The 71,787-nt window shown below is 36.3% G+C and overlaps 6 protein-coding genes across 8 annotated transcripts; 3 read left to right on the top strand and 3 right to left on the bottom strand.

Moving 5' to 3' along the window:
• Positions 1-974: 974 nt before the first annotated feature.
• LOC107768194 (putative F-box protein PP2-B12) lies at positions 975-4,289 on the top strand. The gene is made up of 3 exons (XM_016587297.2): positions 975-1,453; positions 3,242-3,360; positions 3,517-4,289. Exons 1-3 carry the CDS (start codon positions 1,160-1,162, stop codon positions 4,013-4,015), a joined length of 912 nt encoding a protein of 303 aa, XP_016442783.1. The 5' UTR covers positions 975-1,159; the 3' UTR covers positions 4,016-4,289.
• A 2,911-nt stretch (positions 4,290-7,200) lies between these two features.
• Positions 7,201-11,129, top strand: LOC142161741 (putative serine/threonine-protein kinase PBL25). The gene is made up of 5 exons (XM_075225909.1): positions 7,201-7,741; positions 8,974-9,170; positions 9,258-9,447; positions 9,528-9,919; positions 10,028-11,129. Exons 1-5 carry the CDS (start codon positions 7,639-7,641, stop codon positions 10,100-10,102), a joined length of 957 nt encoding a protein of 318 aa, XP_075082010.1. The 5' UTR covers positions 7,201-7,638; the 3' UTR covers positions 10,103-11,129.
• On the top strand, positions 10,136-11,129 carry LOC107768196 (uncharacterized). The gene has a single exon (XM_075225910.1). It carries the CDS (start codon positions 10,136-10,138, stop codon positions 10,628-10,630), a length of 495 nt encoding a protein of 164 aa, XP_075082011.1. The 3' UTR covers positions 10,631-11,129.
• An 18,582-nt stretch (positions 11,130-29,711) lies between these two features.
• LOC107768195 (uncharacterized) lies at positions 29,712-42,846 on the bottom strand. Of its 3 annotated transcripts, XM_075225113.1 has the most exons (8): positions 42,664-42,788; positions 42,000-42,095; positions 41,329-41,626; positions 33,146-33,679; positions 32,017-32,078; positions 31,645-31,904; positions 31,246-31,529; positions 29,712-31,112 (listed from the first exon to the last, which is right to left on the bottom strand). In XM_075225113.1, exons 3-8 carry the CDS (start codon positions 41,515-41,517, stop codon positions 29,895-29,897), a joined length of 2,547 nt encoding a protein of 848 aa, XP_075081214.1. In that variant the 5' UTR covers positions 41,518-41,626; positions 42,000-42,095; positions 42,664-42,788; the 3' UTR covers positions 29,712-29,894. The 3 variants fall into 3 exon arrangements, with proteins under 3 accessions (XP_075081214.1, XP_016442784.1, XP_075081215.1); XM_016587298.2 differs by lacking the exon at positions 42,000-42,095 and having other exon boundaries at positions 42,664-42,846; XM_075225114.1 differs by lacking the exon at positions 42,000-42,095 and having other exon boundaries at positions 41,329-41,521; positions 42,664-42,801.
• A 2,210-nt stretch (positions 42,847-45,056) lies between these two features.
• On the bottom strand, positions 45,057-47,053 carry LOC107768197 (uncharacterized). Its single transcript, XM_075224254.1, has 3 exons — positions 46,090-47,053; positions 45,779-45,991; positions 45,057-45,697 (listed from the first exon to the last, which is right to left on the bottom strand). The coding sequence occupies exons 1-3, from the start codon at positions 47,051-47,053 to the stop codon at positions 45,057-45,059; spliced, it is 1,818 nt and encodes a 605-aa protein (XP_075080355.1).
• Positions 47,054-47,340: 287 nt separating this feature from the next.
• LOC142165872 (replication protein A 70 kDa DNA-binding subunit B-like) lies at positions 47,341-51,902 on the bottom strand. Its single transcript, XM_075224253.1, has 10 exons — positions 51,732-51,902; positions 51,519-51,644; positions 51,385-51,457; positions 51,215-51,299; positions 50,993-51,117; positions 50,798-50,879; positions 50,217-50,334; positions 49,971-50,128; positions 49,770-49,890; positions 47,341-47,772 (listed from the first exon to the last, which is right to left on the bottom strand). Exons 1-10 carry the CDS (start codon positions 51,900-51,902, stop codon positions 47,341-47,343), a joined length of 1,491 nt encoding a protein of 496 aa, XP_075080354.1.
• Positions 51,903-71,787: the final 19,885 nt, after the last annotated feature.

The following is a 71,787-nucleotide window of genomic DNA, read 5'->3' as shown; positions in this document are numbered from 1 at the left end:
GACCTCGGAATTCGATTCCGGGCATACGCCCAAGTCCCATATTTTCCTACAGACCCTCCGGGACCATCAAATTACGGGTCTGGGTTCGTTTATCCAAAATGTTGACCGAAGTCAACTTAAATTTATTTTAAAGGCAAAATTTATCATTTTTCACATATTTTTCACATAATGCTTTCTGGATACGCGTCCGGATTGCGCACGTAAATCGAGGTAAGACAGAAAGATGTTTTAAGGCTTCAGAACACATAATTTATTTCTAAAACAAGTGATGACCCGTCATCACATGATTTTAATATATCATGCAACACAAAAAAGTTACAATTACAAAAGCAAACTTGAAAAAAATAATCTGAGCTAATCCTTCCGTTTCAAAAAGAATAATTTCGGGGGAGGGAGGTTGAAATGCAAGAGATAAAGTTTCTAAATTTTCAGTGTCAATTTGAACTTCTATTTCTTAATTTTTTTTTTTAAAAATACTATCAGAGGCTCTTAGCATTAAAAGTATTATATTTTTAATGTTATGTTTTGCATAAAAAATATTTAAAAGATACAAGAAAAAAGTCATGGTTAAATAGGAAACTTTTTTGACTCTACAAATGATAATATTGTAATAGGAAAACTTAATAGTAGCTCAATTGGTTGTTTATATGAACTTTCAACTTGTTGGTGAAAGTTTGATCCCCGCCTTATAATTTCCTCTCTATTTTTCCTTCCTTACCCCTATATATAATTTAGAAAAATTAGAATTAGAAAAAAAAAGGAAAAAATATTGCAATAGTGTGGTATAAAATTAAAAGAAGAGAGTATAAGGATACAAGATATACAATGAATATGAAGACATAAGTGTATATGAAAACATAAGGCAACCTTATACATTTATTATACATAAAAAAAGAAAACGAAAAAGGAAATAGCTTTTAGATTACTTAGCAAGGAAATCATGCAACCGATTGAGAAATTTAACAAAAAAAAAAAAAAAAAAAAGTTTCTTCTTTTAAGCATAACTCTCCTATAAATAGAGTCTCTCCGCCCCGCTCAGATTCGTACTCACCCGATATAGATATACTCTTCTCTATCATAACAGTCATCCAAATAACTATACCGACAACAATCTTTATATATACAGACATACAGATATACTTACAGATATATATAGCAAATGGCGGTGGAGAGCTATGAAATTTTCGCCGGCGGCGACGAACTGCCGGAAGGTTGCTTAGCTAACGCGCTGTCGTTAACGAGTCCTAAGGACGCGTGCCGGCTTTCGCTCGTGGCTTCAACTTTCCGGTCGGCTGCTGAATCCGACGCCGTTTGGGAACGGTTTTTGCCGCCGGATTATGGTGACATCATTTCCCGGTCCATTGACGGTCCAGATTCACTCGCGGTCGGTTCGAAGAAAGAGCTTTACTTGCACCTCTGTGATCATCCTATCCTCATTGACGGTGGCACCAAGGTAATTAATTTTCAATTACTAAATGATAAGTACTTTATTTTTTTTTATTTGTTTCGTTTATTGTATTCAAATTAAAAATTAAGTTATATGCATTGAAAGTGTGATGAATTTTTCACACCATTACTATTTATTCTAGTTATCAATCAATTTTTTGAAACATAGCTACCAGCAATTACCTTTTAACTGATCTTGTCGTGTAACTATTTTTTACACAAATTTAAACTCTTCCAATTTATTGTTGCTACGGTCACATTGGAAATATCGTAGTAGAACTCCCGAAGAAAACGCATGCACTATTTAGATAATAAGATCAAGAAAATGCATTTTTTTTTGGGGAGTGGATAGCTGAAGTCTGTAACAGGAAAAATAAAGTAAAAATAACTCAATGTGTCCCATTTTATATGGCACTGTTACTACTTAAGGAGTCCTACAAATTGCTTTTCTTGATGATGATTTTTTCAAACATTTTGTAAAATTTTGTAGTGTCTAAATTTTATTTGGAAAATTTGAGGAATGAATGTGCAAATCACAGTATCACACCAAGAATTATATGATTTGAGACTTGGGATTCAGATTCTGTCTTCTTCTTTTTTTGTGTGGAGAGAGTGCATTCTATACCTTGCTTTGACACCCACTTTGATGGAAGAAATCAGATAACTGCATTCCATTTAAAATAGAATAGCTCTTCCCCTAGTTTGTACCAGAGGTTTATTTTAAGTTGTTTTATAAAAATTAACATGTGTAATATTGGTAGCATCAAATCTTTTTATCTGCACTGAAATCTAGAACATAGATTAACAATAACCTTGTGATTTTCCAAATTACGAGGTTGTTTGAGTGGCTTTCAAATGCAAAATTTATGCAAATTGATAGAAGAGAAGACCTTCATGTCGCTCAAGAAACCGGATTTAGTAGTTGAGAGATAAATTTCATTAGTATTTGGCCAACTGAGAGATAATGACGTAAAGAAGTAGAGTGAATATGGAAAGATCTAGAAAATTAGAGGCAAATAATCCATGTTGCGTAATATTAAATCTATATTATACTTTGCACCTATGCATTGATTTCTCCTTTTATACTTAGTACTTTTACTTTGGATAATACTGCATGGTGTCATGTGAAGTCATACATTTTTTGTTTTAGAAAATATTCGACCCTTGCTCCATTTCTTCTCAACTGGAAGTTTTTTAACTTGACTGGCAGATGATTGCATGCATATATCCTTTATAAAAGAATGGCTTGATGCTTCTATCTATAATTTGTTCATATGTGTGAAACAATTACTTCTGTTTTCACATCATGACAGCCAACTTTATGTGAAAGTTGAGGTTTATATAGTTACTTGTACTTTTGTTTTGCATGCATATCAAATTAGTAGCTTTCAAATAGTGATGCCCGCTCACAAACTTTTGAAAATTTCTGCTGTAAATGTTGTTGCCATTTAGGTGGTTGCATAAACTATAGCACTGCCCTGTCCCCTTTTCCCCGTCTTTTTGGTCTTTTGACTTTTGAGTAGCAAAGGAATTTAAAAAAAAAGGTAATGGGACCAGTTTGCCCCACCTGTAGATAGTGTGGCTCCACCATCAAAGCTTAAATACATAACAATATCATGGAAATGACATTCTCTTTTCTGCTACAACTTGATCTTTTTTGCTTTTGAATTTTGGTCCACACGTGATATTGTAGCTCATTTTACTCTTGCTTTCTCTGCTTAGACCCACCATGTTATCCTTAACTTTGTTACTTACTTGCTAAGTATCCATCTGACTTACTGTTGATACAAACCAGAGCTTCTCATTGGAGAAATGGAGTGGAAAGAAATGTTACATGTTAGCCGCAAGGTCGCTTAAGATTGTTTGGGCTGACACGCCTAGATATTGGAGATGGATTTCCCTTCCCGAGTCCAGGTATTTCAAATCACAAGTAACTTTTGATACTCCTATTTAAGTAGCAAACTTATAGCACTTTTAATTTCTAACTGTTAAGAAGATTGGAGATCTTTTTAGGAGATAAAGTATTATTTTTTCATTCGAAGTTGATTTTGTGTATGTATATGGAAATAGGTTCTCAGAAGTTGCTGAGCTTCTTGATGTCTGCTGGTTTGACCTTTCTGGCAAAATTAACACCAATATGCTCTCACCTGACACTAGATATGGCGCTTACCTTGTCTTCACGACAAAATCCAGGACCTATGGATTTGGAAACCAACCTGCAGAGAGCTCAGTAGGGATTACCGGACATGAAAGAGAAACACAGACAGTTTATTTGGATCCTCAGGGAGGTCGGAGACACAGGTACCAAGTAGTCCCGAGACGCTTAGGAATATTCACCCACCACATGGCTCACATATTGAGACACGAAGTGGATACACCCTATGAACCGGAAGGCCGTTATCCGAAGCAGAGAAGTGATGGGTGGTTGGAAATTGAATTGGGAGAATTCTTTGTCAAGAGGGGGCAAGAAGCTGAACTGGAGATGAGCTTGACAGAGCTGAAGGGAGGTAACTGGAAAAGTGGCTTAATTGTTGAAGGGATTGATATCAGGCCTAAGGAGGGCAAATGATTTATTTAATTATGGAAGTTTGTTTCTCTGTTCCAACTACTTCCCCTCTAAATAAATTATGAGAGCAAGAAAAAGAGGAACTAAAGACCAGGAGGGTTCAAGCGCCTAGCAAGATCTCGTGGTTAAAGTCTTGGCCATAATTATAGAAGAAATTGCACAATTTTCGTGTCTGTCTATTATATTTTTGTTTGTTTTATGATGATAGGTTTTAATGTTTTATTGTAATGCTTCCCTTCTGTGGCAGTAATAATTTGTTTCAATTATTTTGTCTTAACTCGAATATGGCTCTCTACCATTGTATGCATTTGGATCTCGAACGGGGCTGTTTCGGGAGAAATTAAAAAATAGCCAGATTTATAAGTGGTCATTCAAAAATAGCCACAGTTTCAAAAGTCATTGAAATTTAGTCACTTTTTATGTAAAGATAAATTTGAACAAAATATTGCTCAAAATCCGGAAAATATTCCAGCATAATATACTGTAATTCCAATATAATATATTGGAACTCCAATATGTATACGTTGCTGGAACTCTAGTATATTTTACTGGAGTTCCAACAAAGTATACTGGAACTCCAGTATAATATACTGGAGCCAGCAGAGTATATCAGTCCAGCATAATATGCTAGAAGTTCATGCACAGGTGCACCGAACTCCAGTATATTATGCTGGATCGGTTTTGTTGAAGCAAAATATTGGCTATTTTCTAATGACTTGGCAAATGCTGGCTATTTTTGAATGATCAGTCCGAAAACTGGCTAGCCCGTGCTATTTTAACAGCTGTTCTACCATTTTATGCATTTGGATCTTGATTAGATATCGACATTTTGAGTTTGGACCATTCACCATTGTACCTATCTCTACACTTGGAGAAAAGTGGCCCATAGAAATAAAGGCTCACTTGTGTTGCGGCTAATCGAAGAAAAAAATTGCACGGAGCGCCATATTTGGTCGCCCCCATTTAATTTATACCTAATTTTTTTTAAACTTTTAACTTGTACCCATTTTTAAATAACTTGAGCCCCCTTTCTCCTCCTCCTTCTCCTCCTTTGTTTTCTTCTTCAAGTTACAAAACAAACTGGTATTTATCTCCAGAAGCCACGCTGCTTTAGTTATAAGGTAACAAAATCATGCTTTTAGCCTTTTTCCTCTGCTTTTGAGTATGAGTTGATCCAACTTCCTACTCTTCTCCACTCATTCTTGCAGTGCTGGCAGAGATTTCAGAAAAAATAATTTTTCATAGTTTGTTGTCGTAACTAAAAAGAAATAAAGTTATCCAGTAGCTGCCGCTGCTCTCATTTTTTGGAAATTGAGAAGCCAAACCTGCATTCTCTTTCTCATTTTTAGGCACGTCTTTCTCTGTCTTTCATTTCAATCACCACCAAGCTCAGCAAATTACTGCTATTTTCTTAAAAAATCACTGTTAATTGTGATGCTTCAGTTCTAGAGCAGAGCTGAAGTTCGCTAGTTACAAAAACAAAAACTTCAGCTTTCGCCAGTTACAAAACAAAAACTTCGCCAGTTACAAAAACAAAAACTTCAGCAATTACAAACAAAAACTTCAGCACACTTGGTTCAACACACTTGCTACTTCAGGCCGTCTACTAGAATGCTGAAGTTTTGCGTGATTGCATTTACTACTTCAGCCCCGTATGCTGAAGTTATGGAAAAAGCAGGTACACTTGTAATTTATTTTTTTTTGCAAAGCGGGCACAAGTTAAAACGTGACACAAAAAGCGGGTATAGATACGAATGCCCCCTAATCAAAACGTAGATTGGCCCGATTCTTTTAATTCTTCGTCTCATGGTTGGATGAATGTTGAAATTTCAAGTACTCAATCGTGGATACGAGTTGCACAAGATAGGGATAAGGTCTGCATACACACTACCATATCCCACTTGTGGGGATACGTGTAGTGAGATTTTTGAACACTCTATCCATTAATAAAACAAAAAAATTGTGAACATCTTCATGCGTTCTTCATCTCTAGTATTATATTGGCGTAGTGCTAGTAACGTCTCAGTACTAAAATAGGTATTATGGTGCTTTTCAAATAGTTGGTTGCCTTCATGTCATGGAATTCAAAATTAAAATGAAGCACCATTTCATTCTTGCCGTCTGCCTGAAATACAATTCCAACTATACATAGTAATAGTCTTTTTCTTACTTTTCTGGGATGGTCATGTGCGTGAATTCTTCTGCTTATGTCCATTCTATTCATTTTCAACTTGTGTGATCTAGAAACACTAGATAGCTGCCGCTTAATTCTGCTATATTTTATTTTGAGTTGAGATGGTAACAAAGTACTACAACTATGTTGTCTATTAGGTTCTTAGAGTTGTGTATCATATGTTGTAAATAGATAAAATCTCATTGAGGTTTTTAGAATCGTATATTATGTCGTATAAAGAGGAAGTTTTATTCATTTGTACTTGATGACATACTTCAGTTTATTTATATGGAAACTAATGCCTGAATTTCCTTTCTTTAATTTCATTATTTTGTGACTAGCATCACTTTCTAGTATATAATTTATAACTAACTAACTAATCCGTTTCTTTATAAATCTTTTACAAATGGTAATATAAAGGTATAAAGCACGTAGAAAATTTAAGGAAGCATGAGTTTTGATGGACTAAATCTAAGAGTTATACAACGTGTATACTCCTATAGCTAGAATGCTAGTATAAAATAATATTTACCCCGTGCGAATACTCCTATCGCTAGAATGCTTGTATAAAAAAATAATTTTCCCCGCAAACTAAAAGTTGAAGGCGGAAAGTGCTTACCACTTGAGCAACTCTATCTTGTCATTATTATAGTAAGAGATAAAAAGTTTTCTTTCTTTTTTCTTTTCTTTTACCTTTTTGGAGAAGGTGATCGAGGAGGACGCAACAATGTTTTATTTATTTTTTTACTTTTAATAGTGTGAAAGAATTTTTTTACTTTATTAGGTTATCTAAAAAGTAAATACATATAATCATCCAAAAAATGAAATGAACAACTTGATAAATAAGACTGATTACCAACTACAACATGTTAAAATATATTGATAATATAGGATTATATACATTGTCAAAATATATAAGTTAAATCACACAAAATTGCATCAAAAGATAAAAACTTAAAAAAAGGAAACAGGACAAAGATGAAGTGCATAGAAGTTATGGTGCATTACAAGTATTTGTCTTAGATAGAATGGGAGAGGAGGAAAAGAGGTGTTAGATTACAAGATATACAACCATTCAAATCTCCCTTTTTTTCTCTGATGAGAAATCTTGAGGAAAATTCTTGAGCCAATGATTTGTCCCTTTCCTCCATTCCTAATAATTTGTTTTCCTTCAATATCTTTCAACCTGGAAAACCCTCCTTCCTTCTCCCATTTTTACGTTAATTTTTTCTCAATGTGACCATTTCATGCACAACATTAATTTTTCAACCCTTCATATGTTAAACTTCAAATGTAAAATCCACTCGTGAAACACAAGGATCAATATATTTGTTTTGACATATTTTCTTTTAACATTTTGCTAATTTTATTCTAGAGGTGAATTTTTTTTTTCTTTAATCTTGTGAAGAAGATATGGCCTCCCTTGCTCTATATAAGGAATCAATGATATGATATGAGTTGCCTCCCTTGTTTTCAGTCTAAGAAAACCAACGAGCCACCGGAGGACCTCCCGGTCGCTCGCCCCCTAAATGCTCCATCCCCTCCACCACATTTTGGTATGTTCTTTGTTTTTAAAAAATGGACCAATTTATAGTTTCTTTGCCAGCTCCTATTAGCACATACATTGGTGTTTCTCTTTATTTTACCTGCCCCTTTTCTTTTGTCTGAATTAATTTCTACGAGAAGAATGTATTTGTAGAGGTCAAGAATCTTGTACAAGAATGAAAGGCACTTATGAATATGCAAACAACTTGACACTCAAGTAGGAAGTCAATTAAGTTATGTATTTTAAGACAATCTCAGCATGGAAACGTACAGTGAATGCTAATGGTGTTCAGAACTAATACCTTATTCAATAAAAAGAATAAGCTGACTTAGAATTCAAGAGAAGAAAAATGCCACCATGTTTGTTTGTTTTCCTTAGTTTTCAGAAACACCAAGTAAGTGGAAGCTCTGCCTTCTACGCGGCCTCTATGTATACAACAACAACAACAACAACAACTACCCAGTAAAATCCCACATGGTGGGGTCTGGGGAGGGTAATGTGTACGCAGACCTTACCCCTGCCCCGGTAGGACAGAGAGGCTGTTTCCGATAGACCCTCGACTCAGAACGACGGAAATAAAGAAAAACAAGGAAAACAAGAAAAGAAAAGAGAATTCATTAGTAACTCCAGTAAAAACCATTATAGTAACAGAAGCATAAAAATCAAAAGATGAATGACATGCAATAACAGTAACCAGAGTCTAAGGAATCTAAGATAAACAACAAGAATAGTGTGGGTTCAACATAAACTGCAAACCATCTAAGATCAACCCCAATCCAACCCCGCCTCACCCCCGGCACGCAGTAAGGAAAGCTCCACTACCCCTATCCTACAACTCTAATGCTAGTCCTCAAGGCCTTCCTATCAAGGGCTATGTCCTCGGAAATCTGCAGACGAACCATGTCCTGCCTGATCACCTCTACCCAATACTTCTTAGGTCTCCATCTACCTCTTATATTAGAAAATTTCCAGAAAATGTATATGTATACTTGTACTAAGTTTGCACCCACTGTCACATAAGCATATAAATAAATGGTAATAAGTAGGCCGCACACAATACTTACTTGAATCCGCCTCCATAAACATCTAAGGCAGCTGCTTTGGCTCCCCTTAGTTGGCTAGTTGTGATTGCTTTTGTTCCTTTTCTTACGGGGCGTGATGGTTCTGGAATACCTGCATGTCATGTTTAATTTCCGTAACATATCTGCAGGCTTGTGTTTACATTTTCCTTGCATTTCACAGAAAATAACAACTACAAACCACCATGTGAAAATGCTAACAAAGTTGACCTAGCTAGCCCCGTTGAGAATGGGGATAGCAACGCTAAGACTTTCACATTCCGTGAGCTAGCCAGTGCAACAAAGAACTTCCGACAAGAATGCCTAATAGGAGAAGGTGGATTTGGAAGAGTGTTCAAGGGAACACTTCAAGGCGGAGAGGTAAAATGGCCCTAGTGTTTGTTCCTCATCTGTTTCTGCTTTTATGCATCTCCACATACTGAGACTTCACTTTTCATATCTAAATAGGTTGTGGCAGTAAAACAACTAGACAGGACTGGAACACAAGGAAACAAGGAGTTTCAAGTTGAAGTGTTTATGCTAACTCTCCTTAACCACCCAAATCTGGTCAGTCTCATTGGATATTGTGCTGATGGAGATCAGAGGATTTTAGTCTATGAATACATGCCAATGGGCTGTCTTGCTGATCATCTAATTGGTAAACACTTCAATGCACATAGCTAACCCCCTCACTTTACCTTGCTTCTCTACTGATTGCATTATGTTACACTGCTGCAGATATTAAGGAGGATCAAAAGCCACTAGATTGGCAAAACAGAATGAAGATAGCCTCAGGCGCAGCTCAAGGGCTTGAATATCTACATGATAAGGCCAACCCGCCAATCATTTATCGCGATCTAAGAACCACCAATATTCTATTAGATCAAGATTTTAATCCTAGACTTTCAGACTACGGCCTTGCCAAGCTTGCAGGTGGAGGGAATACATCACACATATCACCAAGGGTAATGGGAACCTACGGTTACTGTGCTCCAGAGTATGAAAGATCCGGTGAACTCTCTTTCAAGTCGGATGTATATAGTTTTGGAGTTGTTTTACTTGAACTTATTACAGGGCGCCGTGCAGTGGATACTACAAGGCCTGCAGAGGAGCAAAATTTAGTTGCTTGGGTGAGCATTGTTGTTATGTTCTCGCTAGTTCTGTGTTATTGTAACTAAAAATAAAGTGGTTTGAACTTGACTAAATTCTAACTCATTATGAAATGTGTGATTGAATAGGCACAACCCATTTTCAGGAATCCAAAAAGGTTCAGAGAAATAGCAGATCCACTTCTCAAAAACAAGTTTCCTTAGAGAAGTTTAAATCAAGCAGTTGGGGTTGCAGCCATGTGTTTACAAGAAGAGCCATCAGTTCGTCCCTTGATCGGTGATGTTGTAGCTGCTATTACTTCCCTTGAAGTGGCTCCACCAGATGAACTGATTCCTGAATCTTTGTCACCTGAGAAAGTCAGTTCAGATAGAGAGATTTCAGATGATTACGAGCCAAAGAGTTCAGATAATGAGGATCGAAGCAGTGAACAAAATGACGAAAAAGTTCATTATAATACAGATAATCAAAAAGTTGCTGCTGAGAGTGATGAGGATGATAGAGCAAGTTCTGATTATGGATATGGAAGTACATCAGGATCTTCAGAGAATGAGAAAGACGACAGCACGTATAAACATGAAGGGATGACAACAAAATCTGGAAAATGGGGTTCCAAATCAAGACGCAAAAGCAAGTTAAAATCCTCCTCTCGAACAATCAGCTCAAGTTCAAGACGCAAAAGCAAGGTTTTAAGAGATGCCAAAAAAGACTCAAAAGAAGGATTCATTCAATGACAGTATTCCTTTCAGTTTAAGGCAACAAAGCAGCGTAAAGTCCAAAGATGTAAGTTTTGGTGCATATTCAAGCAATGAGGAATCAGAAGGTGAAAGTGAGGGTTTAAATCACCGACACCATTTGCAATTAAAACATGAAACCATGCCTCAGAAATTAAAACCCTGATATCTCTTTATCATCAAAGTACATGGACTTATGTTACCATGGCATCTTTCTTCATCTGAGGTTTCGGAATATGAGTACACAATTACACAGTGAGCTCTTTTAAATTATAATTATGGACAATCCAGCAGGTATCTTATTGTGACAAACAAGGTATGGAAGATTCAAAGTTGGTATCTTATTCCATGAAGTGATACATATATATATATACATACATGTACATAAGATCCTAACTATGGAAAGAAGTAAAAGGAAAATCCTAAAAATCTGCTATCAAATCTCAATACTTATTCTATTTATGTATAGTACAAGTAATCTGTCTACATTCATTCTTTATGTCTACATTCATTCTTTAACACTCCCCTCAAACTGGAGCATAGATATTAATCATGCCCAGCTTGTTGCAAAGATAATTAACTCGAGTTCCATTTAACGCCTTTGTGAATACATCAGCCAATTGCTCTCCTGTCTTCACGTAACTAGTAGAAATCAAGTTTTCCTGAATCTTCTCACGAATAAAGTGACAGTCAACTTCAATATGTTTTGTCTTTTTATGATACACCGGATTTGAGGCGATATGAAGAGCGGCTTGATTATCACACCAAAGGTTTGCTGGTGTAGTATGCTTTATCCCAATTTCCGTGAGAAGGTGATGTATCCACATAACCTCACACGTAGTCTGTGCCATAGCCCTGTATTCGGATTCAGCACTGGATCGAGATACAATATTTTGTTTCTTACTTCTCCATGATACCAGGTTTCCACCCAAAAAGACACAATAGCCGGTAGTAGACCTTCTATCAATTTTGGATCCAGCCCAATCCGCATGTGCAAAACACTCAATATGAGAATGCCCACGATTGTTGTATAATATGCCAAGTCTAGGGGATCCTTTTAAGTAACATAGAATCTGTTCCAGTGCTGCCCAATGTTTGACCGTAAGAGCGGACATATACTGGCTAACAACACTTATAACAAAAGTAATATCTGGACGAGTCACAGTGAGATAGTTTAATCTCCCAACTAACCTCCTGTATCTACCTGGATCATTAAATGGATCGACATCATCTTTCATAAGATGCAAATTAGAAACCACTGGAGTACTGCAAGGCTTGGCAGCCAACTTACCAGTTTCTGCCAGTAAGTCAAGAATATACTTTCTCTGAGATAGAAAAATCCCCTTCTTGCATCTATTTACTTCTACTCCCAAGAAATATTTCAGTTGTCCCAAGTTTTTCGTATGAAACTTAGTATGCAAGAAAGACCTGAGAGAAGAGATTCCTTCATAATCACTTCCGGTAATAACAATGTCATCAACATATACAACTAGGAGAATAGATCCAGCTGTTGATTGCCTGTAGAAAACTGAATGATCATATTTGCTCTTTTTCAGCCCAAATTCTTGAACTACCTCACTAAGTTTTCCAAACCAAGCCCGGGGACTCTGCTTCAAGCCATACAAGGACTTCTTCAAATGACAGACCTTCCCGTACTCCCCCTGAGCAACAAAACCAGGTGGTTGCTCCATATACACCTCTTCATGAAGATCACCATGAAAAAAGGCATTATTAATGTCCAATTGATGCAAAGGCCAATTCTCAGAAGCTGCTAGAGACATGAACAAGCGGACAGAAGAAAGTTTGGCAACCAGAGAGAAGGTGTCAGAATAATCTACTCCATAAGCCTGAGCATACCCTTTAGCCACAAGTCTGGCCTTAAGTCTCGCTACAGAACCATCTGGATTAACTTTGACCGTGAAGACCCATTTGCATCCCACTGCTTTTTTTCCACTAGGTAAATTCACTAAATCCCAAGTATGGTTTTCCTCTAAGGCATGTATTTCCTCAAGCATGGCTTCAGACCATCCAGGATGATTCAAAGCCTCTTTCACTATTTTGGGTATAGAAATGAAGTCTAGAGACACAATCAAAGATCTAGACGCAGGGGATAAGTGATCGTAGGAAACAAAATTAGCAATAGAATATATGGATTTGCAAGTACGTGTACCTTTGCGTAAAGCAATGGAAAGGTCAAGGCCTTATGGAGGATCAGGCGGAAGAGGATCAGATGACGAAGGAACTGATGCAGGACATGTATCATTTGTTTCTCGCCTCCGCGAGTAAACTTGAACAATTGGTGTTCTTGCTAACACAGTTGGAGCAGGTGCTGAAGGCAGAATAGTCGATTGGTGCTCGATAGAAGAGTTAGGAGATAGAGAAACATCATCTGATTGTTCTGTTAAAGTACGGGTAACCTAATATACTAGCCACTCATCTTCCTCCCCCTGACTTGTAGAGATGGGAGGTGCATAAAAGAATGGTATAGTCTCTGAAAACACTACATCAGTTGACACCAGATATTTGCCAAGTTCATTAGAATAACATGATACCCCTTCTGAAGGCGAGAATAACCAAGAAAAACACACTTCAATGCCTTGGGATCCAGCTTGGCAACAGATGGTCGAACATCTCGAACATAACATGTTCTTCCAAACACCTTAGGTTCCACGATAAATAATAACTTGTTTGGAAAAAGAACATTGTAAGGCATATTGCCACCAAGAATAGTAGATGGCATGTGATTAATCAAAAAGCAAGCCGTGGAGACCGCATCAGCCCAGAACTGTTTAGGAACCTTCACTTGGAACAAAAGTGCCCGAGCTGTCTCAAGTAGATGTCTATTCGTCCTCTCAGCAACTCCATTTTGAGAGGGTGTATCAACACATGAAGACTGATGTAGTATACCATGTTGTCTCATGTAGGACTGAAATAACTCTGACATGTATTCTTTAGCGTTATCACTCCTTAGAATACGCACTGAAGCATTGAATTGAGTTTTGACTTCAGCACAGAAGACAGAAAAGTGAGTAAACACTTCAGAGCGACTCTTCATAAAGTAAATCCAAGTCATCCAGGAAAAATTATCTACAAAAGTGACAAAATACTTATGCCCAGTTTTAGAAACAACAGGACATGGTCCCCAAACATCAGAATGAACTAACTCAAAAGCTGACTCAGCTCGCATATTAACCCTTGGACCTAACGAGATGCGATGATGTTTTGCAAATCGACATGACTCATAATCCAATGAAGAAATATTCTGAAACTGAGGACAGAGCTTCTTCAACAAAGGTAGAGAGGATGCCCCAATCGACAATGTGCTTCAAAAGAAGACACGATACTAGAGCATGCAATAGACTGTGGCTCCCATTCATCAAGGATATAGAGCTCACCAGATAAATATCCTTTACCAATAATCTGTTTCGTCATAAGATCTAGAAACAAACAATGATTGGGAAAGAACGCTACACAACAATTAAGGTCTCTAGTGATTTTACTAACAAAATCAAATTAAAGGCCAAGTTTGGTAGATTTAATACAGATGAAGGTAATAGAGGAAGTTGGTTTAACAGTCCCAGATCCAACACTGCTACAAGTTCTTCCATCAGCTACAGTAACTGAAGAGGGTGCTTTGTGTGATCTAAAGCTAGAAAAAACATTCGGATTACCTGTCATGTGATTTGTGGCATCAGAATCAATCACTCATTTATTTGAAGAGGTGATAAGACATGTATTATCTGACCCAGCAAAAGCAGTAACTGAAGAAGATTCCCTTATTGATTTATGATATTGAAGGAACTCAAGAAACTCATCTGAGACCAAGATTGTTGGACTAGGAGTTGTAGCGTTATTTCCTCCTTGCTTACTGTATATAGTCATTCTAATAAAACTCACGAAATATATTCAAGAAGAGATTAAATAAGTTCCAAGCAGATAGCCAATAAAGATATACTCTACCACAAATATGACTGAACCAAAGAACCAATGATGCACCAACTAATCACACAAACCAGTAATATACTCCACCAAAAAATATAACCAAGAATAATGAAGTATATTCCACCACTAAAAGAACTCAGAAATACTAGATTATCTTCAGATTCCAAATAGGTAGGTAGCTACGAAGGAGCAAATCAAGATGGAAGAAACAAAGTTTAGATGGAAATTAGTAACCTAGGACTTTCAAATAAGACTGTTAATGAGCAGCACTTCTGGGAGCAAGAAAGCCTTATCAAATTGTGGTCATTTCGAGTATAAACCACCCGACACACGCTGAAAATAATGACGTGACCTAGGAACAGTGAACCAAGTCTCCAACCGATCTCTCACGCACCCTCACGCGCCGTCGAGGCAGATTATGTCAGAATTCCTCCGCCGGTGCGTGGGCTTCACAAACAATGAATCTGACCACCAGATTCTGGAAACATGTATATCAAAAGGATTGATGGTGAGAGTTACTTCGCCAGGCCAAATGATTCTCCTAAAACCGGTCAAGTTCCAGTGAGACTGTTTATTTCTCGGCCGGATTTCAAACTTAACACCGGCTCTGATACCATGTGACAAACAAGGTATGGAAGAATCAAAGTTGGTATCTTATTCCACGAAGTGATACATATATATACATGTACATAGGATCCTAGCTATGGAAAGAAGTAAAAGGAAAATTCTAAAAATCTGCTATCAAATCTCAATACTTATTCTATCTATGTATAGTACAAGTAATCTGGCTACATTCATTCTTTATGTCTACATTCATTCTTTAACACTTATTTATATTTTTGGTATCACCATAAGTTTATGGATATTTGGCATTTTCAATCAATACAAGTCCTAAAAAGGTGAATAGAACTTGGAATCTTTCGTTATCTATTTACTTTTTGTAGCTACCATTAGACTTGTCCTCCATCCCAAAAACCTTAAAGTCGTTTTCATTCAATTATGTTCAAAGTGCAATTCTCACAAATGTTACCAAGACTATCTATGTATCAAGTTTATGACGATATCGTCTTATTTAAGCAACTCAAAATACACAACAACCTGCCGACTGAACATTAACCAAATGCCTTCTTTTCTAGTATTTCAGTAGCTCAATATAAATATAAAAGTTTTGCAAAAATTCACTTGTCAAAGTAAAGCAAACTTTTTCACCCCAAACTGTACAAAAGCATATGTTAATGTAGAGGAATATAATATGCTCAATTTGCTAATTATACCTCCCATGAAGTATTATCGTATCCACTGACCAAACAATTTGCAGAAGAATGGGACTGTAATATTTGGCAGAGCAATGGAAGAAAATTTCAGCTCTTCTTTGAGCCCAAAGAGAAGGACTTGCTTTGCTGCAAAATAACAGAAACTAACTTATTACAAGTGAAACTAACATTTCTATCAAATTTTACAAGGAAAAGGGAAAGGAAACCTCTTAAAATTGGTATTAACAAATCAGGAGACACAGTTCTATATGTCTTGATTCTAAGCTTCTTTTATACCATAAGCAGAATACCGGCTAATCTTGCACTACCAAATAAAACATTCCAACAACAACAACAAACTCAGTAGTTTCTCACGAGTGGGGTTTGAGAAAGGTAACCTTCTACCCTAACCTTCTACCTTAAACGGTCGTTGCAAATATAATCTGGTTTACAAGTCCGGAGTCGAATCCCACAAGAAATTAAGGCTTAGCTACAACTGTTCAATATTGCTAAGAAACACAAGTCCAAACAATTTTCTAACTATAAAGATTATATTTATTTTTATCTAATTAACTAACACATACTAGAAAGCAGTAAAACTATCAACTAACAAGGATAAGGAATAGAGACAAGATTAAGAAGGTCTAGAGTTATGATTTCCTCTATTATCGGAATCCTTTTTGCTACGTTTTTTTATAAATTTGCCTAAGTTTTCTCTATCGATCATGATCGCTCTAACTGTCGTAACTCTCTTCCGAGTAATTATCACAATTTACTAGACATATTATCCCAAATTACACTAGCTGTCATTAAGTATGGCTCACTCAGATCGCACCAAGGTTTCGTTATCCCTAATCCCACCTTTAAACTCTCTGTATTGATCCATCATATACGTTAAGGTGATGTTGTTCAACAACTACCTAAATATACACTCTCTCCTGAGTAATACATACTAAATAGGCACACTTGATTGAGAGCTCTTCAACCAACCACAATATAAACGTAGTTGAACAAATAGAGAAAAACTACGAAAAATCTATATTAACGTAACAGGAAAATCATCCTTCAAGAGGTTCTATCACAACCCTAGATAACAAATTAGCTATTCATAATAGTATGCATAATTACAATACTAAAATTCATAACCAATATTGGAAATAGGAAGAAAGAAGTGAAAAACTCGTAGAAGAATGCTCCGTCTTGCTCCTAGTATGTTCTAGCCTCCTTAGGTCGAATCCCCGATCTCCTTAGCCTCCTTAGGTTTAAATTATCTCAAAAGTCCTCAAAATACAGTCTTTCCATGTATATATACCAAGTAGGGTAGGGTCCAAATAATTATACCTTCTCCTAAGCGAAAAAGGATATTTTTTCCGGACAGGACGTGTGCGGCCGCGGATCAACCGCGGATGGGTCGCGCATATTGACCAGTGTTCTGCCCCATTTGTGTGGCCGCGTAATTGATGTGCACGTTTCACCCTTTTCTGTTTGGAATTTGGAAAAACAAAAATCATGAAAGTTAAAGCCTTTGAGTTAGCTTTTCAATCATATATTGTGGAGCCTAAATGAAGTTCTCAGCGAAAAGTTAAGTGCATTTTACTAGACAGTGCGCAATATGCCTACTCGATTCGTCGTTTCATTGCTCTATCATCCGTTGATCCTCGAATATGATCCCGGCTTAATTCTTTGGTCTTTTACTTAGACTTCAAAGCTCTAAATCACTTGAATTCATTCCATAACATTTACATAGCTCGAAATCACTCCTACAAGGCATAAAACACACAATTAGTGCAAAACACTAGCGATTAAAGCTCAAACTCTATTAAAGTGCAGTAAATTAGAATGTAATAATCGATTAAAATACGTAATTATAACCTATTATCAACACCCCACACTTAAACTATTGCTTGTCCTCGAGCAATCAAATTACACTTTATATAGACACGACCTTTTTAAACAATTCTCATAACTCATCACACCAAGAATATTTAAAATAGAATAAGCACAAAAGTGTAACATCTTCACCTCAAGATTTGACTTACAAGTACCACGCATTATTCACAATTCACCCACTTAATCTAACATAGAGGTCACTGACATTACCTTTCCTTCATGAATCAAGTGCCCTCACAAACAAAAGAGAGTAGTTCCACACAATAAAATTTAAGAACACTTAGGAACTCAAGATAGAAAGAATTCACTCACTCTCAGAAATAACATTCATATGCCGCAAAAGATGCACCATAGTCTTGCATATAATGTACTACTCTACTAATCGAACACATTTAGTTTAGGATCAAGTAGGACTTTAACAGGTTGTAATATAGGTTGTAGGGGGTAGGATGCATTTAGATATAAGAGTGATTACACCTCCCTAAGCACTTTAATACATATACTTTAACATTCAAGCCCATACTTATGTCAAACCAAAACTCTACATTCACCTCAATGTATATTACCCCAGACTTCTTTAAGCACAATTACATTAAATGTCGCCAACATCAAGGAATATTCTTCAGAACAATACAACTCTTTTTTTTTATTTTTTTTTTCAAATCAAGTGGCTTTTAATTTTGCAAAATAATGCACCATTCTCCTTATTTTATTAGTTCCACTCAAAATCCAAACCAACCACCTCATACTTTAACTTTTACAAAGTTCATAACTATTCAAGTGTTCATGAGAGGTTAAAAGATTTAAATAGATGGTTAATTCAAACAAATAAGGTAAGTCTTGTAATGTGGTTGCCAAAGAAACAGGATTACACGCTCAAAGGGTTAATTACGATACATAACAATTAAGCGGGTAATATATATATAGCTCAACAAAGAAACACCTATATCACTTCCAAGACTGAACAAAACTACTATTTCGCTTTGCAAACACACGGGGCAAGTTCTAGACATCAAATGAACGCACAGAATAACACAAAAGCTTAAACACACATGGCACATAACTCACTCAGGATTAGACTCATCAAGACACTCTAGTCAAAGTAGTTAAGCAAATTTAAGATCATACGATTTAAGGTACTTATACAAGAGTCAAAAACTGAGCATAAGCGTCACAACCAAAGTACTCAATATTCTCAAGGCATAACAAAATCAAGTGATATCGTTACGATTCAATTCATCTCACGCTAGCTCCTACTCCCTAAAAAAACTAACTACACCCGGTTCAAACAAAACCCTTGGAAAAGAATCGCGGCACAAGAAAATCAAGGGGAGTTACTACACTACCTATAAAGAAAATCTTTTATTTTCGTTAGATTTAAATCCCTCAAGAAAATTGTCTAGGATATCCATCATCGGAAAAAGTCCAATCTTTTTTTCATTTTTCTAAGAAAAATTATTCAATTAAACTAATACAACTAAAATAGCATAGAAAGTCACCCAGACAATCTCCTCATCCCACACTTAAAATTGTGCATTGTCTCCAATGCACAACATACTAATAAGATGGTAAAAGAAATTCCCTGGTAGGCCAAAGGCCGAAGCACTAGCAGCTCATGGGGTACTCAGACTTCTCCTAGGCTTGGTCCTTCGTGCGGGTACCTCACACTTAATTCCAACCATCTGGTTTGTTGTTGCAACCTTCCTATATCTTTCTTTTCCATGCTTCTAGAAAATCAAAAATCGATACTACAAAAATGATACAATAATTAAAAAAAATAAAAAAAAAATTGTAAAGCTGGGTTGCCTCCCAACAAGCGCTTGATTTAACGTCGCGGCACGACGCGAATCACTTTTTGACTCCACCTAGAGCTTATGAATTGAACCCCCAATTTGGCATCAAGTTTTCGGCTATGCCTCAGGGGTGGAGGAACAAATCTAATTGGCCCAAGCAACCATTTTATTATTCTACACTTCTTGACTTTTAGATGAGGTATGTAGTCCTGTCTTTCTAGCAAGAAAAATTCCAGAATGTAGGCACATTGTTCCTCATTCCTTGACTTCTCAATTGGCTCGGATGACCCTATTTCCATATCGCCATCCAAGCACAATGTAGAAAAATGTTTGGAGTGAGGAACAATGCGCTCACACACATGAACTTCAGGACTTTCTGCATCCTCAACATCAATGATACTAGAGTAAATAAAATTTATATCCTCAATGTCCTTGGCTGACTATAGTCTCACTTCTACAACATTGACATCCTCAAATTGTAGTTGGCTAGTTTGTTGATGTTCTACTCTGACCTCCTCAATTAGCACCTCAAATTCACGCTCTTCTTGGCTTGTATCCCTAAAATTGGCTTGTTGAGCATTAAAAGCTCCAACCACTAAACTCACTTGAGCCTTCAAGTTGCAAATAATTGCCTCTTGCCTTTCTATTTGCAATTGTTTCTCATTATTTTATTCCAGAAGGTACTTTAACATATCCTTGATCTCCTTCAGGTCCGCGTCCCCAAGTTCTTTGTTCCTATTAACTTCACAAGAAAAAGAAGAACCATCAAAGTAAAGGGTTGGGGGAAGATAATAAATATAAGCACAACCATGAAAGTGACCATTTTTACCATCACACACATTCCACAAATAAGATTGAGTTGGTGCACATAATTCTCTCTTGGAAATATTTTGATAATTTTGATACGGGTGGTTTCCTTCACAATATGTATGAGGATCAATAGTAGAATTATCAACACCTAAATTCCCATAATTCCAAGATGTCATGTACCTCAAATCAACAGTTATAATAAAATAAAAATACAAAAACAAATCAAAATAAAATAAAAGCTCAAACTCGAAACCTAGCAATATATACAACTACAACTACAACTACACCGTTAGTTCCCCGGTAACGGTGCCAAAATTTGATCACGCCCAACTATGCCTTATAAAAAGGACTAAGCGGTCGTTATAAATATAATTTGGTTTACAAGTCCGAAGTCGAATCCCACAGAGAACTAAGGCTTAGCTACAACTGTTCAATATTTCTAAGAAACACAAGTCGAAATAATTTCCTAACTATAAAGATTATAATATTTATTTTTATCTAGTTAACTAACACATACTAGAAAGCAGTAAAACTATCAACTAACAAGGATAAGGATTATAGACAAGATTAAGGAGGTCTAGAGTTATGATTTCCCCTATTGTCGGAATCCTTTCCGCTACGTTTTCTATAAATTTGCCTAAGTTTTCTGTATCAATCATGAGAGCTCTGACCGTCGTAACTCTCTCCCGAGTAATTATCACAATTTACTAGACATATTCTCCCAAATTACGCTAGCTGGCATTAAATACGGCTCAATCAGATCGCACCAAGGTTTCGTTATCCCTAATCCTACATTTAAACCCTCCGTATTGATCCCTCATATACGTTAGGAGTGATGTTGTTCAACAACTACCTAAATATGCACTATCTCCCGAGTAATACACACTAAATAGGTACAGTCGATTGAGAGCTCTTCAACCAATCACAATATAAACGTTGTTGAACAAATAGAGAAAAACTACGGAAAATCTATATTAACGTAACAGGAAAATTATCTTTCAAGAGGTTCCATCAAAACCCTATATAACAAATTAGTTATTCACACTAGTATGCATAACAACAATACTAGAATTCATAACCAATAGTAAAAATAAGAAGAAGGAAGTGAAAAACTCGTAGAAGAATTCTCCGCCTTGCTCCTAGCGTGTTTTTGCCTCCTTAGGTCAAATCTCTGATCTCCTTAGCCTCCTAAGGTCTAAATTATGTCAAAAGTCCTAAAAATACCATCTTTCCATGTATATATACCAAGTAGGGTCGGGCCCAAACAATTATACCTTCTCCTACGCGAAAAAGGACACTTTTCCCGGACAGCACGTGCGCGGCCGCGGATGGGCCGCGCATATTGACCATTGTTCTGCCCCATTTGCGCGGCCAGTGCGTGACCGCGTACATGACGCGCACGTTTCACCCTGTTTTTTTGGAATTTCGAAAACTTGAAAACATGAAAGTTTTAGCTCTTTGAGTTAGCTTTCAAACCATATATTGTGTACCCCAAATGGAGTTTTCAGCGAAAGATTATGTGCATTTTACTAAATAGTGCGCAATATGCCTACTCGATTCGTCGTTTCGTTGCTCTATCATCCGTTGATCCCCTAATACGATCCCGGCTTAACTCCTTGGGCTTTTACTCAGATTTCAAAGCTCTAAATCACTTGAATTCATTCCATAACATTTACATAGCTCGGAATCACTCCTACAAGGCATAAAACATATAATTCGTGCAAAACACTAGCGATTAAAGCTCAAACTCTATTAAAGTGCAGTAAATTGGAATATAATAATCGACTAAAATATAATTATAACCTATTATCAACACCCCACACTTAAACTATTGTTCGTTCTCGAGCAATCAAACTACACTTTATATAGACACGACATTTTTAAACAATTCTCCTAACTCATCACACCTAGAATATTTAAAATAGAATAAGCACAAAAGTGTAACATCTTCACCTCAAGATTTGACTTACAAGTACCACGTATTATTCACAATTCACCCACTTACTCTAACATAGAGGTCAGTGACATTACCTTTCCTTCATGAATCAAGTGCCCCCACACACAAAAGAGAGTAGTTCCACACAATAAAATTTAAGAACACTTAGGAACTCAAGATAGAAAGAATTCACTCACTCTCAGAAATAACATTCATATGCCACAAAAGATGCACCATAGGCTTGCCTGTAGTGTACTACTCTACTAATCGAGCCCATTCAGTCTAGGATCAAGTAGGACTTTAACAGGTTGTAATGTAGGCTGTAGGGGAGTAGGATGCATTTAGATATAAGAGTGACTACACCTCCCTGAGCACTTTAATACATATACTTTAACATTCAAGCCCATACTTATGTAAAACCAAAACTCCACCTTCACCGCAATGTATAGTACCCCATACTTCTTTAAACACAATTACATTAAATGCTGCCACCATCAAGGAATATTCTTCAGAACAATACAACTCTTTTTTTTTCTTCTTTTTTTTTTCAAATCAAATGGCTCTTACTTTTGCAAAATAATGCACCCTTCTACTTATTTTATTAGTTCCACTCAAAAGCCAAAGCAACCATCCCATACTTTAACTTTTACAAAGTTCATAACTATTCAAGTGCTCATGAGAGGTTAAAAGGTTTAAATAGATGGTTAATTCAAACAAATGGGTAAGGCTTGTAATGTGGTTGCCAAAGAAACAGGATTACAGGCTCAAAGGGTTAATTACGATACATAACAATTAGGCGGGTAAAATATATATATCTGGCTCAACAAAAAAAACACCTATATTACTTCCAAGACTGAACAAAACTACTATTTCGCTTTGCAAACTTCTAGACATCAAATGCACGCACAGAATAACACAAAAGCTTAAACACACATGGCACATAACTCACTCAGGATTAGACTCATCAAGACACTCTAGTCAAAGTAGTTAAGCAAATTTAAGATCATACGATTTAAGGTACTTATACAAGAGTCAAAAACTGAGCATAAGCGTCACAACCAAAGTACTCAATATTCTCAAGGCATAACAAAATCAAGTGATATCGTTACGATTCAATTCATCTCACGCTAGCTCCTACTCCCTAAAAAAACTAACTACACCCGGTTCAAACAAAACCCTTGGAAAAGAATCGCGGCACAAGAAAATCAAGGGGAGTTACTACACTACCTAGAAAGAAAATCTTTTATTTTCGTTAGATTTAAATCCCTCAAGAAAATTGTCTAGGATATCCATCATCGGAAAAAGTCCAATCTTTTTTTCATTTTTCTAAGAAAAATTATTCAATTAAACTAATACAACTAAAATAGCATAGAAAGTCACCCAGACAATCTCCTCATCCCACACTTAAAATTGTGCATTGTCTCCAATGCACAACATACTAATAAGAGGGTAAAAGAAACTCCCGGCTTAATTCCTTGGGCTTTTACTCAGATTTCAATGCTCTAAATCACTTGAATTCAATCCACAACATTTACATAGCTCGGAATCACTCCTACAAGGCATAAAACATATAATTAGTGCAAAACACTAGCGATTAAAGCTCAAACTCTATTAAAGTGCAGTAAATTGAAATGTAATAATCGATTAAAATACGTAATTATAACCTATTATCAACACCCCACACTTAAACTATTGCTCGTCCTCGAGCAATCAAATTACACTTTATATAGACACGACATTTTTAATCAATTCTCATAACTCATCACACTAAGAATATTTAAAATAGAATAAGCACAAAAGTGTAACATCTTCACCTCAAGATTTGACTTACAAGTACTGCGCATTATTCACAATTCACCCAGTTACTCTAACATAGAGGTCACTGACATTACCTTTCCTTCATGAATCAAGTGCCCTCACATACAAAAGAGAGTAGTTCCACACAATAAAATTTAAGAACACTTAGGAACTCAAGATAGAAAGAATTCACTCACTCTCAGAAATAACATTCATATGCCGCAAAAGATGCACCATAGTCTTGCATATAATGTACTACTCTACTCATCGAGCACATTTAGTTTAGGATCAAGTAGGACTTTAACAGGTTGTAATATAGGTTGTAGGGGGTAGGATGCATTTAGATATAAGAGTGACTACACCTCCCTAAGCACTTTAATACATATACTTTAACATTCAAGCTCATACTTATGTCAAACCAAAACTCTACCTTCACCTCAATGTATATTACCCCAGACTTCTTTATGCACAATTACATCAAACTCCGCCACCATCAAGGAATATTCTTCAGAACAATACAACTCTTTTTTTTTCTTCTTTTTTTTTCAAATCAAGTGGCTCTTAATTTTGCAAAATAATGCACCCTTCTCCTTATTTTATTAGTTCCACTCAAAATCCAACCCAACCACCTCATACTTTAACTTTTACAAAGTTCATAACTATTCAAGTGCTCATGAGAGGTTAAAAGGTTTAAATAGATGGTTAATTCAAACAAATGGGTAAGGCTTGTAATGTGGTTGCCAAAGAAATAGGATTACAGGCTCAAAAGGTTAATTACGATACATAACAATTAGGCGGGTAAAATATATATATCTGGCTTAACAAAAAAACACCTATATCACTTCCAAGACTGAACAAAACTACTATTTTTCTTTGCAAACACACGGGTCAAGTTCTAGACATCAAATGCACGCACAGAATAACACAAAAGCTTAAACACACATGTCACATAACTCACTCAGGATTAGACTCATCAAGACACTCTAGTCAAAGTAGTTAAGTAAATTCAAGATCATACGATTTAAGGTACTTATACAAGAGTCAAAAACTGAGCATAAGCGTCACAACCAAAGTACTCACATAACAAAATCAATAGATATCGTTGCGATTCAATTCATATCACGCTAGCTCCTACTCCCTAAAAAAACTAACTACACCTGGTTCAAACAAAACCCTTGGAAAAGAATCGCGGCACAAGAAAATCAAGGGGAGTTACTACACTACCTACAAAGAAAATCTTTTATTTTCGTTAGATTTAAATCCCTCAAGAAAATTGTCTAGGATATCCATCGTCGGAAAAAGTCCAATCTTTTTTTCATTTTTCTAAAAAAAAAAATTATTCAATTAAACTAATACAACTAAAATAGCATAGGAAGTCACCCAGACAATCTCCTCACCCCACACTTAAAATCGTGTATTGTCCCCAATGCACAATATACTAATAAGAGGGTAAAAGAAACTCCCTAGTAAGCCAAAGACCAAAGAACTAGCAGCTCATGGGGTACTCAGACTTCTTCCAGGCTTGGTCCTTCGTGCGGGTACCTCACACTTAGTTCCAACCATCTGGTTTGTTGTTGCATCCTTCCAATATCTTTGTTTGCCATGCTCCTAGAAAATCAAAAATCGACACTACGAAAATGATACAATAATTAAAAAAAAAATTAAAAAAAAAAGGAAAGCTGGGTTGCCTCCCAACAAACGCTTGATTTAACGTCGCGGCACGATGCGAATCACTTTTTGCCTCCATCTCGAGCTTATGAATTGAACCCCTAATTTGGCATCAAGTTTTCGGCTATGCTCCAGGGGTGGAGGAACAAAACTAATTGGCCCAAGCAACCATTGTACTATTCTACACTTCTTGACTTTTAGATGAGGTATGTAGTCTTGTATTTCTAGCAAAAAAATTTCCAGAATGTAGGCACCTTGTTCCTCATTCCTTGACTTCTCAATTGGCTCGGATGACCCTATTTTCATATCGTTATCCAAGCACAATGTAGAAAAATGTTTCGAGTGAGGACCAATGCGCTCACACACATGAACTTCAGGACTTTCTGCATCCTCAACATCAATGATACTAGAGTCAATAAAATTTATATCCTCAATGTCCTTGGCTGGCTATAGTCTCACTTCTACAACATTGACATCCTCAAATTATAGTTGGCTAGTTTGTTGATGTTCTACTCTGACCTCCTCAATTAGCACCTCAAATTCACGCTCTTCTTGGCTTGTATCCCTAAAATTGGCTTGTTGAGCATTAAAAGCTCCAACCACTTAACTCACTTGAGCCTTCAAGTTGCGAATAGTTGCCTCTTGCCTTTCTATCTGCAATTATTTCTCATTATTTTGTTCCATAAGGCACTTTAACATATCCTTGATCTCCTTTAGGTCCGTGTCCCCAAATTCTTTGTTCCTATTAACTTCACAAGAAAAGGAAGAACCATCAAAGTAAAGCATTGGGGGAAGATAAGAAATATAAGCACAACCATGAAAGTGACTATTTTTACCACCACACACATCACACACATTCCACAAATAAGATTGAGTTGGTGCACATAACTCGCTCTCAGAAATATTTTGATAATTTTGATATGGGTTGTTTCCTTCACAATATGTATGAGGATCAATAGTAGAATTATCTACACCTAAATTCCCATAATTCCAAGATGTCATGTATCTCAAATCAACAGTTATAATAAAATAAAAATACAAATACAAAAACAAACAAAACAAACCAAAAAAAAAAAAGTTCAAACTCGAAATCTAGCAATATATACAGCTACAACTACACCGTTAGTTCCCCGGCAACGGCGCCAAATTTTGATCACGCCCAACTATGACTTATAAAAGGACTAAGCGGTCGTTACAAATATAATCTGATTTATAAGTCCGGAGTCGAATCCCACAGAGAACTATGGTTTAGCTACAACTTTTCAATATTTCTAAAAAACACAAGTCCAAACAATTTTCTAACTATAAAGATTATAATATTTATTTTTATCTAATCAACTAACACATACTAGAAAGCAGTAAAACTATCAACTAACAAGGATAAGGATTAGAAACAAGATTAAGGAGGTCTAGAGTTATGATTTCCCCTATTGTCGGAATCCTTTCCGCTACGTTTTCTATAAATTTGCCTAAGTTTTCTCTATCGACCATGAGCACTCTGAATGTCGTAACTCTCTCCCGAGTAATTATCACAATTTACTAGACATATTCTCCCGAATTACGCTAGCTGGCATTAAGTACGGCTCACTCAAATCGCACCAAGGTTTCGTTATCCCTAATCCTACATTTAAACCCTCTGTATTGATCCCTCATATACGTTAGGAGTGATGTTGTTCAACAACTACCTAAATATGCACTCTCTCCCGAGTAATACACACTAAACAGGTACAGTCGATTGAGAGCTCTTCAACCAACCACAATATAAACGTAGTTGAACAAATAGAGAAAAACTACGTCAAATCTATATTAACATAACAGGAAAATCATCATTCAAGAGGTTCCATCAAAACCCTAGATAACAAATTAGCTATTCTTAATAGTATGCATAACCACAATACTAGAATTCATAACCAATAGTGAAAATAGGAAGAAGGAAGTGAAAAACTCGTAGAAGAATTCACTGCCTTGCTCCTAGTGTGTCTTTGCCTCCTTAGGTCGAATCTACGATCTCCTTAGCCTCCTTAGGTCTAAATTATGTCAAAAGTCCTCAAAATACCATCTTTCCATGTATATATACCAAGTAGGGTCGGGCCCAAACAATTATACCTTCTCCTACGCAAAAAAAGACACTTTTCCCGGACATGACGTGCGCGGCCGCGGATCAACCGCGGATGGGCCGCGCATATTGACCAGTGTTCTGCCCTATTTGAGCGGTCAATGCGCGGCCGCGTACTTGACACGCACGTTTCACCCTGTTATGTTTGGAATTTGGAAAAACGTAAAACATGAAAGTTGTATCCCTTTGAGTTAGCTTTTGAACCATATATTGTGGAGCCGGAATGGAGTTCTCAGAGAAACGTTATGTACATTTTACTAGACAGTGTGCAATATGCCTACTCGATTCGTCGTTTCGTTGTTGTATTATCCGTTGATCCCCGAACACGATCCTGGCTTAATTTCTTGGGCTTTTACTCAGACTTCAAAGCTTCAAATCACTTGAATTCATTCCATAACATTTACATAGCTCGGAATCACTCCTACAAGGCATAAAACACACACTTAGTGCAAAACATTAGCGATTAAAGCTCAAACTCAATTATAGTGCAGTAAATTGGAATGTAATAATCGATTAAAATACGTAATTATAGCCGTCAATATAATTTAAAAGAAAGCATGTTGAACTTAGTTTCTGCAGTATTATAATTATATATATATATATATATGAATAAATAACTTGTCGATGAAATAATGATGAATACCTATTAGTGTGTCTACGCCGCAGGTATTCACAGTGGTGAGACTATTAAAATTTTGATACCAGAAGATTAAACAAAAAAAATTTGAAAAAGAGCAGATTTGTTCATATATGTAAACATTATTATGTATCAAACTAAAATGAAAAAAATGGAAATTCCTTGTCAAGGGGACAAAACATGTTACCCATTATTTCATCACTGAAATGTTGAGTGACAGCTTGTTCAGATGGTTGTTACCCATTTTATCGTATTGTATTATTATCCCAAAATAATATTTGTTTTGATTGTTTTGTTAAAATTGGTTATATCGTATTATTAAATTTATTGTTTTGAAACAATGAAAAGTCTCTTATATTTTGAAACAACCGATTTGGTGCGGTGGAATTGTTTCATATTTTTCTTTCAATTATGTCCTAACTTATTACTTTTAAAATTATATATTACCCTTTACCTTCTTTTTTTTAACTCCAAATCTCCAACCTTTAACCTACTTTATCTTCATCCTATGTTTTTCCTTCTGCCGCTTACTATTCCCAACTCCAACGTCAAAGGTAGTAAGAATAGGTTTTGTCTTCTTTTTTTCTCCTACTTTGATTTTAACTCCAATTCTAATTACTTTAATCTCCAATTAGCTGTATACTATTGGTTGTTTTCAAGTGTGCAAAGTATTACTTATTTATATTCGTTCTTTTGTTTTGCCAACTGCACGGTCTTCGTTTGTTTCTCTATCATCGTTCATTATTATTTGTTTTCTAATGATAGTTAATTTTTTATTTTAGTAGAAAGGGATTTTCTTGAATTATTTTTATCCATAATTCTTGATAAATTTAATATTTAAAATAACTGAGGATATTTTGGTATACTTATTTTGGTATACGATATAGTCAAACCAAACAGCAAAATGTTATTTAACAACAGTAAACAAGACAATCTATCCAAACATTGTATTCATAAAACGATACAATACAATAAGATACGATATAATACAATATATTATGAAACAATGGATAACAATGATCCAAACAGAGTGTAAACTGTAGTCTGTGATCAGTTCCATCTCATTTGTGGAGAACTAGGAACGGAAAGAATCTTCAATAGGAGCCAGTCTCATAAGCCCGTATTATCAAGGATTTCTTACACATTTTGCAAGGGAATAGCTTTTACCATTCTTGATGACATTTGGATTTGCTTGGTTTTGATCCAAATCCTAATTTAAAAACTCAATGGGAACGGATGAGTTCACAACATACAGCTATTGCAAATAACTAAAATGAGAATATGCAAATCAACTGATTGTAATAATTGGCAAAAACCTACTTGATTTCAGTTAACCTCGCTCTCAAAAATAGCCGAGTTAATCGGATTACCAACCTTTTATACACGCTTAACCATAGTTAAACTCTAAAATCCCAACTTAAGCTAACACCTTACATTACAATCATCCGATATTGTTTCCTCAGATGAGGCGTCGCTATTGATGACAATTAGCTCAACCCTTTTATTCGCCTCTGACATACAATGTTGCTTCCCCTCTCTCATAGGCACTGCTGGTAGATGAGCATGATCAGAACTGCCATTATTCAGCTCAGCTCTTGGTGAAGTGCACAAGTCACTTAATATGTTCCTTGATTCACAATTTGCTTTGTCAGGTTCGGGAAAGGGTAGACCAACCCACGGATGGAAAATCCATGAAGAATCTGGGGGAAATCCAGGAGGCCTCGGTGGGATAGCAACCACTTCTTTAAGCCAGTGAGGCAAATTACCCCCTTCAGATGCTCTGTTCATAATATGAGAACTGAATGAACAGTCAACACCCGAACCTGCAAAGTTTTCGGATTGATTCAACCTAGCTCTTCCGCGATTTCCCCTATGACTGAGCGAGTCTAAGGACCCTACGTTTGTTGTAGCCAGGTGAAGTAGTTTGGACGAAGTATTTTGAACATTTCCAAAATGGAAAGGTATTTGGCTCTGGATGTCCTCTGACTGAAAATATGCATGCCCCAGTGAAAGTCTAACATCATCCGTACCATGGAACAAAAGATCAGCTTTTCGTAACTGTCCCACAGGGGAAATGGATTTTCCATGGAAAAGTTTCGATTGTTCCTGCACCCATTGTTCCGCCAAATCCATTGGTGTCCTCCAGGAAAAGAAGTGCAGCCTTGGATCCCTCAACATTACTTCCCAGTTACCTCTTCCGTGCCTCCTCACACCAATCCAAAGTGAGTCTAGCTCCTCTTCTGACCACATTGTTGGAGACTCAAATATTTCTGCAAATCTCCTCCTATTTCTCTTCTGTGATCTTGCTCTATTAAGAATGTTATCCAGGATCATTTGATGCCGATGAAGCAATGACGCATCAAAAGGAAACTGAGGAACTCCTTGAATAATTTCCCTTGGTTGATTCCACATATCAGCCAGCTGTGACGAGCTTGAGCTTAAAGCTGGACCACCGACCATGGATTCAGTTGGCAGTGACAAACCAAGAAAATCTGAGGATTCCGCTACAGTAGTCCCACTACGCTTCTTGTCTTCTGACGAGCAAACTTTTCCTCCTCCTTTAGAATTCACAGGAGCACTCTCATTTTGCTGCGTGCTTGCTAATGGGAAAAAGTTGTAGGTTCCCTCTTCCCGAAAAAGCTGAAAGCAAACAATTTAATTCATCTCAATCAAACATCAAAGACACTTCATTGGAAGTAGCACAGATTTACTGAAAACTGGTAGAGACTTTTAATGAGGAGCAGTTTCTATACAACTGCACTCTTATATCTACCTGCGGTAAATCATTTATTGAAGCAATGCCCTCGCTACAATCAGCCGTTGCTTTTCCAGGTAAGCAACCAGCTTCAGGTACCTCTGCTTGAATTGGAGATATCTTCTCCTGTTTGTTGTCAAGTAATTCCAAACTTTTATCAGAAGGCACCTTCTGTAAAAACGTAGAAACATTTTCATTCAAGGAGCAAGGAGGGTTCTGCTGAACTTCTTCTGCCGTTGGAATAAGGTGTTCATCAGATGCCTGTTCTGACATACTATTGCAGTCGATTTTGTCATCACTATCTGCACAAGGTAATTTAAAACAAAAGCATACTGAGATACAGATTCATGACCACAAACTCCTACAAAAACATATATCTTACATTCGAGGAGGACAAAACCAAATAAAAATACATACTGTCACAAGGAATGGACAGATCTAAAGCTCGGGAACCTCTGTCACTCGCAGCCTCTAACGGAGACGATATTGGCCCTTCTATTCCGGATAAAGCATCAAAAGAAGGGTCCTGAGTGGTACGAAATGATGAGTCCTTGACAGCATCTGAAGCAAAACTGTTGTCAAAACCAGAGAAACCTATTCCAGAATTTGGAATAGCTTCTTTGTCGATTGGTGAAGCTTCCTTGACTGAGATCGGCTGTTCATTAACATCTATCAATCTGTAAAAGCAAAATCCAGGAAATAAGAATGAACATTTCCAAACAAAAATCTTTCATTAAACCTGTCTCCTCACTTCACCATAAGGCAGGAGTAGAAGATAGTTAAGCTTACATCTTCATCCGCGAAGCTGATCCAGCACAAGAACATTGATAATGGTCACCTCCGCTGGTTGTCTATAACAAAATAAGAGACTTGGTTAACATTGTAAATTACATGATTTTCCAATAGAAATAATCAACAAGTCTGTGTTCATCAGGTCTTAGTAGGACAGCAAAAATGAGCTGAGCAGCAAGCAGGTTCCGAAGGAGTTATCAATGCCTTCACATAGCTTAACATGTCAAAAGGAGAAACAATGTATCCAGTTTGAACAGGACGCAGAAAGTTTATTGTCATGCAAAGTGAAATTGTCTCTCAAAATACAGAACCTGTAGGCCAGATATTTGCAGGTGCAAAAAAGCAATTATGCCTACATAATCCTTCTGAAACTAATTTTACTTGAGCCTTGTCTGGACATAGAAACAGAATGTTTTGTTTTTGCACATAGTGGTTTTGTTTTCTTGTCCAAATATTCTTTGCTTTTATGGTTCTGAAAATAGAAATAAACACAAAAAATTCTCGAAATTATCCAAAAGTCGTCTCCCAAAACCAAATCCAAACATTCATAGAAAGAAAACAAAAACAAATTAGACAATAAATAAAACAATATTAGCTTCAAATCTAAGCGCCCTCATATAAAATAAAATCCAGACACCAATTTAATACTCCATACTGCAAAAGTCAGCAGAGACTAGATAAAAGTTTTAGCTTTAATCCGCATGATCGTGGTTAAACGTATGACTTCATCAACTAAAGAGCTACTCATACAAGAAATATAGAATATAAAGTTTGTAATATTCGAAGGAAAGGGGAGTAGAAATATTTGTGTCATGTACTCATGTATTCAAAGTAAGAGTCTTGAGAAATACTATGACTATCCTACAAATGAATAATATATTCATAAGTTTTTATCTGCCATTTTTGCTCTTTTAATTTAGGAATTCAAATCACTATAAAGTTGATCAGGAAAAATATGAATCATCAGCATTGATCTCCAAAAACTGGTAAAATAGGTTTCAGATGGTTTCTGAATTACTCTCAATAAGGTTAATATGGCTCCCTCTCAAATATAATTTAAAAGTCAACTGACAAAAGTTTCCTTCATTCCTAACAATAAGTATCTTGTCCTGGGATAAGGATTAACCTTCGGATGCTTAAAATCTGCTGAACGATCCATAGAGCAGCTCTTAGCAACTGATTCTTCAGAGCCATGAGGAGCAACAGGACACGCAGTATTAACTGATAAACAAGCAACATCTTCAACTTTAAGCTCGAACTTCGCATCTGCTTGACCTGCATCCTTGTCCCGCTTGGCTCTCCGCTGGAAAGTAATCAGAGCGGAGGCCAACTTGCTTTTTCTTACTGCATTTACAGAGAGGCTCTGAGATATGTCTCTTACTGTGTCAGCTTCTTCCAGACTCAGTTTTCCCAAATCAGAGGTATCACAGTACTGAAAATTGCATCTCTTCTCGACACCAGAATTTGGAGTGACCAAATCCTGTTCTTTAGAAGTATTCAATCCTGTCAACGGGGAAAGTGAAAACTTCTGGGTGCATTTACTATCACATCCACAACCTGACGTAATGCAAGAACATAATCTCTTTTCTGAACTCCTCGGTTCTCCTTCAGAGATAGGCCCTCTGGAATCCTTTGAAGAGTGAGCTTCTTCAGAATTATCCTGCGAAGATAACAGCAATGAAGCAACTTAGGAAGTTAACAACTAAGACACCTTTAACATCCGGAATCATAATCATGTAGACGCAAGAAGAAAATTCTTTCAATAGAAACCACAATGCCACCAAAAGCCACATTAAAGCTCAAAATCCATCCCTCGTGCTCAGTTCGACTGACTAACAGTATTTATTGGATCTTTCGTGATCTTGATGAAGGTCCTAACAACGAGACAGTGTTTATTCACCAATAGTGCTGAGCAGGAAATTGTCAGAGATGTGACATATAAACTAGCATATCTGCTGTTGAGAAAAGCTACGAGTTACCAGATGGACAGGCAGCCAGGTGATTATAATTGGAGCAGAGAGGTTTAGATGCCCAGAAGTCTTGTTCCAGCCATCACTCAGTTGGAATAGAAGCTACTGGAATCTGTGATACAACTCACAATTCCATCATGAAGTGTGATGTTGATATCAGAAAGGATCCTTATGGAAAAATTGTTCTCAGTGGTGGATCCAAGTTGTTTCCTGGTATTGCTGATCGTACAAGCAAAGAAATAACTGCCCTTGCTCCGCAGCATGAAGATCAAGGTGGTGACACCTCATGAAAGGAAGTATAGTGTCTGGATTAGAGGATCAACCTTAGCTTCTCACAACATCTTCCAACCAATGGAAGATGATGTCCCTTCCATTGTTCATTAGATATGCTTTTAAGTAAAGGGTGCTTTTGCAAGCTGGAAGATACAGATATTGAGGAAAATGTTAGGAACGCATGGAGAAGGATCTCTGCTTGTGTAAATTGCTGGACATAGTAAGAAATTGGATGCCATGAAGAAAATCTGGTATCACACTTTACAACCCTATACTTTTTTTGTGAGTATCCGGACCAGCATATGCGTACCTCGACTATTCCATCGAGTACTTGCTACCTCCCAACAGCACACTTATCAGGTAACTCTGGCACCAGGAATTAGACAGAAGGGAAGAATCAACTACTCCTCTGTCCCAATTTGTGTGGCAGACTTTCCTTTCTAGTCTGTACCAAAAAGAACATCATCTTTTCATATTTAGAAATAATTTAACTTTATACTTTCTCATGTTAATCTTGATGGGATGAATTATAACCACATAAATGTTTATAGCTTATTTTATTCACAAATTTTTCTTTCTTAGACTCCGTACCTACTCAAACATTGTCACATAAAATGGGACGGAGGGATTTTACCTTAGCTAGGATTTGAACCTCTAATGGCTATCCTCCTAGTTCATTGACCACTAGGCCACCCTTGGGTTCTCCCTACACTACCTTTTTCTACTTACTGAATCTCAAGGCTAATAGAGAGAAAATGACCCAAATCATGTTTGAAACTTTCAATCTACCTACCTTGCACGTTATTCAGCCAGTGCTGTCTCTTTATGCCAGCAGTGATACATCAGGTATTGTTCTTCATTCGAGTGATGGTATGAAACACACAGCACCAATTACAAGAAAGGGTAGCTCAAGTGGAAATCCCCCTTTGGAGGTTCGAGTCACCATGTTACTATGTCAAAATATACATACATACATACATATATAGAGAGAGAGAGTGTGTGTGTGCCAATTTATGAAGGTTATGCCCTTTCCATGCAATCTACTGAATCTTGTTGATCGTGATCTTCCTGATTATTTGATCATCCTGACGAAGAGAGGGTATCCATTCAGTACTAGTGTTGCGCAGGAAATTGTATGCAATGTGAAAGAGAAGCTAGCATATGTTGCTCTTGAATTTGAGCAAGAGTCGGAGGCTATAAAGAGTAGCTCTGCGTTGAGAAAAGCTACGAGCTACCAGATGCTCAGGTGATCAAAATTGAAGCAGGAAGTCTTGTTCCAGCCATCACTCAATGGAATAGAAGTTGCTGAAATCCGTGAAACAACTTACAATTCCATCACGGAGTGTCATGTCATCAGAAGGAATTTTTTGGCAACATTGCTTGCTTGGAAAGAATCCAGTCCTAATTATTAACTATTTTATGCTTGGAAATGTGCATAGGGATTCATGGTGCTCATCAAACTTGAAGAGCTTTAAAGGGATTATGGTGGTCCAGTTATGCTACAACTGGGCAGCAGGGAAGGGAAAGAAAGAAGAACGAACAGATGAAGTTGATGCAGCAGGATTGGCAGAGGTACAAGTGAGAGTAAAGGAAGGAGGTCTGAGGAGGAGCAATTCAAAAACTGAAGGAATTTCCTCCAGCCAGGCTGACATGAGAAGAAAGAGCTAAATGACTAATCAACATGGATCTCACACTATCCACAAAGGCCCAGGAAAAAATTTATGAATCCTATCAACAAGCTTTTGTTTATGAATTGTTCTCCCTTTAGATTAACAAGGCTGTCTCCTGTCCACAGATCTGTTCATGATGGAACAAAGAATTCTCACAAGAGCTTTGCAAGTTAAATACTAGAAGTTCAAGAAATAAAGGGGATGACTGGATCTTCAGAACTAATTAGATAATAGGACAAAAGAGGGAGAAGATTGTATTCACCCTATTCAAAAAAGTTCAAGTAACATAAGTTTATGACGCCCTGTATGATGCTAGTAGCATATTTCATTGGATACAAACTCAACAAGTGATTGCTTATTACGCACAATAGAGATCAATTTGCACGCTCCTCAACTATTCATCAGCAACTTGTCCAACCCACAAGCATAAGATTGCCAAAGAAATCCTGCTCACCAATATTGGAGCAAATCAGCCCACACAAGTATTTTAGCCAGGATATGAACCTGGGACCAGCAACTTGTCACTCCCATACTTCAACCACTACTCCATCCCCTTTGGGACCATGTATAAGATAGCAATAACCTTTAGAACTATGAAAAACTGTCTTTTTGACAAAAATTAAAAATCAAATTTTATTTATAAATATTCTGCAAGAGTCTATGCTGTCACACTTTTCAGACTAACTTCTAAGCTTACACCTTGTCATATAGAGTTCTTTTTTAACTTTTGTTTCAGTGGGTTTGAGTTAAGCTTGTACCCACCCCTACCATGTCTATCACGTGGTATATTTTAGTATGTTAAAAAAGAACTCTATATGACAACCATGTCTACCATGTCTATCACGTGGTATATTTTAGTATTTTAGCAGATATATTTTAGTATGAAATCTTGAATTTACCCTCATATACTCCTCATCCTAGTTGTCACTAGTAATAACAAGTAAAAGGTTTCCATAAAGCAGAAAGGTGAGAGGGAGAGAGAGAGAAATTGGATGGTGTAGATTTTGAGAAGAAGAAAACGCTTTTTCTATTTATGTATAATTCTTATATCCCTAAGCAAATGTATTTATACACTAGGCCCTATGACTATTTTAGGAAGGGAAATAAATTACAATCAATCCGAATAAAATCAAATCTCAATCAAAATCAAATCTTTCTCAATCATAATTAAATCTTTCCTAATAATTAAGCTAATCAACACTCCCACTCAAGTTGGTGCAAAGATGCCACACATGCCCAACTTGCAAACCAGTATATGAAAAGTCAGTTTGTTGAGACCCTTATAAACACATCAGCTAGTTGCTTTTCTGATGACACATGAAACAAGCTCAAGACACCACCCATAACTTTTTCTTTGATGAAGTGTCGATCAATTTCGACATGCTTTGTTCGGTCATGCTAGACCGGATTATGAGCTATATTGATGGCAGCCTCGTTGTCACAATATAAGGAAAGTTTCCGCTTTTCAGACAGTCTCAATTCCTCAAGTAATTTTTAGTAACCAAAGAAGTTCATAGACACCCTGGGCCAGAGCTCTATATTATGCTTCCGCACTTGATCTAGCAACTACACTTTGTTTCTTGCTTTTCCAAGTACCAAATTCCCTCCTACGAATGTATAGTAACCGGATGTAGATTTTTATCATTTAAAGATACCCAATCCGCATTTGTATAGGCTTTTACCTGAAGGTGACCACGTTTGGAGAAAAGCAGACCTTTGCCTGGAGCAGACTTCAGATACCGCAGAAGGTGAAAGACAACTTGCATATGAGGATCTCGGTGATCATGCATGAACTGGCTCACCAAGCTGTCTGAATAGGCTATGTCAGGTCTTGTATGAGAGAGATAAATGAGTCTTCCAGCTAACCTCTGATATCTCTCCTTATCAACTGGCTCTCCAACTCATGTTTGTAACTTGTGATTACTTTCAATGGGCGATTCTGCTGGTTTGCAACCTATAATACCAATTTCTTTTAAGAGATCCAAATATGCTTCCTTTGAGAAATAAAGATTCCTCTTTTTGATCTAGCAACCTCAATTCCCTAGAAGTACTGCAATTTTCCTAGATACTTGATCTCAAATTCATGTGCCAACAACTTCTTCAATCGGGCCATCTCCTCTTTGTCATCTCCTGTCATTACTATGCCATCAACATATACTATAAGAAGAGTGAGTTTACCCATTTGATGTCTTATGAAGAGGGTGTGATCAACATTGCTTTGTTGGTAACCGAAGGAGATGATTGATTTGTTGAATTTTTCAAACCAAGCTCTGGGGATTGCTTCAGTACGTACAAGGCCTTCCTCGATCTGTATACCTTTCCTTGACTTTGTGCAGTATCAAATCCAGGAGGAATTTCCATACACACATCTTCTTCTAAGTCCCCATGAAGAAATGCATTATTCACATCAAACTATTGCAAGTCCTAATCAAAATTAGTTGCACAAGACAAAAGACAAAATAGTAGTGTTCATCTTAGCAATAGGGGCAAATGTCTCTTGATAATCCACTCCATAAGTCTGAGTAAATCCCTTAGCCACCAATCTTACTTTGAATCTTTCAATCGACCCATCAACTTTGTGCTTCACAGTGAAGACCTATTTGCAGCCAACCAACTTCTTGTCGGGTGGTGAGGTGACAAGTCTCATTTCTTCATTTTGACAAGGCCTTCATTTCTTCAATCATAGCTTACTTCTATTTAGGATCTGCAAAAGCTTCCCTACAATTCTGGGGAATAGACAAGGCAAAGGCTCTATAGAAGGGAGACAAATAATTATAGGAGACAAAATTAGATAAATAGTGTTTGGTGGTAGAAGATGTGACTCCTTTTTCTGTGAGCAATAAGCATATCTAACTCATTAGGAAATGTAGATTACTTACAAGTAGAAGAAGGTTCAGCTTCGGTAGATTGCATGATGGCTTCTTCTGCTTTATTTCTCCTTGAGTGAGTTTTCAAATCAGGCCTATCCAAACGCCCAATAGTCTCCGCCTGAATTCTTTCTCCAATTTCACTTTCCCTCGTGGCAATGTCATTAAGAGGTTCAGTAATGGAACTAGGTAGAATCACCTCCTCCTCCTTATTGCTCTCCCCCTGAAGAGGTGATGAGATAATACTGAAATAGGGCTCAGATTCTCGAAAAGTAACATCCATGCTTACAAAAGATCTCCTAGAAGGAGTATGATAACATTTGTAACCTTCCTGTGTGGAAGAATACCCAATGAAGACTTGACCAGAGTTTTGAATTTCATCTAATATATAAAGTAATCACGCAATCTATTATTGTCAATCCTATTCCCTGTTTGAAGATCCTAGAAAATACAAGGATCGGGAAAGCACTCGATTTTACAATTCAGAGCTTTGGTGATGGCACTAACAGATAAAAGATTGACGAGGAACTCAAGGACATGGAGTACGAATGATAGTTTAATATTAGGAGTATAAACGACAGAACCTGTTCTAGAGATAAGTGTTAAAGAACCATTGGCTATTTTGACATTATCCCCTTTCAGACACGAATAATCGTTTTGAATGCCTTTAGAAGAGCCTGTTATGTGTCTATTTGCACCAGAATCAACAATCCAAAAATTAAGGTGAGCAACAAAGGCGGTACCAGATTGCACATAATTGAATGTGGCAACATTAGCGGAGTCAAGTTTGACTAGGAGGCGATAGAGAAGCTGAATTTCATCCGAAGTCAAGATTTCTCCAGAAATCGTCTCCTTGAATGTCTCCATATTTTCCACCCAATCAAAAGAAAATCTGAAGAAAATTGCTCAAAAATAATCTGTCTCGCCAAAAACCAAATTTGTCTCAACGGAACCTTAACTCCGGTGAACGGAAAAATCAAAACTTGTAGGGATAGGCTAGGAATGTTCCAGCGACCCTAATAGAAAGGAAATTCCAAAACAACTGACCAGGAGGAGTTTGTGTTGCGGACAACCATCACGAGAGAAAACTCGACCTCTTTGATAAAAACGGAACCCTAGTGTTGCAAGGGAGATAACTCACCTCAAAAAGGCAGCAATGTTTCTGATACCATGTAGATTTTGAGAAGAAGAAAAGGCTTCTTGTATTTCTGTATATTTCTTACATCCCTAAGCAAATGTATTTATACACTAGGTACTATTGACTATTTTAGGAAGGGAAATAAATTATAATCAATCAGAATAAAGTCAAATCTTAATCCGAATCAAATCTTTCCCAATCAGAATCAAATATTTTCCTAATAATTAAGCCAATCAACAGATGGCTATTTGAGCTGTCAAATAAGCTACCCCCTCCGTTCCATTTTATGTGAACCTGTTTGATTGGGCACGGAGTTTAAGAAAAATGAAGTTTTTTAGCTAGCCTTTGGCCATAGATTCCCAAATTTGTTTTGAAAATTTTGATTTGGGTGAAGTTTGGTTTAAAGATGAAAATGTGTTTGGAATAAGTTTTCAAATCATATTTTACTCTTTTTTTTTGGAAAAACACGAAACATGACTTGTACCCACAAGTTCTAAAAACAGTACCTTTATCAATAACATTCAGTATATTATCGCAAATCATAGTCCTGTGGTATACAATTATCATTTTTATAATGAACTACATAATACGCTATCAGGTGAGCGAGAAGACGAACCAACATTGTTACAAAATAATAAATTGTGGGCTCTTTTATAAAATACAAAAGTTTGGGGCAATTTTTAAAAAATGTAATCGTGATTTGGGATTTGAGTATTGGATTTTGGGAATTTGCCAAAATGTAGATAAAATCTATGGCCAAACATGTATTTGCCCAAAAAAAAACCAAATATATTTTGGCAAAATCTATGGCTAAACGGGTCCTTAGAATTTGTGGTCCTAAACAAGTCAAAAAGAGGTCCAGAGTATTTGTGTGGTTATAAATGCTTCTCATTAAGGATAGAGTTGGAAGTTTAAGCTAAATTGTTTCCAAATTTAGAAAGGGGTCATTCTTTTTGGAACGGACCAAAAAGGAAATAGGTTCACATAAACTGTAACAAAGGAAGTATCACATTTGACAGGTCAAAAACAAGGACATTGTAGAATGGCAGCTAAGAATCATATAGTTTACAGTTTGTAAAATGTACTTCTGAAAGCAAGAGACACAAGTGTTAACTCATGCACCACACTACACATCTGTGTTTATTGATTACCAAGAATCACTAGTAAGTCAGAAACTAGGAGAGGGACCAAATGTAGATTAAGTTTTGATTCAGAATCGTTGCCACGGTTTCATTTATAAATGTGACAACATAACTTAGAACATGAGTATCCAAAGAAAATCAAGCCGCAACAAAGACCTCATACAACAACTACTACAGCTACACCTCAATCACAAGCACAACAAAGGGGGCTAGGCCCAAATGGAAAGTACTGTATACCAAATATATCACCTCAAAGTCTTTGTTTTCATCCTTAATGCTATGGTTCTCATACTTCTCCTCTTTCTTCAGCAAAGGGGCTAGGCCGTTTGATTTTTGACATCCAGAAGGTGTATTAGGAATCCCATTTTCCCGATAAAGATCCACTGAACTTGGTTGCCTCTTTCGCTTGTAAGTCAAGAACACTTTTTTCCGAATCATTAAGCTTTGTAAAGGTTATACAGAAAGGTACGAAAATTTCAGCAACAAACTTAAAACAACACGAATTGCAAAGTCGTTGACTGGAAGCTAAAGCCACACGACATATATGCTGCAAAACCAAAAAAAAGAAACTACATCAAAATGACATCACACGTGCTCAACATTGTTCGAAACACTTTGCACCTCATAGCATGGACGCATTATTGAATTTTAACTATGTCCTCTCCTTACAATTTAGGCAAACAACAAGCGAGAAAAAGTATAAGCAACGTTTAAGATGTGTTTGGTGTGATTTCTAGAAAATGTTTTAGAAGAAACTTTGTCTCACTATGCAACACTCTAAATTTAGAAATTATTTCAAATGGACTACCGGAAAAAAACATAAATTAAGAAAGATGTTTTATTTTTCAAGGAAAATATTTTTTGGTGTTTCGTTGCTAGAAAATGAATTAATTTCCAGATTCATACTAAATACAGCTTACTTTTCTTTTCTTTTTTTTTTGGTTTCCCACCCGGTGTCCGGTACCCGCATTGGAGCCCGACTATATCCGGATTCGCGCCACGTAGGCCCATTCAACCTACAAAGCATGCAATTAACCATATATTCTGGGCTAATATATGCAACATTATCTTTTCCAATTCAACACAATGGCTATAGGCCTGAATAACCAGGAGCAAAATAGAACATATCAAGCAACAACATTCATTATACTCAGCAGAATCCGACCATTTTTTAAACAAGCTTATCTGTTACGAATAGCATATATTATCTCCTTCACCAAAACCTTTAAATATCACACACACACAAACACACACACAAAAGAAAAAAAAGCATGAAAGGCAAAATCAGCTTAGACCCAACATACCAACAGAAAAGACCAATAAATTTCAAAAACCCAACATGCAAGTAGTCCCAGATTCTTCTCAAAAGAATGAATTAAACAAAAAAAAAAGGAGTTAGGTACTTCCAACCAAGGGAGCAGACACTTGAAAAGATAAACTTATGAATCAAAAATGGAACAAAAATGGGGGGGGGGGGGTTCAAAGGATAATGAGTACTCTACATACACAGAGAGCATTCCTTCAAATAGAAGAGAAAAGAAAAAGTTGAAGAAAGAAATATGGGGAGAAAGAAGTTAGGAGTACCGGAAACGGAGATAATCGACGGCGACTAACTTTCCGACAAAATATAGCTCGGTTTGACAGTGGCGCCAGTGAGTGTTAGCTTGTACTAAGCTGTGTTTCTCTAGAGTAGTGTGCGAAGATTAAAGGGAAGGAGAAAGAGTGTATGTATGTAATGTATGTGTACTCTCTTTTTGGACTCTTTCACTAGTCAGCTTTTTGTTGCACACTTATCTTATTCTTCAAAATCTTCACTAAATTTATTCTTCAATTAAATATTCCATAAGACAAATTTTGGTATTGTATCTTTTTCGAATGATGGCGTAATATTTTTGTTTCTATTAGAGAATTTAAATTTGAGATCTCGTAATTTTTTTATTTTATTAATCATTATATTATACCCTTAGAAGCTAACATAGAGTATCTTTTATATACGTAATTATCACTAATAATAATTATATATATTTATCTCAATTTTGTGTAATGGTATTCAAATTTCAAGAGCCAAACGAATTAATTTTGGTCATGAATTCAGACAAAGCATCTTTAAGTTTTTTTAAATAAAGTTTACATATTTGAAAATGATGTAAAAAAGGTATTATTAGTCATAATAATTAGCAATTTAAAATATTTAAAAGATAAATGGAAAAATTACGGTAAAAAAATGATTAAATTTCAAAATAGGAATATTGTCGCATAAATCGAGACAAATGGAGTAATATATATTTCCGTATATACTAGTTTCTTGGCACGTGCGTTGCACGTGTGCATCGAGTTCATTAATGCACGTTATCGCAAACTAACATTAAAATTATGAAAATAAAGTTTTAAGCAAGTATAAGTATACATGAAAGAATATAATATAAATTTCAGTGAATGATCATTGAGGATCATCTTCAATTGGTTTATTCATCCGAACCTACAAAGATAAACAATCAAAGTGTCATTACATACATGTGATTTGAATATTTATTTATGAATTTGAGGTTAATAACTTATAACTAAGTGTATCTCACCTAATACTTTCTTGTAGACGATACTCCTCGTGTATGTTCCTTCCATCTGTTTTGGTTGTTCTGTCATAACCAGCACTCTTGTTGTTGACATTGATATTCCTCTTGAAAGTACAACGTAAAGTTGTCCATGTGAGAAAATATGTTGTGGTAGATACAATCCAACATTGGGTATTGTTTGTCCTTGTGCTTTATTTATTGTCATGGCAAAACATAAACGTACAGGGAATTGTTTCCGCACGAATTTGAAAGGATATCCTTCATTTTTAGGTGGACTAAGTTGGATTCTTGGAATAAAAACATGTTTCTTAGCAGATTGACCCGTTGTAATTTCGGCATGTATAACATTATTGTCAAACCCTCTACAGATCATCCTTGTACCATTGCATAAGCCATTTGAAGGGTCCAAATTTCTAAGTAGCATAATGGGTGTATTTTCTTTCAAAACTAACCTATTTATGTAAATATAGATATGTTTAAATTTTTGTGTTTTTGTAAATTAAAAAGTACACACACATATATATACAAAGAGAGAGAGAGTGAGTGAAAGAAATAGTTTAAAAGAAACTGTAGTGACATATTAGGTTTGACGATGTACCTATGTGGAGGAAGACCATTTGGTGTTAAAGTGTTGAGGTATTCTTCTTGATAGTAGTTGTTGGTATCATCTTCTGCAGAGTCAAAACTAATAAATATCTTGCTTTCACTGGAAACTTGGCTATCAACATTTCATTTAGTTGATCTACAAATTCATTTCTACTTGCTAAGATAGCTCTTTCTGGTATGAACTATGCAGACTTGGAATTTTGATGTAGTGATGGAAATATTTCTCTTATCAAGCATTCATCTGGTCTTTCAACACTATTGTGTTTGACAACTATTTGTTCTGGAAGGCGTAATAAGTTATCCTTTACTGTTTGCTCGTCCCCATTACCAACACGTAGTAAGAAACCACTGAAATTTGGATCTGCTCTTGCTCTCATATTAGTTATAAAATGTATTTTTTCCATTAAAGGCCATAAATAGGATTTCACTAAACTTGCGTTAACCATCTCTGTTCTTGTAGATTTTGGAACAACTGCAATACTTGTCGAAAATCGCCTCCAAAGACCATTACTTTTCCACCAAAAGGTACATTGACATCCATTATATCTCGAAAGCTCCTGTCAACTGTTTCAATTGTTTGACGCTTTGTCATGGGTGCTTTATCCCATATTATTAATTTTGCTTGTCCTATTAGCTTAGTAGCAGCACTTTGTTTTGACATTTTTGTTATAGTTGTATCATTTGTTTGAAGAGGTATGCCATATCTAGAGTGAGTTGTACGACCTCCTGGTAATATTGCAACTGCTACACCACTGGTTGCAGTTGCCAAAGCTATCATACCTCTTGATCTAACATTTGTTAGTAATGCACAATATAAGAATGTTTTTCCAGTTCCACAGGTCCATCTACAAAAAATAATCTTATTGTTCCAGAGTCTACACTATGTAATATGGTCTTGAAAGTTTGTGTTTGTTCATGATTCAACTTTGATTGTGCCTCATAATCTTCCACAGGTACTTTCATAGACGTTTCTTCAATTGTTTCTCTACATTCTGAAGTGATTTTTTGGCATGACTGTTGGTTGATTTTTGGTAAATCATATTTTTCAACACTTTTACCCATACTCTCCAGATAATAATTAACACTTTTTAGTGTACATTGGAGTTGAGTAGCAGGTGAATTTCTATGCATCCTTCGAAAGTCTTCTGACATATCATCGTAGTATGTTTCCCATAGATTTCTAATATCCGTTGGATTGCAATGAACTAAAATTGTTGCAAATAAACTTCGAAGAGCTGATGGCATTTTGAAAAAGACAGCCTCGCGTAAACATTCAGAAATGCTATTATCTGATTCTAATAATCCTCCTTGTTTGGCAGCTTCTTTGAATGTTTCACATTTTTTTCCATTAACAGTTAGCAAATCTTCAAATGAAAATGGACCTCTAACATGATTCAGTAATAATCTCTCGTAATATCTTTCACCTTCTCGGGGATTAGCTATATTATTTATTTATAAATGTTAATATGCATAATTTAAGAAGCGAACAATTATTTGAATTTAAGTAATAGTTGTCTTACCAATAGCAATCCGACCAATCACAGATCGTGTTTTTCTTTTTGTCCAAATTTTGGGCTGCGGATTCCAAACATAATGCTCTAGAAATTCTCTGTAAAGATAATTTCGTGCATCATCGTCTATTGAGCACATCCTGAAATACTCGGTGAGCATAGTATGCTTTACAGTGTCTGAGGCCATCACATTTCTGAGATTTTGCTTCTTCCAATAGTACACTAAAGTATGGTTACAATAGTAGAACATAAATATTGATGTAGTTGCAGGTAAAAAAATTGCATTAAATATTGCTATAAGAGTTAATTAATTTTAGTACTTGCTTGATTGACGGGTAGATGTAGTTGAAGTTTAATAACCGGAGGTTGCATTTCACTTAGATTAAATTCATAAATTCTCCATAGTGCTTCTGGCAGAGAGACCCATCGTGCATCTTGGAAATTTCTAATTTCATCAACTATTTTTTCGCCATCATCCGACTCAATATAAACTGCACACCCATCATGCCCTTTATATATATATTTGTAGAGATATTTTATTCCTTTTACTCCTGAGCAAACTTCTACATTGATATTGCAATTATGTCTCATCAACAAATATGGATTATAAGGCACAACCCATTGGTTATTCATATTCATTCCACGAACATTTACTGTTTTTCCATCATTTCTTCTCCTATAAATAGGATATCCATCTTTTCCTTGTATTGATTTGTTACTGAATGGTCGTGGATAATGGAATTTACATTGATCATCCTTCATGCATGGGCTTGTGCGCCGATTTTCACCGCAAGGTCCATGCATCATAGGCCTTATAACTAATTCATTCAGGTGCGGCTGTTTGTCCTTGTCAGGCAATTCTGCATAAATAAATCTATCATACTGGTCTGGTGTTGTTATCTTGTGACCTTCTTTAAGTATGACCAAAAGGTGTATATGAGGTAAGCCTCTCTTTTGGAATTCAATGACAAAAACATGTGCTGCAATAGGGCCAAATATTTCTTTATTGAAAATTTGGTCTTTAAGGTCTTGCAACTTTGCTCTAAAAACTCTAGTCACTAAATCTGGTCTATCTTGAGGGAGTTGACCTTCGCACAACTCTTCTTGAATCTCTACCCATTCAGTGTTACATGTCATCGTAATAAATATATCTGGTCTTCCAAAATATTGAACCAGAGTCATAGCATCCATGTAGTGTCGCCGCATATCCCTAGGACCCCCAATGAATGATGTTGGAAGTAATACCCTTTGAACAACTTTTTCTCCTCTACATTCTCCTGCCATGACACTATCCACGATACCTTGATATATCTCCCTTCTGAAATTTGATTGTTCAAATCTAAAATATTCCAGTCTTGTTGTTTCTAATTTTATATACATATCAACCACAAAATGTTGCAATAATCTACCACATAGTAGTATTATGCAATTATCTTCTTTGCGAATATGTAGTTTGTAATAATAATACTCTCTACAAGACACATATCCTTCAGTTTCACGATGGACACCTATAAGTATGATTTTTAAAGTGATAATTAATAATAATTTTAAACTCTTAAAAATGTATTTGCCTAATTCAAAAATATTATCTTGTTCTTCATTGGCAAACACCTCACTTGCAGATACAAATGTTTGTGCATTTGTGCTGGAACTGGCACTTTCATTTGTGGTACTGCAACTATTAGGAAAAAGTAAAGGATATTGCAGGGGGTCATAATAACCATAGTAATGTCTAACTCGATGTTTGTTGCCTGAATGTTCATGGACCAAAATATCTCTTTCAAATGGATATTAGGATTGTTTCCGTCTATCCAAATTGCTGCAACTTGATCTACTGTCGGTTTGTTGTACACCCGTTGATCTAAAAAAGCAGTCGCTGCTATTCGAACTTGTAAATTTTGAAATGTCGGTTGATCTTTTAGCTGGGAAAAGAATTGTGCATATGGATTTTCATCCATTATTTTCCTGATTTTTGCCACGATTTCCTCCGATAAGTTTGCTTCCTAAAGTTTTGATATTCTATTGCACAATTCATTATCTGTATCATAGAAGTACAACTGAAAATAGCATGGATTATCATCATGTGGAACTAATGACGGAAGATGATGATATATTTGTCCTTGTGCCTTAAAAGTATAAACTCCTTTCCTTGAAGATGATATTTCTTTATCGAGCTTAACTCCAAAAGATGTAAAAGAAAATATCAGAAAAGAAAATATGCTATTATATGCTCTGATATTTTTTTGGAATAATTTGGCTTCTTCAGACTTAGCTACAAATAATTTATATAACTCTGACGGAACGTCATGGGTTGCCAATTTGATATATCCACTTCCGTAACAAAATTTTGGAGGCTCATATTGAAACCTCTTGGCATGACAAAATGTACATTCTGGGATTTTTTCCAACTTATGAGTATTTGAAGATGATAAGTTGCAAGTAGTTCCGTCTAAATGAAGCAGCGAAAAATATTATATTGTAATATTATTTGAAATTTGAAATGTAATGAAATAAAGAAAATCAAAATAAGTTAGTGCAGTAAATATACCTCCATTTTAGTTTTTTTCTGATAAAGCAATAAGTGACCAGTTCTTCTTTGCCTCTTAGGTCATGTATCTTCAAAGGGTGCATCGCTAATAGGTTGAGTGGATGCAACATATTTTTGCACCCTTCGCAATGCTTTTTTAATGATAAAGCATTAAAAAACGTATGTATATACACAAATATTAATAGTTTGTGACAATTAATATAATATATACACAAATTAAAATATGAAGATTAAATAACGTATATATTTTATTTCTTTTAATTTAGGGATAGTTGATCATGAGTTAATTTATTTTCTAAGGTATAAATTGCGTCACCTGAATGACCCATCTTGTTTGTAGCATTATTTCCATCTTTATCAGTTACGTTAGATATTGCAATTGATTTTCGTTTGTTTCCTATTAAATTTTTTATGTTATGATATTAGTAATTGAGAAAAGGTTATATTAATATCAATTGAAAGAACTTGGTGAAGTTTACCTGTTATTTTGGGTTGGGGTTTGTCACGAATTGTCATGCTTAATTTGCCTGCATGAGACATAATTTTATTTTTTATTTCTCAGATATTTTGTATAATTTTATGTTATCCTACATAGATCAATTAATAACGTGATTGAATAAGATAAATTAACAATAGCCAATATAATATAGAGTAATAATTTTTAATGTCCGTACCTCAACAGGCTTCTTCCTTAAGTAAAATAATATTTTGTTTCATAAACGATTTCAGTTGATATTTAAATTTACAATAAAAATAAATTATTTAGCTAAATATATACCTATGATAGGTTGGGGCGTAATGCCTCTTCCGATTGAATAATTGCCTCTATGTAAAAATAGATTAAATAATCTGTAAAATGGATACAATTAACGTATTAGAAGAATTACGGTTGAAAATAATTTAGTGAAGAATGGAAATTTCATTTAATGCTCTGCCAGCACAATTTGTCTTTACATAATGATATAAAAATAATTAAGTTTACAGAATACAATAATACTTCTACAAATACAACTTGAGAAATAATAGTATTTCATAGTTTATTTGGCCATAAAGAAAGAGCACTAATTTTTATCTACTTTGATTCTTTTATTAGAAATAGGACGTTGATCTTCATTGTTTTTTTTCGACCTTTTCCTTCGTATCTTTGCTGGTTTATCTTCTTCCAGAACTTTGATTGTGTCAACGTCTTGAAATACATGTATCTCTTGAGCTATTAAACTCCTTCCTGAATTTTCATTTTTCTTATCAATCTTGACAAGAAAAATAAATTCTTTATCTTTACTCAGCACCAACTTGCGGTAGTAATTAGATTCTTCCTTCTGCACAATTGAAGAACAAGAATACAGTTGAAATTAATTTATGTATTAAATTAAAATTTATGAAACGTATTTTCTTATTGAAATACTTTCAAAGTATTAGTACACTTAAATTTATAATAAAGAATATTCAGACCTTCGTAGAGATTGATTGAATATACTCCTTGACATCACAACCAAACAAATATTCTGCAGCGTCAAAAAGTATAACTCGAACACGTCGTTCTCCAGCATAAACTTCAATTCTTAAACAATATCTAAAATATTGTCGATTGTTTAAAAAAAATCATAACTGGTTCATTTAAATGAAATAATTAAAAGAGTTGTTCAATCTCACCTGCTTTCATAATCAACATTTTCTATGTTACAGTTACCACAAGTTGCAGTATCTTTTATAACATCAACTCTCTTGAAATATTTTTTGCATGAAGAATACCATGGCTCATCTTTATTTATAATGTCTGTAATTTTTACTTTGAACTTGTAATATATTTCCTGGACATAAACAATAAGAAATAGATTATATTATATTATATAAGAATTATAAAACATGTATATTGAGAACAGGTTTGTAGGAAGTTACATGTGCATCTGCAAGTACGCCATCCATAATATCAACTAACTTCACTTCTTTGGCACTTTTCATTGTCTTAGTTGGTATTAATGCAATATCTTTATTTTCCGCCTTCATGGAATCACGCCTATATTTTAGTAAGTATTATTGAAATGTATAATATATTTATAGGATAAAAAATTTAACACATCAAAATATTTATGAAACAATAATTAGAACAATGAATAAGATGTAGACGTGACGATTGTAAATTTGTTAAAGGAAACTTACAACCAAAACCTTGTAACTGAGAAATATTTGGCCCTATTTGCAGCACATGTTTTTGTCATTCAATTAAAAAAGGGAGGCTTACCTCATAATATTTGGAATAAACTTAAGAGAGGAGCATGCTTATTATTTGGTATTGTATTGTGTAATTTTTTTATAGCAAAATTTGTTTTAAAAATAGAAGCAGTCAGTAGTGTAAAATTATGTAGTAGAGATTGTAAATTTAAGGGTCCTATAGTTTTAATCATGATAACAAGGTTCAAGAGTTGATAATACCAGCAATATATCCATGACTACTAATGCAATAGAATTATCATAAGTACCAATTTCGGAGTTCTGTTGCCTTTTGGATTGTTGGATTGATTAGCACACTGCTGACAGGAATACTTGATATTCCAAAATTTCCTAATTAAAGAAGTTGAAATTATTTAGAATAGTTTTAGTCCATAAAGTGTGAATAATATAAATAGAGGCTAAAGTGTGAATACTATAATAAAAACAATTGTTGGTGTATATACCTTTGTAAATTGAGACTCTAACATCGCAAAAGCCAAGGATTGGTTTATCGTATTTCATCTTTTCAAGAAGTTCACCATCATTTTCAGCAAAATCTCCCCATAAAGTGATAGATGTAAGATCAGACCTGTGTTTTAAATTAAAATTTTATTAGTTGTATTACCTAACCTATATAATACCTAAAATTTTTGGTTTTCATTGAAACATGCGTAAGATTAACTGACCTTTCATTTGTAACTATTATCTCTCTTCTCCTGCTACGACCTTCTCCAATAAGTGGTTTCACTGTAACTAAAATGGCAACTACATCTGCAAAGTAGGTCATTAGAGAAGTAGTTATAAGTATATAGAATTTATGCACGAAAATGATTTGTTTATTCCTATAAACAGTTACCAAAGATAGTGTCGTCAGTTAACCGCCTCTTCCAAGAACAAAAAGCTATTTGAGAATTGTTGGGTGGAAATGTCTGTTTCAGATTCCTTGATGATAGTGTTGTCAGTAAAAGCTATTTCAACTTCTTTGTGAACCGAGAAGTAGTTTGGGTTGACACGATCTAGGCGACCATTTATAATGAAGTAACTCCTATTTGGTTCAAAGAAGTCTTTCCATTTCTCTACATGCTTATTAAAAAGTGTTGCTTGGATCTTTGTCCCCTATTAAAGGTGCAACAAACATTTTATGCTATTAAGAAAGACAATATAAATTAGTAAAGTATACATTATAAATGTAAAAAGTATTACCTCTTCATCAACTAGTATACGAGTTTTGAAAACACCTCCGTTCCTTTGGTTTTTGTATGGAATTACTTTACTCCTTCGAACAACAAAGACTTTTATAACCCAATCGGAGGAGTATTTTGGTACCTTGCTAATAGGTAAGCATTGTTTAGATAATTCTACTCCAGTCGCCATTTGAACTGAGCCTGTGATGGTTAGATGGATAGATGGACGAAAGTAAAATAATATAATAGTAACGATCTTGATGTTTCTATTATGATTTATTGTATCATTTCCAATAGACAATAGATTATAGCATTCGTAATGACAGACAAATAGTGCTGGCAGTAGCATTTGTTAATGCAGTGTAAAAATTGGAACTATCAATAATCATGTGAAAAAGTTGAAGGACTTCTTTGAACCAAATAAGAGTTAATATATTATTAATGACTATTAAATTATTTTATTCCCTACAAACTTCAGTGCACAAGGAAGTTAAAATAGTTTTAACTAACAATACCATAGTAAAGGAATCATCTAATGACATTCTCACCCACAAATATTTCAAATGATTTTGTATCCTTGGAAGAGGCAACATAATTTAGTGATGACACTATCTTTGATAATTAATACTCTCTCTCTTCCGATTTATGTGAAATTGTTTGACTGAATACGGAGTTTAAAATAAAATAAATTTTTTTGGAATTTGTGGTTCTAAACAAGTCAAAAAAGGGTCCAGAGTATTTGTGTGGTTATAAAAGCTTCTCATTAAGGGTATAATTGTAAGTTTAAGCTAAATTATTTCCAAATTTAGAAAGTGGTCATTCTTTTTGAAACAAATAAAAAAGGAAATAAGTTCACATAAACTGGAACGGAAGGAGTAATTTATATGAGTTTATGAATTATTTTTATACTTATCTCTAATTTCTTAATCTCATTCTTTTTAGATGTAATTTGCATGTTGTAACACGAAAAATACTCCTCGAGAAGGATGGACCCGGAGAAGATAGTACATTAATTAAAGTAAATTAAAATTACACACATGCAAATATTTTGATGTACTATATAAAATTACAACTTAGTAGGGATACACTTCATTAGGTTGGGCCTCATAAAATTAAAATAAGTAAAAGTTATCATATACATCTATGTATATTTACGCTGACTAATCATCTTGACCTCGACAAAAATTCTTCATATGATGATCTATATTGATTTTTTCACCGAAATTTAATTATTATAATAATATTTATAGTGTTTTATAAAATTATATGCATATAGCTAGGCATAGTTGCACGTGCCGAGAAACTAGTATTACTATCATTTATCACCTAGATTTATTATTTACTTAAATATCTAATTTGAATAAATCATTAAATCGTGATGATACTTCAATGCTCCTTTCTTTTTGCTCTTCCTTTTGCTTTTTTCCCCTTTCGACTAATGTACAAGACCTCCATTGGTTCTCCTGGTAATTCATACATTACATTACTTTTTGTATTTTTTTATCTTTTGAATGAATTATCCATCCCACTAATACTTGTGCTTCAACTTGTGTTTTATTTTAATTATTAAATGCCAAATTATGTAATTTCACAAGCAAATGGACTGCAAATTGATCTAAATTCTAGTACAACACTGGATCCAAGTAATTAAACAAAATGAACATTTAAAATATTCCTTATCATGCTAAACAGGACGACGTTCCCGGTCAAAGAATAATAAAGTAACATAAATAAAAACAAAATGTAAGCATTTGAAAACTAAAATGCTACTCCCTCCTATTCATTTTAATTTTTTATTTTTTTACGTGTCCCTTAAGAAAATATTAATAAAAAAAATTGACTACCATACCCTTATTTACTCTTCATATTTAAGTTTTATGCTATGTAGTCAATATTTATAACTTTTAAGAACAATTAATATTAAAAACAAAAAAAATTAATTATATCTTAATTTTCTAAAATGATAAGCATTTCCAACGAGTTATTTGTTGGAGTAGTAAATAGGACAGCTAAATTGAATTAGAGGGAGTACTTTATTAGGAAAATTATATAGTATAGACCCTCCAAAAAATAATAGCAGTCGATAAAATATATAATTTTTATATATTAATGTATAATATATAAATAATATTTTTTTAAATATAATTAGTGTATATATTTTTTGGCTAGCAGATATAATTATTTTTAGCCAATCGGCTAAACAGTAAAAGCGTAATTTACACTACTCTATTATCCAAAGGAGAGAAACGAAGAGGGTCCACAGTCACACTGCTTTAATTCAAGTTACAGAGTGCCAGCCTCTGTTGCTTTTCAGTCTTGAAAGTCGCAAGGCTGAAAGACGGATGAGAAAAAGAGGGAATACAATACTGCTTCATACAATAATATTACACGCATACACGCAATAGCCCGCTCAGAAACCTAGTGCTACCTTCCTTCCTCGACTTTTCTCCTTTAAATACTTTTCTGAATGTCACACCACTCGACAAGTTTAGTTTTTCCAATGGTAAGCCCCCCATTTCCAATATATCCCCCATTCACATTCACATAGGGAGGGCAACGGGGCAGTGCGGGTTTAGATACATGTAGAGCGGTGCGGGTTTAAACATATATGGGTGCGGTGTGGGACGGATTAAAATAAAAATAATTTAAATCTTTGCGGGTGCGGGTTTAAAAACTTCGTCAAAAAGAAAACTCAATTTTTTGACTTTCTAGAGATGAAATTGATTCTACGTAATATATTGAAGCAAAATAAAGTTTCATATTGTTTGAACTTTAAACCCAATGCTTGCACGTCGAGTTCGTATTCTTTTATGACAAGTACTGATAATGTAATATCTAACACATAATGATTAATTAATTATTAATATATTTTATTGATCAAAGTAATATATCTACATGAATGTTTAAACGATAAGTATTTCGAACAATTGTAAAATATATTTAAACGAGTTAATATATCCATTGTACTTGTTGTTTTACATTATTTTTCACTAAATTTTCTAAGATAAATTGAACACAAGATTTTGATATGTTAAGATCATGACTGTCAGTGTGCGGTCTAAAGCTACAACTAGTGGCATCTTTGTGCAAAGCGCTTCAATAAAAAGAGAACACGTAAAACTAACAAAAAGAAGAAGAAGAAAAAATAGTTATGCGGGGCGGGTGGGCGCGGGTGTGGATGCGGGGCAGGTGAACGTGGATGCAACTCCTATGTGGGGCGGGTTGATATTTTGCGGGTTAAGAGAAAACCTGCACCGCCCGCACCGCTTGCCATCCCTACATTCATAGCAGTCTACAACATAACCCTATGTCCGTCTGTACACGTGAAAAAAACTTTTGAGCACCAATTAGTAGGAATGTTAATGGTTCGGTTCGGCAGGTTATTTTATAAAATTTATACCATACCAATTTCTATAAAATTTATACCATATTCTATTATGTATAATCAAAATTTGACTTTTCGAAACCGCTCCAATTATGTCGGTTTCTCTTTGGTATCAGTACGGTTCGATTAATTTTCGGTAATTTTTTTAAACGTCATGTAAAAGTCACTAGTAGAAGAATGCAATAATATGCGTACTTATATAAGACTTAGCAAAATTCTCTAGACATTATTACTGTTTAACGGGTGATAAATTAAGAAAACACTAAAGATGGCCAGAGTATAGATCCATTAACTATTCTACACTAGCGTAAAAGAAACTAAGCAAAGAAAAAAAAATACTAAATAACATGAGCTGAAATATATTAACCAAGCTGCAACTCAAGAATAAAGTCTATAAAAGATTAAATATTCAAAACGATAAATCTAAATCATACAAAAGGAAACATATTCAATACATTATAGTTTCTTACTCATAATCGCTAGAATATTTTGTGTTTTGCTAGTGAATATGCTGGGAATAATTTAGTTTCAGTAGGAATAGCATAATAGGTGTGGGAATTAGGATTTTGAGTTTAATTACTTGTTGGCTTGTAACCGTTTTCATAATTTCAAGGCCCAAGAAAAAATTAATGCTTTATTATTTTTGAATGTAATCTATAAATATATTTTTCATATGTAAATTTATTCGGTACGGTTCAGTATTTTTTCGATTTATTTTAATAAAATAAAAAACATACCCTAATTATTAGTATGATTATAGATTTATATAAAAACCTATGATTTTATTAAAAGAAACATAAAATCGGTTTGGATCGATTTTTAAATATCCATTGACACCCCTAGCAATTAGTATATGGTCAAGCTTTAAAAAAAGTGCTTCTAACAGCTTGTTTGGATGGTTGTTACACATTGTTTGATAGTGTATCGTATCGTATTGTATTGTACTGTATTGTACCGTTTGATGAATGCAATGTTTGGATGAATTCTGTCGTTTTGTCATCGTTCATGGTATCACGCACCAGTAATATGATGAATAAACTTGCAATACTATAAAGAAAAATTATGATACGGTATATAAAAAGGTAGGGTAAATGATAAAAAAAATTATTTAATAATAGTGAAGGGTAAGATTGAGAGAAAAAGACAAGGTAACGACGCGACCACACCAAATCGGTCGTTACATAAAGTGGCACATTTCAACGTTACATAACGACGGATTTAACGATACGATACAATAAAATTTAAGTAACAATCAAAACAAATATTGTATTTAAAGTAACAATACGATACAATACAATAGGTAACAACCATCCAAACAAGTTGTAAGTGTATTTTCTCTAAAGTTCTTTTCAAAAAAATATTGGAAGAAATTACTTTTTGAGCTTCTCAAAAACAGCTTTTACTTAAAAATATTTTTTGTTCTTCTAAAATTTTTTCCAAACACCTTAAATTTGGGAGGAAAAAACTCTTTTAGCCCCCAAAATAATACTTTTGGCAATAATAAAAAAATTTAACCAAACAGGCAATTAAATTAAATTTCATCAACAAGAGAAACGATGCAATTAAAACATTTTCTAAATTTTCTGGTAAAATTATAGACACAGAAAGTAAAAGCCAAAAGCTAGTTAAAGTTGAGAAAACACAGTTTACCGAGTAATAGATTTATGGGAGCTGCTAAATGGGCGTGGGATCGAAAACAATATAAAAAGCCTATTATGACCTTATTTGCTTTTGGTTCCAAACACTATTTTTTTTTTGTCCAATGAGTTTCTCCAAAAAAATGTATATACATTAGCATGCTAAGCTTTTTATCTTTTCAATACATAGAACATTTACAATAAATTTATAACTAAATTATTCTTAGTGCTGAATTATATGTACTGAATTTGAATGAATATCATTAAATTTAATTACAGTTAATGTATTGAAATTAAACTACTTATTAAATTATGGCAATTTAATTTATTAAACTATGCATATATATAGTACACATTTGGTATATTTAAACTAACTCCTTTGCATTTTACATCTATACATTTTACCCGTACAGAATTAACTTATAACTCACTTTTTTGCTTACAACCCTATTTATTTAAAATTAATCAATTAGCTCGCTTTCATTATGAATATATAATGATATACTTTAAAGGCAAATATTTGACTCCCTTAGTATACACCCTATATATTTCAAAACTAAACAATTAACCATCTCAACTGTGAAGTTTTGCTTTTCTTATATTAGGAATTAATTGATTTAACTACATACTAATTTAATTTAAAAAATAATATATTGAAATTAGGCTATTCTTTTGTAAAGTCCCATAAATTTTAAAACGTTATTTTCAAAGAAGCACATGCCTGATGACATGATTTAGAAAATTTTGGTATGTGTAAAATTCATGCAAGGTTGTTATATCCCTTGGAATATGTTAACAAGGTTATGGTATATATCAAGGAAGACTTGGAGTGGTAAAAAGGCACGAGGTTGCATGTATAGATTTTTAGTAACATCAATATTCGTGCTTTAGCACGAAAAGGCATAAGGGTCATCTGTAGAGAATTTTAGAAATAACAATATTTGTGCTTTAGCATGAAAAAGGCACGCTCATCTGGCAGGTCAGCCTATAAAAGACTCCAAAACATGATTTATGTTAATTTTCTCATCTTCTAAACCTAGGGCACGCCTCCAAGAGCCTCTTTGACCACTCTAACCATAGAGGTTAATTTTTATGATCAAGATTTAGGGCTTGACACGCCTTAACATGAAATTTAACATCAAGATAATAGATTTTGGTAGGAATCAAGAGAATCCATCAAGAACCCAAAGAACTTGTAATACTCCGGAAATTTGAACTAGGTGTCGATGTTTTAAATGAGTATTAATTTGATATTTTAGATATGTGAAATCCTATCGGGATGAATGTGGGTGGAAATAGTTGTTTTAGAATCAAGACGCAGAGTGAGGTGCATAAGATTTGATAAAATCGACTAAGTTTATGGAAGGTCTATTTTCGAACAGAATTTCATAAAAATCTGATGAGTATTTGGAAAAACGTAAAACATAAAAGTTGTAGCCCTTTGAAATACATTATGGAACCCATAAAGTATTTGATAAAATAATTAAGTGACCAAAATATGAGCATTAATGCTAATATTGGTTCCTCGTGATATATGTTGCCATAGATTACAGGTGAAAGAGGTGACGAACTTTATGGTACGCTTAAAGGGAGCAAAATGTTAATGATTCTCCCTATACTACGTTTCTTTTATAACGTTACTAACTCAGAAATATAGTTAAGCTTAGTTCATCGAATAGTTGCAGGACTTCTATTCTCAAGCTTTGTAATTCGTTTATGACTTTCATTCCGAACATTGTGAGCTCAGTGCGTAATCAACAAAGACTTGTGTTTGATGCCCAAAGTCTCAGTCTAGACTATTCAACATATCATAAACAGTTGAAGTTTCAGTTTTCATAATCAGTTCATGAATACATGTCTCAGTCTAGTTCTATTCAACATTCCAGTATCATATAACTCAGTATGGTTTAGTATTTCAGTATCATGAGTTGCAGTATGATTCTCAATTCTTGATTTTAAATCCCTGAATGTTGAACACCTAAATGGGCATGAGGCTGCAGTTTATGCTTTATGCATCTTTGGACCTAAGGCCGCAGTTTATGCTTTATGCATCTTTGGGCCTGAGGCGCAGTTATATATACTATACTTGGGCCTGAGGCCGCAGCTTGTGCACATATATATTGGGCCCGAGGCTGCAGTTTATTTATTCAGATAAAAAGATGGTTCATTATTTAGAAGAGGGAGTATTTATATCCTTACTTCCTTTGTCCAGTTTAGTTATCATTTATTAGTTATCAATTATCAGTTCAGTTTTAGTATTTATAGTTCTTTCTTTTAGTTGCTTTGCATATCTGTGTACGGTAAAATCGGAGGGTCCAAATTTCCATCGTTACGACGCCTCGAAGGCACGTCTCGGAGGCTCAAGACCACGGTCGAGTTTCATCCCTCGAGGGTCATTGACGCTCGACCTCAGAGAATTACGGGCCGACGGTTACGGAAAGAAAGTGGGGAGTTCCCAAGGCATGAAACTAGAGCCGACAAAGTCTGTCAGGATAGTCTAAGCCCGCATCATGGCATTAACTAGCTTTCCCATCTCCATATCTTTGTAATAAATGTACTTGTACTATGTTGGGATTTTTTCTCATATATAAAGGGGATCCTTGTCATTTTATAAACATCTGTTGCTCAATACAAAACACACAAGAACATTCTCTCTGCTCTCTAACATATTCTCTTGATCTCATTGATTCATTTATTGCTTATATTTATTGTGTTCTATTTATTGTTCATCATTTATTGCTTATTATTGGCCATAAAGAGCCGTCATTGATTTATTACTACTGTTAGTCACCCATCGATTACCCTCGATAGTTCCCACCCAAGCTCCATACTCGACCCAAAGACCCTCGAATAGGCGAGGCCGAGGCCCCGATTATTAATCATTCAGTTTGGTTATCACCTTGCTTTCAAGCTCTTATCTCGTTTCTAAGTCTTTCACATAGCATCAACTGTTTAACAACTAACATAAAAATAGATCATGTATTTTTAGAACCACTAAATCAAATTTAATTGTTATTACCATTTTCGCGGTAAACAGTTTGGCGCCCACCGTGGGGCTCAAAATAATAGTGATTATTTTCTTGCTGGTTTTACTACACAACGCAAGTTATCTTTCACACTTTTTCTTGCCCAAAATCTTTGATTTCAGGTCAAAATGTCTGACTCAGTAAATAATAATCTCGAGAACCATGGAAAGAATGGTGTGGATATTCCAGGTGTTGGTGTGCCACCACGAAACCCTGAGAACGCACCAGAACCAATTCCCTTGGGCGCGGTCTCATGCGATGCTCAACACGTCGGTGTAAGCTCCCACACCAACAGGAGCGTACACCAAAGAGACCAACAAGAAGCTCAGGAAACTCCGGCTAGGGAAGAACGAGAGGTTAGCCTTCACGTTATTTTTGAAATGTTGCAGGCACAACAACTAGCGATTGCTCAGCTGCAAAGTCACCAGAAAACTCCTAGCACGGTAGTGCCGGGGACAGCTTCCCCAGCCGAGCAGGTACCAGAGAGATCAAGCAACAATGGGTCGACAGCCAACCCCGCCATCGTAAAGATGCTTGAGGACCTCACAAAGAGGATCGAATCGGTCGAGAAGAAGATAGAAGCCAACGACAAAAAGGTCGAGACCTACAACTCCAGGGTCGACCAAATTCCGGGCGCACCGTATGGATTCAAAGAAGTTCATACAAAGGCCGTTCCCAGAGGAAGCGGCTCCAAAACCCATTCCAAAGAAGTTCAGAATTCCAGACCTTCCGAAATACAATGGAACCTCTGAACCCAATGAGCACGTTACTGCTTACGCTTGTGCAGTGAAGGGCAATGACCTAAAGGACGACGAGATCGAGTCCGTCTTGCTAAAGAAGTTCGGGGAAACACTCTCGAAAGGGGCCATGATGTGGTATCACAACCTAGCTCCTAACTCCATAGACTCATTTGCCATGCTGGCAAATTCTTTCATAAAGGCACATGCCAGTGCCATCAAAGTAGCAACAAGGAAGTTAGACGTCTTCAAGATCAAGCAGAGGGAGAATGAGATGCTGCGAAAGTTCGTATCTTGCTTTCAAATGGAACGAATGGAACTGCCACTAGTCTCTGACGACTGGGCAGTGTAGGCCTTCACTCAAGGTTTGAATGAATGAAGCTCGGTGGCTTTGAAGCAGCTGAAACAGAATCTGGTCGAATATCCCGCCGTGATCTGGTCGGACGTTCATAATCGATATCAATCAAAAATCAGGGGTCGAGGACGACCAACTAGGAGCCCCCTCGGGCTCGATATACCCAAGTAGGCTTCTGGCGAAGGAGCCAAAGCCAAACAAGGAAAGGTACCGGCCATACACCGATGACAGGAGAAACGCCCTGAGGCGTAACATACCCCGCAATGACCGAATGATGGACTGAGGCCAGAATTCTCGGGGACTCATCAACAGAGCCAGATTCAGTAGGCACACAGGGCCAACGGAGGCACCTCACTTGTCGGAATACAACTTCAATGTCGATGTATCAGACATCATGTTCGCCATCAGTAAAATCAGAGACGCCAGGTGGCCCAGGCCTGTGCAATCAGACCCTTCGCAAAGAAATCATAAGTTAGTCTGTGAATTCCACAACACATGCACAGCCACAGGACCGAGGATTGGCACCAACTCCAAGAAGAAGTAGCCAGACTACTCAGTAAAGGTCACCTCCGAGAGTTCCTCAGCGATCGGGCCAAAAATCAGTTCCGGGAAAGAGAGGCGGCCAAGAAGAACGAAACAAATGAGCCACAACATGTCATCCACATGATCTTGGGAGGCATCGATGCCCCACAGGAGCCCATGATGAAAAGAACAAAAATATCCATCACTATAGAAAAGCGAACTCGGGGATATGTACCCGAGGATGCTCTCACATTCAGTGACGAGGACATCGAGACCTTGTCTCAGCCTCACAACAACGTATTGGTAATCTCTTTTCTCGTAAATACATTTCAAATTAAATGTGTACTTGTGGATCCAGGAAGCTCGACCAACATTATCAGGTCGAGGGTGGTGGAGTAGCTCGGATTGCTTGACCAGATCGTGCCCGCCTCTCGAGTCCTCAACAGATTCAACATGGCGAGCGAAACAACAAAAGGGGAAATCACCTTCCGGGTCAACATGGACGGCACAACCCAAAATGTTAAGTTTCATGTCATCGAAGGAGAAATGAGGTACAACGCCTTGCTCGGAAGGCCATGGATACACTCCATGAGAGAAGTACCATCCACCCTCCATCAAATGATGAAATTCCCGACAAAGGATTGGATTAAGACCGTCTACGGGGAATAACATGCGGCAAGAGAAATGTTTGTGGTGCACGATGTGGCCCCAACACTGGTACCTCCACCTTCAAATGAGCCAAAGGATAAGCAAACAGTAAAATAGCGATAACAAGCTACACTCTCGACTATCCCCGACTAAACAAAGTAGGGGACCGTACCACGTCCTCATCACAAACGACTAAAACATATCAGGGCTCGAAACATCGCCGACACATTCTACACTAAAGGTATGACCGTATCCTTTCTCTTTCAATTACATTCTACACTGACCTGAGTGCAGGTTCCCGATCGAAACGACCAAAGCACTCTCCAACTCAAAAGCCTTAGGTTTCAAAAGTATGCGTTGCACTCTTTTCCTTCGACCGGGTTTTATCCCAAAAAGGGTTTTACCAGCAAGGTTTTTAACGAGGAAACATCCATATGCTACCTAAGGAAGACTCAACAAATATTCAAGGCTTCTTCTGCAATCAACCTCGAACATTGGGGGGGCATCCCCTCGGAAGGACACCTACTTGGAAAAGCCAAGATACGCCAAATGGAGTCTCGATAGGAAAATAATGTACCGGGCCAAACGGTCAAACGAACCGTGTCCGCATAGAACAACCGAGACCCTAACAGCAAAGGCATGTGTACTTGTACCAAGTAATCAAAGAATACTTCCCAAAAGCATTTTGCATCTTAAGGAAGCTCGATATGTTTTGCAAAAAATGGCCTAGAGCCAAAAAACGTCCCGAATACTCGAGGACTGGCATCAACAACTCAGAACAATACGACCCCCGGGGTCAGAGCTTCAAACTCCTAAGCCCTAGATGAGGCAACAACGAGATCACGAAACAACTCCAGAGTAGAAAATGTCCCGAACACTCGGGGACTGGCGTCGAAAACTCAAAGCCACATGACCTCCGGGTTGGAAACTCCAAAATCGTAAGCCCTCAAAGAGGCAATACCAAGTTTTCAAGTAATATCTCCTGAGCTGAGAAATCCTCGACAACTCGGGGACTGCCGTCAATCACTATCTCTATTGACTTATAAAACCTGAGGTCGTATGGTCACATACGGGCAACCTCGGTCTCGTAAGGCCTATATAAGGCAACAGCAATATCTGTAAGACCTCAAGTACGACATGAACCATACTTGTACCAAGTATCCAAAACTGTAAGACCTCAAAGACATGTAAAACTTGTAAGACTTTACTAAAGGCATAAACCCGATCTCAAAGTTTAGGCTATATATCGAACTTGTAAGACCCCTAAAAAGGCATACCCTCGATATAGACGCCGAAACTACTTCACTCGGGACTTAAAGGCTCCGACCAAACACAAATGACTCCGGTCACAAGGCTGTACCAGCCAAACTAATGCGACTCGGGGACACACGACCGTCGCTATAAATCATAGGCCTTCAATTACTTCGAATATACTTCGGAAAGAACCGGTTAAACAGGCTACCCTCTACATAGGTAAAAAAGCTTCGACCATGTCAGCTCCTAAACACTAGCTTCGAGATACTCATCCTTTAAGCCAAACCTTTCGAGGTGCTCGATCATCGCCATATAACAACTCACAATCGAGGTTTTTTATTAAACCGTCGAAGAGTCAGGCAAACATTATTTCAAAAAGTCCTTAACGAGGGAAAAATAAAGCCTATATTAGAGGTCGCATCGACCCAAGGTGTAAGAGTCATTATCGCCAGCCCATATAAAAGGTTGCATCGACCCAAGGCATAAGAGCCATTATCGCCAGCCCACACGAAAGGTCGCACCGGCCCAACGCGTAAGAGCCTAAGGGCCAGCTTGAAATTCTAAACTTGAGGGTCGAATGAGCTCGAGTTGAAACCCGATTCGGAGACTGAACCCAAAACAGTTAACTGAATATGCCTAAAAGCAAATGCGTAAGAGCCACTTTCGCCAGCACTAAAATCAAAGGTCACACTGACTAAACACGTAAGACTAGCACCAAAATCAAAGGTTGCACCGACCAAACACGTAAGAGCCACTGTCGCCAGTGCTAAAACCAAAGGTCGCGCTGACCTAGTGCATAAGAGTCTAAGGGACAACTTGCAATTCAAAAAACTTGAGGGTCGAATGAGCTCGAGTCGATACCCGACTCGGAGACTGAACCCAAAATAGTTAACCAGACACGCCTAAGAACACAAGCATAAGAGCTCGAACGCCGGATTATGCTAAAAGGTCGTATCGACCAAGTGCGTAAGAGCCTACGAGCCAGCTTAATGAGCCTCAGGGCCATACCACGAATCCAAGGATTTCTTCTAAAACCACTTCATCTGGTTAAAATGAAGGCAAAAAGAAATGCAGGAGAAATGAAACCGCGAAGCTTTCATTTTATACGTATATGCGGAAAAATACAAGCTCCATATACAACATACTTCGAAAGTACTATGTACAGAATCAAAAAAGGAAATCTACGTCCCCATAGGGACTATGGCCTGTCGGCCTCATCCTTGCTATCCTCGGCGTCAGACAGAAGTGACTTAGCACCACGTTCATCCGCCCTTGCCCGCTTCACCTTTCCGAGAGGTCAAAGCCCCTAGCATGGATCTCCTCGAAGGTTTCCCTTTGAGACTTGCACCGAGCATATTCCTTGCTCCTTCCCTTGCGGTCAAGAGTCCTTCTCAGCTCAGCCTGAGCATCGGCAGTGTCCTTCAAATAGATTGCCATTTTTTGGTCAGCCTTAGTCTGGCTCATTATAGCTTCATCTTGGTCATCCACAACCTCGACCTTTATCTTCAAAAGCTCAGACTCGAGTTTCGTAATCATATCTGTTTCAAACCAAGCTATTATCATGAGCTAAGCGAAGTTGAACCTCAAGGGCAGAAGCTTTAGCCAGAGCACCCTTCTCCGCCGAAGCCTGAGCGTCCACCTGAGCCTTAAACTTATCATACTCATGCCTGGCTTGGCCAACACCATTCCAAAGGCGCTCCAGATCCTCCATCTTTTTTTGCAACTAAAATAAACGAAACATGAGCCTCAGGAGCTAGAAGAAGGAACACACATTCCCTCGGAACAAAAATTACTTGTCCCTTCAGGTAGCTCTCATAATTCAAGCTCCAACTCGCCTCATACCATAGGTGTGCCAACTCGACTTCCCTTTCGTCGCAGAGGAGCCTAAAGGATTTCTCCCCATCCAAAGCCTTCTGTAGCCTGGCCTCACGGCGAAGCAGCTCGGACTTAAGCTTGTCAAAGGCCTGCAAAAGAAAACTCAATAAGAAAGGGAAGACGCGAAACTCAAAAGTCCTGTGACAAAACTCACCACAAAATAAAGCCGCTGAGCTTCCTCAAAGGACGAGCGCACATCTGCTAGTATGGCTCTCTTAGCCCCAGAAGAGCCGAACCCGGTTGGGATACTGTCTCTCAGTGTATACGATCCCGCGTTTTGAGTATCCCTCGAAGTACCTTCGATGGAAAAAGAAGACGACAGCAGAGGAGAAACCGCCTTTCCAAAACCAAAAATCGCGGGTGAAGCAGGCTCGGTCAATACATCCTCTTTGAGCCCCTTGTTGATACCCAATTTTTCCCATATATATATACACATACACATTCAAAATAGCACATATGCAATTATAAGCACGCATAAACATTTTTTATAATTTTTCCATAATTTTAAAAGTTCCAAATCAATTTATTTCTTCTCTTTTATTTATAAAATATCCAATAATTATCCTTCAAATTACTTTGGTGATGATTTTTTCATTTGAATTCTTTATTTATGCCAAAATAGTGTTTAAATATTTTTAGTGCATTTTTTGTAATTGTATTTATATTTTTAGGCTAAATTGCACATCTTTGCAATAATAGCCCTACTAATGCATAATTACATTATTGATGCGTAAAATGGTCTTTTATATTTTAAATATTAAATAACTATTTTAAATCATTTTAGTACACGAAAATATTTTTTGGAAATCATTCATTATTTTTATAAATTATATAGTTATTAAAAGTGGCTACTTAAAATCTGGTCTATTTTTATTTCAATTTCAGCCCTAATTCAAACCAATACCCAGCCCAATTTTAAACCCAAAATATACCCAGCCCAATACCCATCTGCCCTAGCCCAATAACCCGGGCAAATCCTGGCCGTTGATTATTGTGATCAACGGTCCGGATTGACCCTTGCCTAAAATAAACCAAACGACCCCCCCAAACCCTTTTATTTTCCACCGTCCACCGCCCTGAAATTCCTCTCATCTCTTAAATGCTCTCAAACCTAACCCTAAACTATGCACATCGCCAGTCGTCTGCTGCCTTCCATAGTGTTCCTCACCACTCCCCAGGCCTCTAATGGCTCCCTCACGTTGGTACTGCCATCTCCAGGGTCCTCAAGGGACCAGGGTCAGTGGCTTGCATCTATGGTCCCTTTCTCGCCTGTTTCAGGCCATTCCAATGTGATTTCGAGTAAGATCGTCCTATATCGACTATGATCAATGGGTTTCTAAGCATGTTTCTTCACCTCTGTGTTGTTCTCCTCGAAACCCTAATCTCTTTCTTCTAAACCTCTTAGATCTATACAGATCTGAGACGATTTGGACTTGTTTCATATGAGTTCTGCAATAACCTTGTGATTCTTTACAAGAATCGTATTATTTTTGAGTGATTTTTCATCTTTCTCTAAACTATGGTTTCCTAAAATCTCTTTTTCTAAAAATATTTGATGATTTGGGTGTTTAATCTCCTGTTTCTTGTATGTTTTAGCCGATTTTGTTGGGTTTGCTCTGATTTCAACTCGTTTATACTAAAAGCCCTAATTGTTTTCGATATTCTTTGTTTGGTTTCTAAGTACTTGTATGCTGACTGTGTTCTTGCTTTGGTTCTAGTGATTTCTCTTTATCCATTTAAATGTCTCGTGGTTTTCTTACCCTAACATGCCTATACTGAGATTCTTAATTCAACTTTTCACTAATTCTATATGTTTTTGTTCATCCTAACTATTCATTTCTTATCTTATCTGCTAAACTTGCCGACTCTTTCGTGATTTTCCCTCTAACTGAGACCTCTTAGGGTTCTAACCTAATTTTTTCGTCTAAGTTCTATGTTTCTGTGAAATTTTACTTAGTTTATTTTTATATTTATGGGAATTGATATATATTCTTTCTAGAAATCAGTATTACTTTGAAATTTTGGCTGATTGATTACTCCATTAAAGATTGGTATGCATAGACTTTATTTGTTTCCTTATTTATAACCTTAATTGGTCATCTCTGCCCTTATTGCTTTCCCGTATAACTTGGGGATTCTTACTGATTCTTTATTTGGTATGGTTTTGTCTTTTTTGCCTTAATTAAATCCTGTTGTTACTGTTTGGCTAATTGCCCCTAACTAAAGGAGTCTATTCGGAACTCCTTATATGACTGGATTCTGATTTGTCCTTAATTGCTGGTTTCTGATCCTTTTACCTTATTAACTCTACTCTCGAACTGCTATATAAGCACTCTCCTATCCTCACTTCAAAATAGAACATTAGTTCACAAAAAACACACACTTACACTCTAAAAGTTCTTTTTCTCTTCTGCTATTTGTGATACATACTGATCTAGCCGGCTGAAAGTCAAGGCTAGATATTGGAACTTCATTTACTTTATATTCTGCACCCTTTTCTTCAACTGGTATGTCTCTAGTTAAGTTTTGAAATCCAAACCCTATATGTTTCATTCCTGCACTTGTTCATCAGTTATGAGTTCAACTTGTATTTCTGCCTACTTTTTTGCTCAGCATGTCTAAACTCTGCCTGTTCAATGTATTCTTTATATTCTGCATTCTTTCTTGCTTACTTCTTTGCCTAGTATGTCTAAAACTCTGTCCTATTCAATGTATGCATTCTTTCCTTCTTACTTCTTTACCTTGAATGTCTAAACTGTATGTTTAATTCTGTTCAAGACTTGTCAGTTATGATCTATGTCTTAACTACTTACTGTCCATGATTAACCTGCTGAGTCTCTAAGACCCCAAGTGTTTTATGCAGTTTGTTGACTATATGTTTCCTCTATACTCTATCCATGTACCCCAATCCCTTTATCCCCATGTGAGATTTGTTTGTTAAGTCTGTTTGTTAAGTGTTTTCTGAATCTGGATGTTTTTATGACCAATTGATTGTCTGTTGTTTTGGTACTCTTCTCAAACTGTCTTTTACCACCAAACTATTTCTTGTTTCTAAAAAACCTTTTACTGCTAAAGTCATCTCTGTACTATTTTCAAAAACCTTTTCAAAACTATGTCAAGCACTCTTACTTCACTCTTAGAATACTAGGTTCTGCCCCTCTGATATGTTTACTGCCTTGAGATCCTTGAGATCTCTCTGAACTCCGGCATGTCAGAGCTGGCCTTTCGACACTGCACCTAAATCAGTTATTGTTTGAGAAAAGGTCTCGGTGTGAGCACTGCCCGGGATCCTTGATGTCCTTAGGGAACTCTGACATACCTAGACATGAATTTGGCTATGGAATTTTAGGCATTTGAGGCTATTGGAGGCTGGAAAGTTATTTGGGACTACTGTAGGCTCCCTATAGATTAACTCCTATTTATTTATGTATTTTTATTTAATTTATTGGTCTGTAATAATTTTGTAAACAAACAGTGGGGTGATTAGTGAAAAGGGGAGGGTAGTTATATATATTGGGTAAATTGGATAGATACCATGCTTATAGGGTCCATGTTGATTCAAATGCATTTGTTATATTTGCTTTACTTCCATACAATTAGAAACCATGTCTATATGATCTAAAAACTTTAATAATATAGATCATTCCTATAGGAATGAAAATCAACTCTAATAGAAATCATGCCTATAGAACTTAAAACCAGTTTAGTTAAATAAATCAGTTCAAATTTGTGTTCTGAATTGGCTTAATTAATTAATCTGTCCGTTTCTTTAATAAGTTTTCAAACACCGCCTTAAAACTAATACTACTAGAAAACATGCCTATAAGATCTCAAGTTGTCATTTAAAAATCATTCTACTGTTTTATTGCATTCCCAATCAATATAGATACCATGCTTTTAGGACGTCACTGTTATGCGTTTAGGCAAGCCTCTAGGGCGATTAAAATCCTGCAACTATAAAAGTTGTGCTTTGTTATTTAAGACTGTTCACATTCACAAGTCTAAAATCAGTAGGCAAGCTAAATAGGGTTTTTGACGCTTGGTCCTAATTCAATGCTGTATAATCCCTGCTCACCTAGATATCATGTTCTAAGATTTTCTCTTAAATACTTGACTGTTGTTTGAAGACGTGCACTTGCTTGGTATATTTGTGGAGGTGACTGTGAGCCTGCAATTTGTTCTCTTTAAATGCAGTCCTAATTGTTTTTGATTGACGCCTAGACTTTTATCCTTTAAAACCTTATGAAGTTCTAGAACTAACTAAATTAGAGGTCCTAAATACCTCCAGGTCTATAAGGAAGAGACGGGTAGTGCACGCATAGGACATCTATTAAGGTTATTAGAACACTTTAGGCTATGACCAAGAGAAGGGAACTGCGTAGTAATAATATGATGACTACGCACTAATGTCATGTGTAGCCCCTCATTGAGGAGTGATTACTGGCATTGTGTGGGGTGATCTTGTAGGCCAACCAACCTAGGACCCCTCTTTCCCAATTCCCGATGTTTAAACTTTACTTTTCTTTATATATGTGCAATGTTAAAACCTTTTCCCCTATTCCATTACTTGAGTCATATATGTGCTTAGCATGCCTTTATTTGCAAGTATGTGTTTAAACTATTTATTTGTTAAAAGGACTAATTCACTTAAGTATAAGTTTGGCCGGGACCCACCATTATAGACCGAGAAGGGTGCCTAACACCTTCCCTTCAAGGTTATTTTGAGCTCTTACCCTAAATCTCTGGTAATGCAAACTAGTCTAAGAGTTAATTGCTCTAGGTGCCCTAACGCACTATAATCCGTTAGGTGGCGACTCTTCAAAATACCCAAATCCCAAAAGGAAATGAGTTATTACCCCCATGAATGTCGAAACCCGAACTTTCTCCGCAGAGGAAAAAAGGGGGCGCGACAGCATGGCGACTCTGCTGGGGATATCTTTAGGTTCTTACCATAACGAACTTATCTTTTGTGAATTAGTCCAAGCGTGCCTTATCCCATACCCTCTCCCTTATTTGCACTTAATTGTTTATTTTCAAGCATTTATGATTCCTTTTCCAGAAACTGACTTGCCTCTTTGTTTTCTTTTTCCGTAACTGTCTTTCAATTATTTAAATAATGTATTTCCTATGTGCAAATACTTGACTACATGCTATTTATTGCTGCATATATCATGCTCCACATCATACTCCACTCGTGCATATTAAATCCTATAGCAACGCTTGATGAGTGGTTGCACTCTTCCTATTTATTACCCTTTAATTCGGAAAGGCTTATTTGCGGTAAAACTAGTCGATCAGCGGTGCAGTCGACGGTTTCGTGCCTTTCCCTCTCAAGTTGTCCCCTTGAGGGTAGTAGTCTAGACCCCCATAATAACCTTGCTCTGATTGAAATTGTGCATGCGTCATGGTCAAACCTAGTCGGATTAATATGTTGTCCATATAATGATCCTTTAAAACGAGCCTTATCCAAAAGTCCACCGGGGTTTCCATAATCCCAACGGACACAACCACATTTTGTGCATTAATTTGGAGAACTAAATGCCAATATGCTAATCATGAATGTATAAATAGTCGAGTCTGGTAGGGGAGAAGGGCCTAACCTTTTTGTTTTGCAGAAAATGAGGCACGAGGTCCCAAGATTCGGTATGGTTAGCAACATTCCACCATTGCTGCTAGATTGGTGGGAGGACCTCCCCTTAAGTGATAAGAAACATGTAAGAAAGTACTTGGGTAACTTGCCTTCCCTGCTAGACATTCAGCCAAACAACAGGTTTATCGAGGCTGCCACTTTATTTTGGGACAGTGAAAAGGCTGTGTTTCGTTTCGACGACATAGAGATGACTCCACTACTAGAGGAAATTGGGGGACTTGCGGATTGACTTGGGATAGCCCTGGGTTGTTGGTACCGGAGAATCGTACTGGTAGAGGGTTCCGAAAGATGATGGGGTTGAAGAAAAATGCTAACTTGGGAAGCTTGGAGAAGTCCTACATACCCTTCAAGTACTTGTACGAGAGATATGGCCATAGCAAATCCTACCGTACCTTCCATGATGAGCTTTCTGTCACTTCTCTGGGCCACATCCATCGCAGAGTGTTCGTGTTCATTGTGTGTTTCTTGGGCTTGATAGTGTTTCCAATGAAAAGGGAAAGAATCCATACTAGGTTGGCCATGGTCGCCAAGACTTTGATGGAGTGGATCAATGGGCAAACATACACTATAGTCCCCATGATCATAGCCGACATCTACAGGGCTCTAGAGCACTGTCAAAGAGGGGTCAAGCATTTTGAGGGTTGTAACCTGTCACTGCAGTTGTGGTTACTAGAACATCTTCAAAATGGTCAATATCGCCAAGAATTTTCGCGAAGGGCTTGGAACGACCATATTGCCTTCCATCAACCCAAGCAGATGACTTACATTCCGGACAGGTTTGCTCAGCCGGAAAGCTTCAAAGAGTGGGTAGAGTTCTTCGACAATCTGATTGAGGAACATGTGCAATGGATGTTTGAATGGTTCCTAACAAACAAATTCATCATTAGATCCAGGGACGCTCCACACTTGGTACTGATTGGGCTGAGAGGGATATACCCTTATGTCCCTATCTGAGTCATGAGGCATGCAGGCAGGAAATAGGTTGT

Source organism: Nicotiana tabacum, chromosome 11, assembly GCF_000715075.1.
Source record: "Nicotiana tabacum cultivar K326 chromosome 11, ASM71507v2, whole genome shotgun sequence".
In the NCBI taxonomy this organism is placed as follows: domain Eukaryota; kingdom Viridiplantae; phylum Streptophyta; class Magnoliopsida; order Solanales; family Solanaceae; genus Nicotiana; species Nicotiana tabacum.
This window is presented reverse-complemented; position numbering and strand designations above follow the sequence as displayed.

Excerpts from the sequence above, each read along its gene's own strand:
- LOC142165872 (XM_075224253.1), bottom strand. The coding sequence starts at position 51,902 with ATGGCGACTGGAGTAGAATTATCTAAACAATGCTTACCTATTAGCAAG. Across the intron at positions 51,300-51,384 it reads AACTGACGACACTATCTTTG|ATGTAGTTGCCATTTTAGTT; the intron begins GTAACTGTTTAT and ends CCTACTTTGCAG. Across the intron at positions 50,880-50,992 it reads TAGAGTCTCAATTTACAAAG|GAAATTTTGGAATATCAAGT; the intron begins GTATATACACCA and ends TTCTTTAATTAG.
- LOC107768197 (XM_075224254.1), bottom strand. The coding sequence starts at position 47,053 with ATGGCAGGAGAATGTAGAGGAGAAAAAGTTGTTCAAAGGGTATTACTT. Across the intron at positions 45,992-46,089 it reads TCTACCCGTCAATCAAGCAA|TGTACTATTGGAAGAAGCAA; the intron begins GTACTAAAATTA and ends ACCATACTTTAG. Across the intron at positions 45,698-45,778 it reads GATTGGTCGGATTGCTATTG|CTAATCCCCGAGAAGGTGAA; the intron begins GTAAGACAACTA and ends TAAATAATATAG.
- LOC107768195 (XM_016587298.2), bottom strand. The coding sequence starts at position 41,517 with ATGATTCGGAAAAAAGTGTTCTTGACTTACAAGCGAAAGAGGCAACCA. Across the intron at positions 31,530-31,644 it reads TCTGTCCATTCCTTGTGACA|ATAGTGATGACAAAATCGAC; the intron begins GTATGTATTTTT and ends TACCTTGTGCAG. Across the intron at positions 31,113-31,245 it reads CAATAAATGATTTACCGCAG|CTTTTTCGGGAAGAGGGAAC; the intron begins GTAGATATAAGA and ends GTTTGCTTTCAG.
- LOC107768194 (XM_016587297.2), top strand. The coding sequence starts at position 1,160 with ATGGCGGTGGAGAGCTATGAAATTTTCGCCGGCGGCGACGAACTGCCG. Across the intron at positions 1,454-3,241 it reads TCATTGACGGTGGCACCAAG|AGCTTCTCATTGGAGAAATG; the intron begins GTAATTAATTTT and ends GATACAAACCAG. Across the intron at positions 3,361-3,516 it reads ATTTCCCTTCCCGAGTCCAG|GTTCTCAGAAGTTGCTGAGC; the intron begins GTATTTCAAATC and ends ATATGGAAATAG.
- LOC142161741 (XM_075225909.1), top strand. The coding sequence starts at position 7,639 with ATGAGTTGCCTCCCTTGTTTTCAGTCTAAGAAAACCAACGAGCCACCG. Across the intron at positions 9,171-9,257 it reads GAACACTTCAAGGCGGAGAG|GTTGTGGCAGTAAAACAACT; the intron begins GTAAAATGGCCC and ends ATATCTAAATAG. Across the intron at positions 9,920-10,027 it reads AGCAAAATTTAGTTGCTTGG|GCACAACCCATTTTCAGGAA; the intron begins GTGAGCATTGTT and ends GTGATTGAATAG.
- LOC107768196 (XM_075225910.1), top strand. The coding sequence starts at position 10,136 with ATGTGTTTACAAGAAGAGCCATCAGTTCGTCCCTTGATCGGTGATGTT.